General features: G+C 41.0%; 1 protein-coding gene across 1 annotated transcript; it reads left to right on the top strand.

Annotated features, from left to right (window-relative positions):
• The first annotated feature begins 10,823 nt into the window (after positions 1-10,823).
• Positions 10,824-18,119, top strand: ifrd1 (interferon-related developmental regulator 1). The gene is made up of 12 exons (XM_068716823.1): positions 10,824-11,034; positions 12,729-12,833; positions 13,188-13,269; positions 13,665-13,789; positions 14,027-14,184; positions 14,277-14,327; positions 14,497-14,675; positions 14,788-14,896; positions 16,165-16,299; positions 16,473-16,601; positions 17,133-17,228; positions 17,381-18,119. Exons 1-12 carry the CDS (start codon positions 11,004-11,006, stop codon positions 17,465-17,467), a joined length of 1,287 nt encoding a protein of 428 aa, XP_068572924.1. The 5' UTR covers positions 10,824-11,003; the 3' UTR covers positions 17,468-18,119.
• Positions 18,120-60,948: the final 42,829 nt, after the last annotated feature.

Below are 60,948 nucleotides of genomic sequence, written 5' to 3'. Positions count from 1 at the left end.
TTCACCCGATCCTCAGAGCACGGGGCTGAGTTGCCAGGATGCCAGGAAGTAGTCCAGGTTTTTTAGTGTATGTTTTGCACTCCTCATGCACACCTGTAGTATTCACTAAGGTCCTGCTGTTTTCAAGTCATCCATCAGTACCGTATTTTTCGGACTATAAGGCGCACCGGATTATAAAGCGCACTGTGAATTAACGTGTCTATGTTCACACATAAACCGCACCGGATTATAAGGCGCATTAAGCAAAACAACACAGTCCGGTAAATCAAACTTTATTCAACTCAGTTGTAACAATAAATACCGGTACAGAAAAATACACTCACTTATCGATTCATTCCTCTTCCACAAATCCATCGAATTCTTCATCTTCAGTGTCTGAGTGAAACAGCTGTGCGATTTCGGCATCAAGAATGCCCGAATCCCTCTCGTCATTTTCCGAGTCAGTCTTGTTGCCATTATCGGTACTTGGCTGTTCAGTGATGATTCCAGCTTTCGTGAAAGCTCGGACGACGATTGCGACCGATGGTTACTTGTTGTGCTTATTGATCGCTTTTGACTTTTAGTTTAGACATTACATTCCTGTTACGGGGCCGATCAGGTAGTGACACAGCGTACCGTAATGCTCCGAATATCCATTGAGCGGAGCGGCTTCGTTGCTTACCAAAGTCGTACTTACACATTTCGGCAGATTTTTGAGAGCATTGTACCACATAAAATCGATCAATAAGCACAACAAGTGACCATACATAAGGCGCACTGGATTATAAGGCGCACTGTCAATTTTTGAGAAAATTTAAGGATTTTAAGTGCGCCTTATAGTCCGAAAAATACGGTACATACGGTGCAATACTATATTGAGATATTCTGCAAAGATTCCATCCATCAGTTCCAAATCTAAAATTCACAATGCTTTTATGGCAAGCATGCTGTGCTGTAGAGATGTTTAAGGAAAATTCCTACTCTGTATTCAGGAATTATTTTTGAGGATGTCTTGTCATTTATCTTTTAATATAAACCTAGTGACTTCTGACCTGCCTCTCTGCGAATGTATTCTTTTAGTTCCTTGGGGGCAGTGAAATAAACTGTAAAGACGACATTGACACATCGTCACATTATACATTGATAGCTGCTTGTGTCTCACTCACTCACTCGCTCACTCACTCACTCACACACACTGCTTCATGAATATCTTATTTGATTTGTTGGAAAGAGTGATGTGGTTCTCCGCGGGTTTGAGGTGTGAGTGAGTGAATGAGTGATCAAGTGAACTAGCGAATGAGGGAATTGGAGCATGGCAAGAGATTCAACCTGGAAGTCGTAATCTTTTCCAGCTGCTGCCCACCATCTCTTCACCTTTCTGTGTTCTTTCGTTTTTTCCTCCAGATTCAAAACCCAACTCCAACCCTCCCCCTTCCTCCCTCTCCACCCCGGTGTTATAATCTTCCACACTGCAGGAAATATCTAGCTCAGGATACCCATGGGCTGTGTTTATCCCAAGCTCCAGGCTCCCCAGGCAGGCAGATGGGGGAGAGAAGAACCCCCCCACCAAGCCTCACCGCAGGTTCACCGGAGGTTCTCATGGCTTCACTGCATGCTGCCCTGCAGCGCACAGTTAGTGCAGACCTACAGAAAAGAAAACATCACCAAAGATGAGAGATTATATTGGATTGCGCCCCTATAAAACCATTTGTGAAGTTAATATAAAGCAAAATCTATCAGACTTTTGAGTGAATGGTTTGTGAAAACGAGTCAATCCAGCCCCACTCAACACATTCTTTCTTTCAATTTTGTTTTCCCAGATAGTACAAAGAGAACAAGTTGTGGGAATGGATTATTTCGTTATTTGTGCTGAAACTCATCCCTGCGGTTACATAAGGCATCATAACAAGCATCACACTTCCTCCTCTTTGTGACTAGAGGGTTGCCAGGCAACTCCATGAACGTCTGCCTGGCTGTGTCCCTGCAACCTTTCTGCGGCACACACACACACACACACACACACACACACACACACACACACACACACACACACACACACACACACACACACACACACACACACACACACACCAATGTACATACAACCCAATCTTTTAAATCACCTGCTCTCCTCTGGAAGTGTTGTGCCTCAGAGGTAGATGAGCTTACTTGGTCCTGTTATCTGTGTTTATTCGAGCTAATGACGCTGCCAAAAGGAGAAGTCTGAAAAGAGAACAGAAACTTCCTTGGACACCAGATGACAGCGCGGAGTTCCCCAACTAACTTCCTGGACAGAGATGGCAAAAATAAAATCATGTCTTTCTTGAAGTCTTGTGTCTTTGGAGTCGAATTTCCTTGTTTCTGCCAATTTTTTTTGTCGACGCTAACAGACTAAGATCAGTCACTATCACAGCGCGTCTGATTTGGTTGCTGCAAAGCTGGATGATGATTACAGATGGGTGACAGGAAGAACACAAATAGACTGAGCTATCCAGATGTGCGACATCATCTTGTTGAATGAGCAGAATTAGCCGGAAGCTTTGAGTCCCCATGCACTGTCTGGTCACTTTTAGTCAGATAGACGTGACTTTGACAAATCTTCTATCCTGATGAATGCAAAAGAAAATTGTGAATCAGAATCATCAGGATCAAGTAGCAGTCAGGCTGAACTTGCTGAGTTATATTTACAGTCGCAGTGGTTCTATGGGATTTAATAGTGCACGTGAACAATTTGGTTTTATCAATAGATGCAAACATCTAAATTATCTATATTCTCCCACACTAGTTTAGCTTAAAATAATTCTGTGTGATGCTTACCCATTTCAGCTGTCACTGCCATGAATGACCCAGTGTGCCGTCTATGATTTCTTTCAAATTTCTCAATACTGCTCCACTGTGATCGCACCCTGATGATTTCGCTGTACTCTGTCACTGGGCTCCATGATTGAACAATCCATTAACTGTCCCTCCTTTAAAATGGATTATTATGGGCACGAAAATGGATTCACACTAGACATCCTCTGTATGGCGAGTGCAGGTGCATTGACGCTGTGTGGTATGGTAAACAGAGGCAGCCCTCATAGCCCTGAATGGATACAAAGCCACACAACAAAGCCAGTCTCGAGTCTGAGAGATCTACACAGGCCAAGCTTATCTCACATTAAATACTAGCTTTATGTTTCTAATGTTTTATTGTAAGAAATAACATTCAACATGACAGGGCACTGAGTAAGCAGAGTGGACTTCTTCAGCACCTCAACAGGAGGGACACATGGACAAACAAAGATCAAACTTTCAGCCCTCTCAAATGTCTTTCATCTGCATCTGGATTTTAACTACAGGTAAAAACAGAGAGGTTGTATATTTTTTGGCTACGATGGTACAAATAATACCACATGGGTCGATAGGCACTGTAATATCCTGTTTTTTTTTTGCTCCCCACAGGCATACACAGACAGAAAAAAAGAGAAGCTGAGAATTGTGCGAATGAAAAGAAATGTTGCACAAGATGCAGGCTAGCGTATAAAAATGAGGTGTAGTCATCCAGCACTAGAGATTCCCCAATAGATTGTCTGCCTGTTTTAATAGCCTTCAGGCATAATGTCCTCTTTAGATGGGATTCCATTGTCTGGGAGGCTGCTGCCTGCACGCACACACACACACACACACACACACACACACACACACACACACACACACACACACACACACACACACACACACACACACAGACTCCAGCATAATCCACGTACAGTGTTTGATTTAAAAGGGTGTCATATTTTGTTAATGGCATTGTTTATTTGCCCTTTCCTACATCCCTTCTGCGAGGCTGACAACCAGAACTGAAGTGAAAACCGACATAGTATGTATCATATAATAACTCAGATGTCAACCTTAAAGGGTAACTGGGAAGATTATCTTTTGAAATTAGCAAAACAGTTTTGAGCTTAACAGTGTTATAACTTCAAACAATTCTTTCAGCGCGCCTCTCCAGGTGGCTGCACTAACCGGCTGCCTCCCGTGTGAACCTTTTAGAAAGGATGTCTGAACTTATTTCACATGCTTTTCTTCCATCCTTTTCCACAATCTCTCCCACTGATGGGGAAGCGAGGAAAGTCCTATAATAAGAAAAGGGGCTTTTCTGAGGAAATGGAATTGAACAAGCTGTCTGGTAGCTCAGCCCTCTATTGATTCAATGCCCAGGGCTCTCTTGGTCTATTTGTCTGTTGAAACCTTCAAAATGGACCTCACATCCAAGCAACTGTTTCAAGGACTTTGCCAAATCGACAATGAAAAAAAATTAAATAATTGTGGAACATGCTTTAAAACAGGTGAAAATATGGCTGGCTGCCTGAGATGGAGTTATGGATCTTGTTGCCTCTCAGTGATTGGTTTGGTTTTGCTGTTAACAATATACTACAGTATTTTGGACCACAACTGTAGGTGGGAAATGGTGGCTACCATCTGACAAGGCAGCAGGTAAGGAGGACGGAGCAGAAGGTGCCATTTACTTCCCCAAGCAAAGCCACAACGTCTGGGCCACAACAAGCCATTAAGTGTGTTTTGATCTACTTAATCAGATGGCCAGATGACAATGACTTTACCTTATCAGCTTTGTGAGTATGTGTGTGTGCTCGAGTATGTGCTTGTGGGACTTATTGGATTTTCCCCAGGACTCAGATAAGCCTATACCTGGAGTGAAAATGCTTCCATTGCAGATTGTCATTCAGATTCTGCAGTAAATTGATGCTTCCAACCACTCCCTCAAAGCAAGATACAAGGTAAAGCTCACCTTAAAAGAACATTTCAGCCACTTTTTACTGCAGTAGACCCAGTGCAAGCAGTGCCAGTCGAAGGCTGATGGCTTTGAAAAATTTAAATGTATCCTGTTGTGTAATTGGATGACTGCCTAGCAAACTAATTTGAAAATATTTAATTAAAGGGTGACCCAGTGACTTTCTGGAGAGCAGGGCCGCCTTTCAATCAGAGGGTTGGCAGTTCAAACCTCGGCTCCTGCTCTACTAGTCTCATGTCAATGTGTCCTTGAGCAAGACACTTAACCTCAAAATTGCTCCCGTAGCTGCGTCTATGGTGTGTAGATAGATACTGAATTGTAAGTCGCTTTGGATAAAAGCGTCTGCTAAATGACTGTAATGTAATGTAATGTTTGAAGTTGAGATGAAAAGTTAGAGCAGAGTTAATGGGGGCATACAGGTATTTTTGACTGACCTTCCCTACTCTCTCTTTCTCTCTCTTTTTTTTTTTTAACTGTCTTTGATGAATTACAATCTGTGTTATGGATCCTATTGGTCGTCACATATTCAGAACAAAAGCCTCTCTCTCCCTCTCTCTGGAGGTTAATGGATTGAGATTGAAGTTGAAAAATATGAGCCAGTAAGACAAACGTGTGCATGGGTGGAGAGGTAATTACAAAGACAGAAGCGTATAGCCTAGCTGTCATATTAAGCTGTCTGATAAAGGGCTAAACCCCTCTCAAAACAACAAAATGAGGGGAATGAGTATTGGATTCAGTGACTAACAGGCTGTAATTAGGAGCTGGGTGCTCTAATTTAAGCACCCTGCCTCTATCAACCAGCAGTTGTTTTTATTTCCTGAACAAAGCTGGATTTTTGATAAATAATATGAATTTTAATGATTGCCAAGTGAAGTTGATGCCAAATGATACTGTGGCATTTATGCAGGTCACATTAAATCAAGTTTGTTTGTTTGGAGCATTCACACAATCCATACCGTTATGGCAAGATAGAAAGGCCCTGATGCCTGTGGGAAAATGGAATGCAAAATTTTTTTTGAGGGAAATTCAGTTAATATATTCAGTAAATATAAAGCTATAGCCAGCAGCCAGTTAGCATAAAGAAAGGAAACAGGGGAAAACAGCTAGGATGGCTTTGACCAAAGGTACCATCTCCTCTAAAGCTCAATAATTTACACTTCATATCAAATATAAATATACTATCGATTGTCTCATCTAATTGTATGTTTTGTACAAAGCATGTGCAGAATAAATGCTATGCACATCTAAAAATTCTGTGAACAAACAAACTGTATGAATACAGACGGAGACATTTCTTGGTTAAAAATTCGCAGATAGTTCGGGATGTGTAACACGTGAGAGCCACTTCACCTCTAGGTCTATGGAGACCTGTCTACAACAAGTGACGAGGAAAGGAAGAGAAAGGCACACTGCTAAATTTCAAAGAGAACTGTTTCAGGTTTGTGAACATTCACCCCTGCTAAGCTTTTGACATATAGTGTTTCCAGCAACACAGACCTGAGATCATTCCCTATACTAGCTCACCCCCCGACAGGCTTAACACCATGCAGCCTCACCACATTGCTCCAGGCCATGTCATCTATGAATTATTTAAAAACAGTAGTATTGCACATGAAATTAATATTCAGATATTTTCCATTATCTGCTGTCAGCCCTCTCTCTCTCTCCCTCCCTGCTATCTGTTATTATGGTAACGATCTGTATTCCTGTGGCATGAGGTTGGTCAGGGCTGGTGCCCATTGATGCAACGTGTCAGGCATGCTGAGTGAGGTTACACTGGGCTGCTCTGTTTTTCCTTTCTCCCACACTGGTAAACTGGCAGGTGATTTCTCTCTCTCTCTTTTCACAACACATTGCTTAGACTTAGCATAAACCAGTTCCAACTATTCTCAATAAAACACGTTTTTCTTTTTTTCATTACTCAGTAAACATTTTGAAACGCAACTATTTACAGACGTTCTAACTGGTTTGGTTATTTGATATTTTACTTCGCATGCTTCAACCCATTAAACGTTTAAAGCAAGACACAGCTCAGCAGTGAGCACAGTTCACTGACTCAATAAATTATGGATCAAAAAAAGCCTCTCTTGGAAATTCACTTGCTCTATTGCAGTGAGAGCAGTGTGTCCTTGAATTTCAAACAGAATGGCTCCCCCTAGTGTCAAAGACAGCTGCAAGGTCCGGATTCTCCTCAAGCAAATAGGTTTAATATTACAAGCACCTCTCACTGTAGGTGTGTTTGTGGACATCATTAAAAACCTCTTGCCAGCTTTTTTTTTTTTTTTTTTTTTTAACTCACAGCTCTCTGAGTTTGCTGTATTCCTCAAACCCTACAGTTAGTTTAGATTTGGGGGCTACTTTTTGACCCCTTTAGAAAACAAGGAATGTCTCTTTAAACATTATTTAGCACGTATTCTACAATATACATATACCATTTGACCTCACACTATTTCTTATTGTGTCCACTTAACATACCCCAGCTTCACACATAATAAATTATTCAAGCTAACAGAGCAGCAGTCCAGTCCGCATGCACAGTGCCCTAAGGGCGACATACAGCCTCTTCTAGAAATGAGTACAGTCTTGCGGTGGGCCATCTTGAGGATAAAAAGAGTTTGCCACCTCAAATATTCAAGAGAGCACACCGCTCCATGCACAAAGGGAAGTACAAAGAAAGGTCACATCATTATTGTCTTTAATGTGATGGTTGTCATTAATGTGGATACAAATGTTGATACCTAAATTTACTTTTTGTGCAAACCCTTTCATCTTTGCAATTACTGAGCAGTGGTTCTAAAGTTTTCAAAACTTTTGGCTCCACTCCACATCTTTCTTTCTGTATTTTACCCCACAATGAAGGATTATGTGGAGCTGTCTGTGCTTGGATTTCAAGTCATACATCATGTTGTCATGGCCACTGCCTGCTGAAGTGATTAAGCAGATACAATTTATACTCTCGCCTTTTTCTACATGGTAATATGTTGATCGTGTGGAACTCTCTTGTTTGTCTGATGTTATCTTGGCAGTATGTGCAGGGAAATCTTCTTTTGGCAGGATATATTTGGTTAAGTAAAGATTTAAAGAAATTGCTGAATGTAATTTTGAGTCCACCCACCCACGTTTTAGGAGTGCTTGTGCATCAAGGCAGTTGCTTCTACAAAGAAAATACGATCTAAACTGACTATGCGATTAAAAAAAAATCAATCAATCGTGTGTTCAGTTTCAGCTCCCGATAGTCAAACACGAGGTGCATGGAAAATGAAAGTCAGCTTTGAATTCTGCAGGCCTCTATATTCTGATGTTTGTCATGTCTGAGCTGGCAAGTACACTGTTGACAGTTGGGCCGTGGGAATGGCAGCATGGAGGCTGCATCTGTGAGATTTTCCACTTGTGTGAAAAAGAATGAACTATTTCTGTTCTGTCAAGCAAAATGTGGAGTGACGGAAATAACAAAAGCCAGAAAAGATAATTAACTGGAATGATTCAATCTCAGCTCGTTGTTAGGCCAAGATTTGATAAATGCTCACTTGGACATTAGGCAGCAGGACAATTTAGTGGAAACTGTGCTTATCAGATGCTTTCCCGTATTTCACCTCTAAGCTCGCTGTAGAGAGATGAAACTAAAAACACAAGATTAAACAAGCTGTATCAAGTTTGCTTTATGGACAAAGCAGTGTATGTGTGTGTGAAAGAAGAGCTTTCATGTTGTAAATCTGTATACAGAAGATAAAATACATTAACATACGTACTACCTAGTGATGGAGAGAATAATGGAGACACCTTAAAAAACAGTGTCTCTTGAACAACTTAAAAACAGTGCATTCTAAAACAATGCCCAAAAGACTCATATCCAGACCAGGAAACTCCAAAATGACAGCTGGAGTACAGATATTGGACTTGTGCCTGTCTTTTTCTGTCCAGGAAGCTTATGCGTTACTGATACTCATTGTCCCACATAATGTTCCAACTTCCCATTTGTTCCCCAAATTAAAATGCACCAGTGATTATTATCAATGCCACTGAATGTCTTTATTTTCAGTGATACACTAATAACGGAAAATGAATACCAATCTTCTGTCTGCTTGCCGCAGAACAAGACACAAGTAACTCTGCCAGTATTTGGCCAAATAAATATTTCAATAACTTTTGCTTGGACTTAAATTGAAGATTAAATTTCTCTCTAAACTTTATAACTCAGTTAATGAGCTAAAGGAATTGATACAATGCATTCATCTTTGAGATGTTTACTGCAGTTGTCACTAATTGCGGTATATGTGTGTGACACTGTGGTCTACTGGAATTGATTCTGTCTTGCTATCTTACTCCTTGTACCTCTGCAAATAAAGCAACATGACTGAAGCAGTGCTGGGTTAAACCTCTTTTATATTGCTTTCTTCTGAAAGAAAGAAATATGAAACACCCTTGCACTGGTGAACAAATGTTAATAGTTGCATTTACCTTCATTTACACTCAGCAAAAAGAAGACAACTTTAAGCAGACTTTTGGACAGTTCCAATCAATTGCTCTCCTCTGAAAGGCACAGACAGAATCCATCCTCACCCCAAATCCATCTCATTTGGGGCAATGATCACAGAGCGTGAGCCATGAAACATTGGATTGTATTATATTGGACACTGTGTCCATATCCTGTGTACTGCTAATTGATGTAATTTGTATAACTGCTTATACAGATTTAGATGTTGCTAGTAACAGAAAGACTAACAACAACAAGAAATTGACTAAAAAATGGGCCATAACTTATGGCCCATTTATGGCCCATAAGTGCATCGCTGACAGTCATAATAATTCAGTTGTTGTTATTGTGTTATGTGTTTCTGTTGTGTTGTCTACTTTAGCATATACAATATATAAGATTGTACATATTCTGTAAGGCAAATTAATCCATGTTCTGCATTGTTTCTCAAAGGACTGTAATCACAGGAGGTTATAATCACAGTTTCTAATGCAATATGTAATATGAGCATATCTGCAGCAGAGGGCTATTGGTTGCATCACAGTCCTCCAATCACAGCATCCAATTAGATTAATAAAATGACAGCATCAACTGCATCCCAGAGCCCTGTCATCACAGTGTTAATTGAATTAAGTAAATGACTACAATGACAACATCACAGAGGAACATTATCACAGGAGGCTATGTGTCGCAGCAGAGAGCCCTGTGATGCAATGCTGGATATGTTCATAAGATGCAGATCGTATCACAGGAAGTTGTAGAGGATGTCCTCAAAGCCTTAAGTATAGGTAGCAATACCCAAATGTCAATAGTATGTTAAAAGTAAAAGGTGCTTTATTTTGCTATTGCACATACAAAGAATTTGACTTTGAATTTGTTTTGGAAAATCCAAGCAAAGCTGGACAAATAAAGTTAAGGAATAGACAGGACCTTTATGTACACAAGTAGTGAACAAATGTATGTAGGTGTATGTATAAATATTATAGAAATAGATATAAAACGCATCAATAAACAGCATTAAAGTTAGAAATAAAACGTCTATATACAAGTCAAGTGTTCTGTAAATTGTTCAATAGAAATAGTGCAAAGAAATAAATACTGAATGAATATACATTATTAGTAAAGTAGTAAATATGTTGAAATACTGTTTTTACAGAATGAACGATTTATATTGACATTGACAGACAGATGATATGTAGGCTACATATGAAAAAAAAAAACTTGTGCATTAAAAACTGTAAAAATATAATCTATAACAGCAGCAGTGGATAGTTTTGTTTGCGTATGACTGATTTAAGTGATCATCAGAGCGATGGCCTGCTTGTTGGTAAGCGTAGTTAAGTATTGAAAGCAGAAATACAGGTTTATAAATACTATGTCTAAACCTGTTATTATGACCATAATCAGATACACACCTCACATAACCAAATACGCATTGTGTCTACGTTTCTGTGCCCTGTATCACGCGCGAACACACGCGACGCATGCTCCTGTTCCCGGATTGGTCGGAGATGCCGGGAAACCTCCTCGTGACATGTCAGCCGGTATAAATACTCGGAGCCGCCCTCTTCTTACGAAGCCCTGGTTTATGAGGGAAAATGTATCGTCTCGGTCAACAGTTTATCTCCCAGATCGCCTTCAATTCCTTTTTATCCGCTGTGCCACGGGAATATTTTTATTTTACGAGACAATATAGTAAAAGCTGTTCGTGTATTGGGTGATTTTTGATCAAACTACACGTTTATCTGCACGAAAATGCCGAGGACCAAAAAGAAGAATAACAGGGGTAAGTAAGCGAGCGGCCGCATTGCATTGGCCCTGCTCATTTGCTAAAGGTAGTTGTAGTTCTTTTCGTGTTTTCAGCCCATTGTGTGGATTAGAACGTGTTTACAGTCAGGACTACAAACGTTGAAGGCTGGCCTACGACAAATACAAAGCTAACTAGCCACGGTCACACAAAGCATCGCTTTTACAAAAAGGTGCCAGCATACGACACCATTCTTTTATATTTATTGACACACTAGTTTAATGATCATAAACTATTATATACTTTACATGAGCCCTTCATTATCTTCGTACGCTACAAGCTAACGTCTGCTAGCGCTAGCTAATGTCAACTTCCCACTAGCAATGTAAAGGTAATTTATATTATACACATACTTATTTGACAACGTGACATCTTTTGGTGTGGTTGTTGACTCAGTGGACTATTAAATAACTTATTGTGGGTCTACAAATTGAAATATAGTTATACATGTTAGCTAAACGTTAGCTCGAACTATGTAATATAAGGTCGTCTTGTCTAAAGATTGACCTCAAATAATCTTTAGCCGAATTTGTGACGATAACTTAGCATTTTAATGCCGGATAACTGCTATCCTGTTTGTTATTATCGTTTAGCGACACAGGGCGGACATTTTGGACTCGAGAGAGCGGGCTGGTAAAGAGGTGGCGCCCGGTTCCCAGAAATCAGCTGTCGTGTGTGGAGAGTCCACGTAAACACTCAGAAATAGCCTCTGTTAGATGGCTAAAATGGCCTTTTAAAACTAGCCGACAGTGCTTCCTGTTGCGTCTGTCATGACTGGAGGTATTAAAGTACTTTCATTGATGGTCGTGACTACTTTAAGACATGTTCTTACAGTGAGCACTTCGCCAGCATGTCTACCAGAGGTGAATTCAGGTCAGGCTAGTAGACAGAGACGCTTGTTGCGTCTGGGTCTGGTTACAGTGCGCCACCATTGAGGAAGCGATGTCTCACACATTCTATATATATTTATTGATGGTCTCTATAAACTAATACAATGAAAGCTTTTTAGTTTTGAAAAATGATCAGACTGGAGATGTTCACACCCTTTCAGCTGTGAATTTTCACAACTCTGCCACACTCATCTTGCTTCAAAAAATTAAAGACTGGCAACAGTGCAAGTGTTGCCTGTTTTGGAGTGCCTGTTGTCTGCAGGTTTTTAATTCCAATTAGGCTAAAGGTATCCAAAGAGGTTTCCCTTCTGGACTGATAATCACTCGTATTATATGTTGTGGACTTGGGAAGACATGTCCCCCATGACACGTGGTTGTTTTGCTCTTGTGTGTTTTGACGGTTCTATAACTGTCTATTCTGAACAGTAGCTTTGCTCCTGAGAGTACTTCCTGTAGCAGATTGTCAGAGAATTCAGCCATGTTGACCCATGACCCTCCAACCTGAACATAGTGTTTGTGCTTACACAGTCAACAGAAGTGTGGGTTGCCCTTTACTTTGGCAACATGGTGCATTCTCATACGAGGTAATGAACGTACAGCAGGATAAGGCGTGCAAAGGACATGACTATAGATTAGATAACTGCTGTATTTGCCACAGTACCTGTGTGCAGCTGTGGTTGCATAACGGGCTTAACCGGACCAGCTGCACTGTACGAACACACTTGATTTGATTAGGCTAAAATATATTTTCTGTGCTTATGGCTGTCTTCTTTTTGTTTACAGGGGGGCAACATGGAAATGTGCATCCTTTCAGTGATGAGGATGCCTCCATTGAGACCCTCAGTCACTGCAGCAGCTTCAGTGACACCGCCAGTGTCGCGGATGAAGGTGTGTGTGTGTGTGTGTGTGTGTGTGTGTGTGTGTGTGTGTGTGTGTGTGTGTGTGTGTGTGTGTGTGTGTGTGTGTGTGTGTGTGTGTGTGTGTGTGTGTGTGTGTGTGTGTGTGTGTGTGTGTGTGTGTGTGTGTGTGTGTGTGTGTGTGTGTGTGTGTGTGTGTGCTGATGCAATTGTGTATATTAGCTGTTTTACTCAATAAGTTGCCTGTTTTTTTTCTTGAACTAAAGGACCTCCGAAAAGTTATAGTACCCGTAACATGAAAAGTGCAATTCATCCAATGTTTTGTGACTTGTATCAATCCCGTGAAGCATATCATTCAAGTGTCTACATCTTGTGGCATTTCCAGGTGGAGAGGCCAGTGAGGACACAGCCCAGGAGGACTTCCAGTACAAGCTGAAGGGGTTCATAGACAGCACAGTTGATAAGAGGTAATAAAACGTACTGTCAGCTTTTCAACGGTCTACATACATATGTTATCTATTCTTGGTACGCAGGCTGCAACATGTCTGTGCAGTGTGTGTTAGGCCCTTTTTGTTAGTTAATTTCATATAGACTTAACTGTTGTATTTACTCAGACTAACCTATTAGAAACTTTTGATTTTCAAATTGATCTCATAGGGTCCTCATCCAAGTTATTGGCTAAAGCAGAGGGTGTTTAGCACATGCACTTAACATGGGCTAATGTCTTTTTTTTTTTTTTTTTTTTTTTTTTTTTTTTGCATGCATGCATGCATGCATCCGTCTTCAGTATTTCTTCATACTGAAGGAGACTGATAATGATGTGTGTTATTGCAATAATGAATGTTTGCATCCGTTTCCTCAGCGCTAAGACCAGACAAGGCGCACTGGATGGGCTTAAGACGGCGATGGCCACACGGATCCTGTATGAGTTCATCTCGGAGAGAAGGATGACCATCACAGACAGCATTGAACGATGCCTCAAGAAAGGTACCAGAGAAGATCATTAAAGTGTTATTTCAACAGTCTGGGCCTGTTTTATAATGGCACAGCAGATGGGTGTTTTAGTTGGCGTCTTTCTAATATGAGTGGCTCTCGAAGTGGTGAAATAATGAGTTTAAATAAGGACATGAAAGTAATTTTATTATAATAGGATTTGTTCCAAATTTACCGGATGATATGGTAAAGTAGACGGGAAACATTAATGCACACCCTTCTCGCTGTCAGGCAAAGGAGAGGAGCAGCGAGCCGCAGCTTCTTTAGCCTGCCTGCTGTGTATCCAGCTGGGCTCGGGCATCGAGAGCGAGGAGGTGTTCAAGACCCTGAAACCCATCTTCAAAAACATCCTGGCAGATGGATCAGCCAACATACAAGCCAGACAGGCTGTGAGTACCTGATGTGGTTGTCTGTTTTTTTTTTCCTGAAACGTGTTTACACTGGAAAGTTAACGGAACAAATCTCTCTGTTTACCTTACAGGTTGCAACAAGTCTGGGCCTCTGCACTTTAGTTGCAGAAGATGACATTTTGGTATGTTCTTGATCTCTTTTGGTATCTCTTCTGTGGTTTGACACCTACAGCCTTTGTCTGTCGTTTGTTTTCTTCTCTGTTGTAACATTCTGCCTTAACATAGGTGATGTTATCAGCACTGGCAGCTGAACCCTTGTTTCAAAGGATCTCTGCTGCTTCGTTTCTCTAGGACGTGCATGCCACCATGGAGTGCTTTGAGAACCTGTTCACCAGGTCCTATGCGAGGATGGACGGTACCTGTCCTCTGATCAGTCCCCAGACGAGCCAGCTCCACACCAACGCCCTGCTGTCCTGGGCTCTGCTGCTCACTATCTGCACCGCCAACCAGCTCAAAGACATTCTGCGCACGTAAGACTCACTGCTGTCGACAACAAGTCTCACAATTACGTTTGTGAGCTTGCTTGCTTATTTATTTTAATTTTAATTTTAATTTTGGAATGCATGTGTTTTTGTTATGCAGACACCTGCCTAAACTGCCAAGATTGCTGGAAAGTGAGGACGTCAACATGAGAATTGCTGCAGGGGAGACTATTGCCCTGCTCTTTGAGTTGGCCAGAGACATGGACGCGGTAAGTTCACTGTCATTCATGTAGTACAGTGTTGGGACTAAATAACCGTTGTTGGATACAAAAGTCTTTGTTGTTGCATACAGTACATCTCTTCATCCGGTCGTCTTTTTAGTGCAGGGGTCGGCAACCTTTACTATCCAAAGAGCCGTTTTGCCCTATTTTTCACCAAATAAAATTTGTCTGGAGCCGCAACAGCTATTTGATATCACAGCTTATAAAGTTTTTTTATATATACACACAAAAAAACTATAGTTTGTTGTATTTATGAAATTATGGAACAAGAATAAAGACAATTCTTGACATTCTATCGCTATTTCACCTGTTATAACAATATCAAACTCTTATGAATAGGAGGAAAAAAAACATACTAATTTTGTTGCAGCAGCTGAGAAATCGCTCTTTTTCGCTCATCTCCAGCGTGATACTGTTCAGCAAATGCTGTGCGCTTGTTCTGGAAGTGTCTTTCTACATTACATTCTTTGTTGTTTGCTAATTTCGCATTCAGGTAAGCCAGCATCTTTGGCAGTGAAAATTAATTAATACGTCCATGCAGAATTAAACTCTCCATTTTCCTCTGACTTATTTTTTTGGATTTACACAATGATAGTGTAGCCGAGCCTTAATGTTGCGTCAATACTTTATGTTAATGATAAAATAATAAACATGGGGCTCCGTAATCCGCGTTAAGACGACTGCAACTTTATTCACTTTCTCCCACACTTCATCAGAACCCCTTTTTCTCCTCCGTCTCATCCTCCACAATAAAAGCATCAAACGCATACACAGGAACACTGCTTCCTGGAGAGCTCTTAACGTGCTCAACATACTGTAATAGCTTACAATAGTTTACCGAGGGCGGAGGTCTGCAAATCATAATTAGCTTGACAGCGACGTAATAGGACGTGACGCACATTTTAGTTGACAAACTACTAAAACTTTTTTTATTTGGCGGCGTGTCCAGCGGCGTTACCGGCCCTACGGAGCGGACTTCCTGTTTTACACCGGCACCCACCCGCATGCCCAGTGTACGTGAATAGTCACGTGATATTCGTTTTCAGACGTTTTAGTCTGAGCGGCGATCATTTCGAAAACGATGCTGAAACGCCGTGTGGACGGAGATAGTTTTCGTTAGTGTGGATGTAGCCTCAGGGAGCCACAACAGAGGGGCCGCGGGTTGCCGACCCCTGGTCTAGTGTGATACCTTGCTTTTTTTTTTTTTTTTCCCATTGGCCATGAATGCAGCATTTCTTTCTCTGGCCCTTTTTTAGGAGTTTGAGTTTGATGACTGGGAGCAACTTTGTGACAAACTGAACGCGTTGGCCACGGACTGTAACAAGCACCGAGCCAAGACCGACAAGAGGAAGCAGCGGTCGGTGTTCAGAGACGTACTCAAGGCTGTTGAGGTGCGTGTTTGTTGTCAGTCTGCTGGGTTTTAATGGGCTTTTAGATCTTATCCTGGGTGCCTTTTTAGAGTTAAACGTTAGTTGGGACAAAGAAAGAGGACTTGTGAGGACTGTGGCTATCAATTTAAGAATCTCTTTCTGGCATTTTCTCACCTCCGTCTACATTGTTCCAGGAGGGTGACTTCCAGTCTGAGACCATTCGCTTCGGGACAGAGCGCATGACCATTGACAGCTGGGTCAGAAAGAGGACATATGATGCCTTCAGAGAGTTTGTGGGCTCTGGGATGAACTACCACTTGCAGGTATGCGTTTTTTTTTTTTTGTTTGTTTTTTTTTTAGTAAGTGGAGTATGGCGTTTAATATAAGAGTCACTGACTAACTCAAAATTGAAATGCACGCGAGTTGACATTTTAATGGCACTGCAGAATCCTGAGTGTGGGCGGGGTTGGATGCTATGTAACAGGAGCTCTTTTCTCCTGCCTTGACACAGCACTAAAAGACAATGAAGATCTGTGGGCCTGCCTGATGCAGGAAGACAACTCTTACAACTTGATTTAGGATATCGTTGCGGATTGCAGAAGGAGAAAAAAAAGCTTTTACAAGTAGCTGGTTGGAAAGTAGTCTGCACTCTGGCCGGAAGCCAGTGATTGTAGAAAACACTTCACAAGTGAAGATGAGATAATTTAACATTACAGAGCACGTAACAAAAATATGGTATCTAAAATTGGCAAACTAGTGTCTCAGAGATTTTATATTATGCTTTTATTGTGTGATGGCTGGTAGAAGTATTCTGTTTTAAAGTTGTTATTTTTTTTTCCCCCACTTCTCTTAAGGCAAATGAATTCATCAGAGACGTGTTTGAACTGGGACCGCCTATGTTGGTTGATTCAGCCACAATGAAGGCCATGAAAATATCTCGCTTTGAAAGGGTACGTGTACATGCAGGGGTTATTTCAACTCTCATGTTGTAGTGTAAAAAAAAGAATCCCTTTTGTGTTAAACGTCTTGCATTTCACTTTTTTAAACCTTGTTTTTTTTTTTTTTCTACTTTTGAATTAATTTTTCCGCCTCTCTGTTCCAGCATCTGCACAACTCTGCTGCCTTCAAAGCTCGGACCAAGGCCAGAAGCAAGTTCAGGGACAAGAGGGTGGATGTGGGAGAATTTTAAGGTTTTTTGTTTTTTTGGTTTTTTTTTTCTTTCTTTTTTTTTTCCTTATTCTAATACCCTATTTATCAGGCTTTCCTGCTTTTTAGATGAATTGTCACTACTTTGTGTCCACGTGTTCCTCCCTTGAAGTCTATGTTTTGAATATTAAACACTCTCCCTCTGTAGACTTGAATGGTGGCTTTATCACACACGCTCTGCTCCGTAGTGGACAGAACATTGTTTTTATAGCCTCCTTTAAAACTTACAGGAGGGGAGTGTTTGATAATCAAACAATAGATTTTGCATAAAGTATAACTTTAGTGTATCCACATCAACTGTGGTGTTGTACATAATATTTGTTTGCTGCTAATGTTGATATTCATAATGCAGATTTTTTTTTTTTTTGTTTTTTGAACTTAAGTTATATGATTCTGTCAGCATTTATCTTGCACCTTGTAGGTCTAGTTAGTTCATAGCTAACTAGACCTACAAGGTGCAATTTGTGCAATATTCTGTGACTGATCTAACCCCTTAATTTCTATTCCGTTTCACTACCTTGATAACCCACAAGCAGGTTATTTCTGTAGAACCTCTGTGAATATCGTGATGTCTTTTTAGTTTTGGGTATATAAGCTAACAGGAATGGTGAAATAAACGACAAAACTGTAAGAAATGGATCCCTAGCCTTTTTTTTTAATAATATTTTTCTATTTTTCTATATATATATATATATATATATATATATATATATATATATATATATATATATATATATATATATATATATATATATATATATATAGACACGCGCGAACGATGTACTTAACTGACAGTGATGCTGATTGACCAAGATTAGTTGTTCAAAAACCATTCAGGGGGTGCTCAAAGCATCATTCCGCTTTTGTTAAAAACAGCATGGCAGTAGGTTTTGGGGAAGTGACATGAAAAATGTCACTGGAAGAGAAGTGAGTTTTGAGAACCAGAAGTCTGCTTCTCTTTAAAATCCTGATCTATCTATCTATCTACAGAGAGAGAGTGAAGGAACTTGCAACCAAGGCTATAATGAGCCTGACTGAGCAGTACTCTCCACCTTTATCTACATACATTGATATGAGGCTCTGTGATGGAATTTCTTGGCTTATTGATACACATCCACAGGTTCTACATACATTGTTGACGCTATATTTTCTCACTGGTGTCCCACTTCAAAGCTTCTTTAATAGGGCCATGAAATAGTCCATAAATATGAGTATCACATGACAAAGGTTAATGTCACAAAGCTACAAATGATCCCATCAATAAGTCTGTCCTGTTACCCTGGAGTTCGGTGTGCACACGGGCATCCTGCAATCGATGCTCCCATTCAGCAGCCTCAAACCTCAGGTGAAGTATTGTTGCCTTCAGGAGGAAGCGGCAACATGGAGTTGATACATTTATCATGGCCTGTCTTTTGGCTTTCTCTCAGAGGATGGTTGTGTTTACGGAGGACTATAATTGGTCCATTAGCCTTTTTAAAAACTCTTAAAATTCATATCTTTAACTTTTATTTATATATACTGTATATACAGTTGTGGTCAAAAGTTTACATACACTTGTAAAGAACATAATGTCATGGCTCTCTTGAGTTTCCAGTTATTTCTACAACTCTGATTTTTCTCTGATAGAGTGATTGGAACAGATACTTCTTTGTCACAAAAAACATTCATGAAGTTTGGTTCTTTCATGACTTTATTATGGGTTAACAAAAAAAGTGACAAAATCTGCTGGGTCAAAAATATACATACAGCAACATGAATTAGCAATTTTGGTGACTTAGAAAGTTGTGTCAATGAAATGAGCTTCATAGCATGGCCTCTTAACTTCTTGTGAGTGATTATGAGTGACTACAGCTGGTGACTTCTCTGAGGCCATTTAAATAGGGCTCATTGGATACAAACACCCACAAACGCTACAATGGGAAAGTCAAAGGAGCTCAGCATGGATCTGAAAAAGCGAATCATTGACTTGAACAAGTCAGGAAAGTCACTTGGAGCCATTTCAAAGCAGCTGCAGGTCCCAAGAGCAACAGTGCAAACAATTGTTTGTAAGTATAAAGTGCATGGCACTGTTTTGTCACTGCCACGATCAGGAAGAAAACGCAAGCTATCACCTGCTGCTGAGAGAAAATTGGTCAGGAGGGTGAAGAGTCAACCGAGAACCACCAAAAAGCAGATCTGCCAAGAATTAGAAGCTGCTGGAACACAGGTGTCAGTGTCCACAGTCAAGCGTGTTTTGCATCTCCATGGACTGAGAGGCTGCCGTGCAAGAAGGAAGCCCTTGCTCCAAAAGCGGCACCTTAAGGCTCGACTGAAGTTTGCTGCTGATCACATGGACAAAGATAAGACCTTCTGGAGGAAAGTTCTGTGGTCAGACGAAACAAAAATCGAGCTGTTTGGCCACAATGCCCAGCAATATGTTTGGAGGAGAAAAGGTGAGGCCTTTAACCCCAAGAACACCATGCCTACCGTCAAGCACGGTGGTGGTAGTATTATGCTGTGGGGCTGTTTTGCTGCCAATGGAACTGGTGCTTTACAGAGAGTAAATGGGATAATGAAGAAGGAGGATTACCTTCAAATTCTTCAAGATAACCTAAAATCATCAGCCCGAAGGTTGGGTCTTGGGCGCAGTTGGGTGTTCCAACAGGACAATGACTCCAAACACACATCAAAAGTGGTAATGGAATGGCTAAGTCAGGCTAGAATTAGGGTTTTAGAATGGCCTTCCCAAAGTCCTGACTTAAATCCCATTGAGAACATGTGGACAATGCTGAAGAAACAAGTCCATGTCAGAAAGCCATCAAATTTAACTGAACTACACCAATTCTGTCAAGAGGAGTGGTCAAAGATTCAACGAGAAGCTTGTGGATGGCTACCAAAAGCGCCTAATTGAAGTGAAAATGGCCAAGGGACATGTAACCAAATATTAACACTGCTGTATGTATATTTTTGACCCAGCAGATTTGATCACTTTTTCTGTTAACCCATAATAAAGTCATGAAAGAACCAAACTTCATGAATGTTTTTTGTGACAAAGAAGTATCTGTTCCAATCACTCTATCAGAGAAAAATCAGAGTTGTAGAAATAACTGGAAACTCAAGAGAGCCATGACATTATGTTCTTTACAAGTGTATGTAAACTTTTGACCACAACTGTGTGTATATATATATTTAAATGTTCTGTTGAACCACTAACTGCGTTGTCACATTCAGACAGTGTTCAGCCTCGACTTCTAGCCCTCCCTCGTCATCAAACCCCATGTCTGTGACTGACTGCCTCAGCCAAACGGCATGCGGTAAAGTTCTTCCCTGTCATTCCCCTCAGAACACCATCGTCTCCTGCGATAAATGGAAGGTTGTGTTTGCTGTGACCTGAGAGGCAAACCGAGGGGTCGACACAACCTCTGGTTATTATTCTTGCACTATTTAAACCTTTGTAAATTGATTGAGAGAATTTCACTTATTCCCTTTGAATGGCTCAAACCTCAGAGGTAATTGCACTTGTTACACACATTCATGAGAAATTTGAACTGAACAAAACTGCACTGGCAGTTACTGTAACATTAAGTCATTCGCCTCATGAAGATGTTTAGTTTAAATGTTTTGGGATGAAGAAAATTGCTTCACTTCAGTCCTCTTTGGAGAGAAAATGAAGAGAAAAGATGGACAACGCATTTTCTCTACAACCTGAGTAGTGCTAGATATTGTCCTTGTAGGCCTGCTGGTGGTGGATTAACAAAATTTAAAAAAAAATTAAAGCTGCAAGCAGCGATGGACGAGCCCTCGCACCTTCCCGCGTCTCGGGGGTACTGGCGGGACGCCGGCAGACGCGGCCGCGAATGTCTTTGATCATCGGACAATGCGTCCCGGAGTTTAACATTTTTCCCGCTGGACTCTGTGATGCTGGAAATTATGTAGTGCAAATATTCCACCAGTTTCTGCATCCACTATGTGGCGCTACAGAACACACGCAAACATGCATTACGTTGCTCTACATCAAGTGCAGACCACATGTCAATGTCATGTAAATCGGATTCCGTCTGTCACATAACGCTGACTTCCTGTTGCCAGTAGGTGGCGCTACGACTTTGAGTGAAAATTGGCTTGTAGACATCCTCAGGCAGTGACTGTTATCAAGTATGGCAAGTTGGGACAGATTTAAGCAAGTCCAGTGGAGTTACATCAGCTTGTTGTTTAATGGCGAATCACGTAAAATGGCCGCCACACCACGGCTATGTCATTCCATCAAACATAAAGCTTTGAGTAACTTTTAATTGCAAAGATCTTTAGATTGTACAGACCAAATTTGAAGTGGATTTGACAAAGTCCCTAGGAGGAGTTTGTTAAAGTATAGCGAATAGAAATCAAGGGAAAATTCACACAAAAATCAAAATGGCCGACTTCCGGTAGATTTTAGAGTATGGTCCCAAGAGACTTTTTTTTAAGTCTATATGTGATACATGTGCCTATTAAATTTCATACATCTAGGTCAAATGTATTTTGAGGGCTGCATCGGCAAAATTTTGTAGGGGGCGCTGTTGAGCCAACTTGCCAATCTGAAACATTAAAATCACATTAGAAAACTACATTCATGATTTTAAATGTGTCTGCCATGTTTGGTTCTGGTTGGAGCATGTTTAGTCGCTCAAAAACACCTTCGTTTTTCATGGCGAATAATGCATCGCTACGGCAACGGCCTTTCACAAAATAACAATCTTTGAGTAACTTTTCATCACGGTCAGTGATGAATCAAATCAGATCGACTTCAAATTTGAAGTCGATCTGATTAATTCCCTAGGAGGAGTTTGTTAAAGTATAACGACTAGAAATCAAGGGAAAATTCACACAAAAATCAAAATGGCCGACTTCCTGTTAATTTTAGAGCATGGTCCCAAAAGACTTTTTTTTAAGTATCCATGTGATACATGGGCCTACCAAATTTCATACATGTAGGTCAAACGTAGCACTGGGGCTGCGTATTTGAATATTTGTAGGGGGCGCTATCGAGGCAATTTGAAACAGTCAAGCCAAAAAGCCAAATTAAATATTTATTTACATCACCTATGACACCTGTGTAAAGTTCCAAGGCTTGTTGAGCATCCTAAGCCACATAAAAATAAGCTTAATTTTTCATGGAGAATGACGCGTTGCCACGGCAACAGCGTTTTGCATCAACTCACAATATTCATGATGAAGCATCATCAATGTCTTAGGGCTTACCTTACCAAATTAAAGACTGATCTGGGTAACTTCCTAGTCAGAGTACATCAAAGTATAAAACTTGTCATTTCCTTTTGCCAGTAGGTGGCGCTATGACTTTTTGAAAATGTTGGCATGGGAATGTGCTCAAGACTGGACCAGCATCATGCATAACAAGTTTGGGGCAGATTGAATAAAGTACCTTGGAGTTACAACAACTTCCTCTTTCGTGGCGAACGGCACGAAATGTGCGTGACATGGGCGCCACATAAAACGAAGGTCGTTCAATGTCAGTAGACCATTTTTGCAAATTTTCATCATTAAAGTCTTTAGATCACCCTGACCAAATTTGAAGTTGATCGCATACATTTTGTGGGAGAAGTTTGTTAAAGTACAACGCCTGAAAACGATGAAAAATGCCTAAAAATGCAAAAAATGGGAGTATTACTGTATCGCCCCTGAGTGGTTGTATGGAATAAAAATTTGAGTGTTTGTTACAGAACACAATGTGGACATACACACCAGATTTCGTGACGATAGGCCACATGGTTTTGAAGTTATATGTATTGCTGCAAAAGGCAACGCCCCTATGAAATTCATTGGTCCATATATTCCTATTGCAATGGGTTATCAACAAGCTTTTAGTAACTTTGATGATATAGATCCAATAATGATCCACAGCAAATTTGGTACCAATCAGACCCAGCTTGTAGGAGGAGTTTGTGAAAATGTGTTTTTCACAAAATTCAAAATGGCGGAAAATATTGGGAGGCGGAGCTTAGGGGTCTGATTGGCTTTTTTGTAGAGTAGGTTGAGGTGGACATGTGTGTCGAATTTCAAGTAAATCGGACACAATGGGTAAGAGTTGCCGCAAGGCGTTGCCGGTCAGACTTCTAGGGGGCACTAGCGAGCAATTTTTTCATACTTAAGCATGGGACCCATAAATTATCAAATTTTCTCGCAGTCCTGGTATGCTTGCCAAATATGGGGAGTTTTGGGATATGATAAAGCCCACAAAAAGGCAATTCATTTGAGAGAAAAAGAATAATAATAATAATTAAAGCTGCAAGCAGCATTGATCGGGCCCTCGCAACGTCACACACGTCGAGGGTACTGGCAGGACTCTGGTTGATGCGGCAATGCATTTCTGTGACCATCATACACTGCATGCACAAGTTAGATGATATTTCCTGCGTCGACCAGCAGCATAGCAAGACCATGTTGCCAGGTCTTAAGCCTCAAATGTTTTGAGTGTACCTCCGATACAATCATAAATGTAAGCCTGTTAAGATCATTAAGAAAATGAACGTGTGAATGTGCTTCAGTATTTGTAACATAACAGACTGTCAGGTTACTGGGATGGAGTTCAACTCCCTGCAGTGTCCTGCTGATTGTATTTGGACTTACATGAAAGTTAACACAACAGCAGTGTCATTTGTTTTTACTTGAACACTTTAAATTTGACACTGTTTTCATTTTAAGCTCTTCTGTAACTTTAGATTGTAGTGTGAAGCATTCATTGTAACATTTAACCTGATTCTCATGTAGAAGCTCTGGACAGATCATTTATACTAATGCCCACTGACATGGTTTGAAAAACACTGTTGATTAACTTTTGTTCTCCAAGCATCTTAGTTTGCACATATTTAGATCAGAGAAGTCTTTTTCTCATGGTGTGCCCACAAACCCTGTTTGGGCCGCTGTTATTATAGAATTCTGTTTACGTCCGTGGTTGCCAGTAGGTGGTGCTATGACTATGAGTTAATATTGGCATGCAGAAGTCCTAAAATCACGACAGCAATCAAGCATGTAAAGTTTGGGGCAGTTTTGACAAAGTAAGGTTGAGTTACAAAAGCTTGATGGATGATGGCGAATCATGTAAAATTGACGCTACACCAAGTCCATGTTATCCGATGAAACATCAAGCTTTTAGTAACTTTTAATCGTTAAGGTCTTTAGGTTGTTCTGACCAAATTGTAAGATGATCGGATTATTTCCCTAGGAGAAGTTCGTAGTGCAGCACCTGGAAAAGGAAATAAAACCACAAGAAATTCATACAAAATTCAAATTGGCTGACTTCCGGTTGGGTTTAGAGCATGGACCCCTAAGACTTTTTTTTAAGTCTACATGTGATACACCTGCTTACTTAATTTCATACATCTCGATGAAACGTACCGCGAGGGCTGCATCGTCGAAATATTGTAGGGGGCGCTATCGAGCCGAGTTGCCACTCTGAAGCATTAAAATCACATCAGATAACTACATTCAGGATTTTAAATGTGTGTGACAAGTTTGATTTTGTTTTGAGTATTTTTAGCCCCTCAAAAACACCTTTGTTTTTCATGGCGAGGAATGCATCGCCACGGCAACGGCATTTCACGAAACAACAAGCTTTGAGTAACTTTTAATCACAAAGGTCTTTAGATTGTTCTGACCAAATTCTAAGTTGATCTGATTAATTCCCTGGGAGGAGTTTGTTAAAGTAGAGCGCCTGGAAATTGCAAAAATGACACTAGAAATTCAGACTAAATTCAAAATGGCTGACTTCCGGTTGGGTTTAGGGCATGGCCCCAAGAGACTTTTATTTGAGTCCACATGTGATACATGTGCCTACCAAATTTTGTTATTCTATGTGAAACGTACTGCGAGGGCTGCTTCGTCGAAATTTTGTAGGGGGCGCTATTGAGCCGATTTAACACTGATTGAATAAAATCATATTATAGAACTACATTTTGGCCTTGTGATCTGTGTGTCAAGTTTGCTTGTGTTTCGAGCTTTTTTAACCTCTCCAAATGACCATCGTTTTTCACGGCGAAGACTGCGTTACCACGGCAACGGTGTTCGACAAAACATCAAAAGCTTTGAGAACTGGCATTATGAACTTCTTACATTTGTGTGGAACAAATTTGATGTTGATCTGATTTTCCAACTAAGAGAAACAAGCCAAAGTATAAAGACTTTAACTTACTGTTGCCAGTAGGTGGCGCTATGACTGATTCAAAATTGTCATATACATGTGTTCAGGGTCAGGATGTTATGACATCTGAGAAATTTGGAGCAGATTAGGCAATGTACAGCCGAGTTACAACAACTTCCTGTTTCATGGCGAATGGTGTTTTTTTGCCGCCACGCCACGGACACATAGTTCGATAACTTTTTGATCTTTGAGTATCGTTTCACTGCCAAGGTCTCAAGAGCATACTGACCAAATCTGAAGGCAATCGGGTTTAATCTCTAGGAGGAGTTCGTTAAAGTACGGCGCCTTGAAACGGTCCAAAAACGTCATCAAATTCAAAATGGCCGACTTCCTGTTTGGTTTAGGATATACCTCCTTTTGACTTTTTTGTACGTCCCATCACGTTCCACAAACCTACCAAATTTCATACAGCTAGGTCAAACCCAAAGTTGGGGCTACTCTGTAGGGGGCGCTATCGAGCCAAAATGTCATGCCGCAGCTGGACACCCCAATAATACTGGAATTTTCACCACGATTGAATTTTGTGCCAAATTTCAAAAGATTCCCAGTATCCCAAGCACCTCCTTTTTGCGATGAAACTGGTACGATAATAATAATAATTAAAGCTGCAAGCAGCATTGATCGGGCCCTCGCAACGTCACACACGTCGAGGGTACTGGCAGGACTCTGGTTGATGCGGCAATGCATTTCTGTGACCATCATACACTGCATGCACAAGTTAGATGATATTTCCTGCGTCGACCAGCAGCATAGCAAGACCATGTTGCCAGGTCTTAAGCCTCAAATGTTTTGAGTGTACCTCCGATACAATCATAAATGTAAGCCTGTTAAGATCATTAAGAAAATGAACGTGTGAATGTGCTTCAGTATTTGTAACATAACAGACTGTCAGGTTACTGGGATGGAGTTCAACTCCCTGCAGTGTCCTACTGATTGTATTTGGACTTACATGAAAGTTAACAGAACAGCAGTGTCATTTGTTTTTACTTGAACACTTTAATTTGACACTGTTTTCATTTTAAGCTCTTCTGTAACTTTAGATTGTAGTGTGAAGCATTCATTGTAACATTTAACCTGATTCTCATGTAGAAGCTCTAGACAGATCATTTATACTAATGCCCACTGACATGGTTTGAAAAACACTGTTGATTAACTTTTGTTCTCCAAGCATCTTAGTTTGCACATATTTAGATCAGAGAAGTCTTTTTCTCATGGTGTGCCCACAAACCCTGTTTGGGCCGCTGTTATTATAGAATTCTGTTTACGTTTGTGGTTGCCAGGAGGTGGCGCTATGACTATGAGTTAATATTGGCATGCAGAAGTCCTAAAATCACGACAGCAATCAAGCATGTCAAGTTTGGGGCAGTTTTGACAAAGTAAGGTTGAGTTACAAAAACTGGATGGATGATGGCGAATCATGTAAAATTGCAGCGACACCAAGTCCATGTTATCCGATGAAACATCAAGCTTTTAGTAACTTTTAATCGTTAAGGTCTTTAGGTTGTTCTGACCAAATTCTAAGCTGATCGGATTATTTCCCTAGGAGGAGTTCGTAGTGCAGCACCTGGAAAAGGAAATAAAACCACAAGAAATTCATACAAAATTCAAATTGGCTGACTTCCGGTTGGGTTTAGAGCATAGACCCCTAAGACTTTTTTTTAAGTCTACATGTGATACACCTGCTTACTTAATTTCATACATCTAGGTGAAACGTACTGCGAGGGCTGCATCGTCGAAATATTGTAGGGGGCGCTATCGAGCCGAGTTGCCACTCTGAAGCATTAAAATCACATCAGATAACTACATTCAGGATTTTAAATGTGTGTGACAAGTTTGATTTTGTTTTGAGTAGTTTTAGCCCCTCAAAAACACCTTTGTTTTTCATGGCGAGGAATGCATCGCCACGGCAACGGCATTTCACGAAACCACAAGCTTTGAGTAACTTTTAATCACAAAGGTCTTTAGATTGTTCTGACCAAATTCTAAGTTGATCTGATTAGTTCCCTGGGAGGAGTTTGTTAAAGTAGAGCGCCTGGAAATTGAAAAAACGACACTAGAAATTCAGACTAAATTCAAAATGGCTGACTTCCGGTTGGGTTTAGGACATGGCCCCAAGAGACTTTTATTTAAGTCCACATGTGATACATGTGCGTACCAAATTTTGTTAATCTATGTGAAACGTACTGCGAGGGCTGCTTTGTCGAAATTTTGTAGGGGGCGCTATTGAGCCGATTTAACACTGATTGAATAAAATCATATTATAGAACTACATTTTGGCCTTGTGATCTGTGTGTCAAGTTTGCTTGTTTTTCGAGCTTCTTTAACCTCTCCAAATGACCATCGTTTTTCACGGCGAAGACTGCATTACCACGGCAACGGCGTTCGACGAAACATCAAAAGCTTAGAGAACTGGCATTATGAACTTCTTACATTTGTGTGGAACAAATTTGATGTTGATCTGATTTTCCAACTAAGAGAAACAAGCCAAAGTATAAAGACTTTAACTTACTGTTGCCAGTAGGTGGCGCTATGACTATGATTCAAAATTGGCTTGCAGATGTCTTCAGGCCTGGAGTTTAATCAAACATGTGAAATCTGGTAAAGATCTGATGATGCGGAGTCGAGTTACATCAGTTTATTCGTTCATGGCGAAGGATCGAAATTCGCAGAGCCGCCACGTCGCCACGCTTCGACAACTTCCTACAATTTTCACAATGAAGCATTATCAAGGTCTTAAGGCTTTTGTGACAAAATTTGAGAGGGATCCGATTAATCTGTGAGCAGTAGGGTGTCAAAGTACACAACCTATGACTTCCTGATGCCACTAGGTGGCGCTATTACTATGATTCTAAATTGTCATATACATGTGTTCAGGGTCAGGATGTTATGACATGAGAAATTTGGAGCAGATTAGGCAATGTACAGCCGAGTTACAACAACTTCCTGTTTCATGGCGAATTGTGTTTTTTTGCCGCCACGCCACGGACACATAGTTCGATAACTTTTTGATCTTTGAGTATCGTTTCACTGCCAAGGTCTCAAGAGCATACTGACCAAATCTGAAGGCAATCGGGTTTAATCTCTAGGAGGAGTTCGTTAAAGTACGGCGCCTTGAAACGGTCCAAAAACGTCATCAAATTCAAAATGGCCGACTTCCTGTTTGGTTTAGGATATACCTCCTTTTGACTTTTTTGTACGTCCCATCACGTTCCACATACCTACCAAATTTCATACAGCTAGGTGAAACCCAAAGTTGGGGCTACTCTGTAGGGGGCGCTATCGAGCCAAAATGTCATGCCGCAGCTGGACACCCCAATAATACTGGAATTTTCACCACGATTGAATTTTGTGCCAAATTTCAAAAGATTCCCAGTATCCCAAGCACCTCCTTTTTGCGATGAAACTGGTACGATAATAATAATAATAAAAAACATTAGAATAACAATAGGTCCTCCGCTCCGACTACGTCGGTGCTCGGGCCCTAATAATAATTAAAGCTGCAAGCAGCATTGATCGGGCCCTCGCAACTTCACGCACATCGAGGGTACTGGCAGGACTCTGGTTGACACGGCCATGCATTTCTGTGACCATCATACATTGCGTGCACGAGTTAAACAGTATTTCCTGCCTCAACCAGCAGCGTAGCAAGATCATGTTGCCAGGTCTTAAGCCTCAAATGTTTTGAGTGTACCTCCGATACAATCATAAATGTAAGCCTGTTAAGATCATTAAGAAAATGAATATGTGTGAATGTGTTTCAGTGTTTATAAAATAACAGACCGTCAGTTTACTGGGATGGGGTTCAACTCCCTGCAGTGTCCTGCTGATTGTATTTGAACTTACATGAAAGTTAACAGAACAGTATTGTCATTTGCTTTTACTTTAACACTTTAATTTAACACTGTTTTCATTTTAAGCTCTTCTATAACTTTAGATTGTAGTGTGAAGCATTCATTGTAACATTTAACGTGATTTTCGTGTAGAAGCTCTGGACAGATCATTTATACATATGCCCACTGACATGGTTTGAGAACCACTGTTGTCTAACTTTTGCTCTCCAAGCATCTTAGTTTGCACATATTTAGATCAGAGAAGTCTTTTTCTCATGGTGTACCCACGAACCCTTTAAATAAATTCAGTGTTTGGGCTGCTGTAATTAAAGAATCCTGCTTACTTCTGTGGTTGCCAGTAGGTGGTGCTATGACTAAGAGTTAATATTGGCACGCAAAAGTCCTAAAATCATGACGGTAATCAAGCATGTCAAGTTTGGGACAGTTTTGTCAAAGCACAGTTGAGTTACAACAGCTTGGTGGATGATGGCGAACCATGTCAAATGGCCGCTACACCAAGTCCATGTTGTTTGATGAAACCTCAAGCTTTAAGTAACTTTTAATCGCTACGGTCTTTAGATTGTTCTGACCAAATTCTAAGCTGATCTGATTAATTACCTAGGACTAGTTCGTAGTACAGCACCTGGAAATGGGAAAAATACATGAGAAATTCATACAAAATTAAAAATGGCTGACTTCCGGTTGGGTTTAGAGCATGGACCCCTAAGACTTTTTTTTAAATCCACATGTGATACATCTGCTTACCAAATGTTATACATCTAGGTGAAACGTACCGCGAGGGCTGCATCATCAAAATATTGTAGGGGGCGCTATCGAGCCGAGTTGCCACTCTGAAGCATTAAAATCACATCAGATAACTACATTCAGGATTTTAAATGTGTTTGACAAGTTTGATTTTGTTTTGAGTATTTTTAGCCCCTCAAAAACACCTTTGTTTTTCATGGCGAGGAATGCATCGCCACGGCAACGGCATTTCACGAAACAACAAGCTTTGAGTAACTTTTAATCACAAAGGTCTTTAGATTGTTCTGACCAAATTCTAAGTTGATCTGATTAGTTCCCTGGGAAGAGTTCGTTAAAGTAGAGCGCCTGGAAATTGAAAAAACGACACTAGAAATTCAGACTAAATTCAAAATGGCTGACTTCCGGTTGGGTTTAGGGCATGGCCCCAAGAGACTTTTATTTGAGTCCACATGTGATACATGTGCCTACCAAATTTTGTTAATCTATGTGAAACGTACTGCGAGGGCTGCTTTGTCGAAATTTTGTAGGGGGCGCTATTGAGCCGATTTAACACTCTGATTGAATAAAATCATATTATAGAACTACATTTTGGCCTTGTGATCTGTGTGTCAAGTTTGCTTGTGTTTCGAGCTTTTTTAACCTCTCCAAATGACCATCGTTTTTCACGGCGAAGACTGCATTACCACGGCAACGGCGTTCGACGAAACATCAAAAGCTTTGAGAACTGGCATTATGAACTTCTTACATTTGTGTGGAACAAATTTGATGTTGATCTGATTTTCCAACTAAGAGAAACAAGCCAAAGTATAAAGACTTTAACTTACTGTTGCCAGTAGGTGGCGCTATGACTATGATTCAAAATTGGCTTGCAGATGTCTTCAGGCCTGGAGTTTAATCAAACATGTGAAATCTGGTAAAGATCTGATGATGCGGAGTCGAGTTACATCAGTTTATTCGTTCATGGCGAAGGATCGAAATTCGCAGAGCCGCCACGTCGCCACGCTTCGACAATTTCCTACAATTTTCACAATGAAGCATTATCAAGGTCTTAAGGCTTTTGTGACAAAATTTGAGAGGGATCCGATTAATCTGTGAGCAGTAGGGTGTCAAAGTACACAACCTATGACTTCCTGATGCCACTAGGTGGCGCTATTACTATGATTCTAAATTGTCATATACATGTGTTCAGGGTCAGGATGTTATGACATATGAGAAATTTGGAGCAGATTAGGCAATGTACAGCCGAGTTACAACAACTTCCTGTTTCATGGCGAATTGTGTTTTTTTGCCGCCACGCCACGGACACATAGTTTGATAACTTTTTGATCTTTGAGTATCGTTTCACTGCCAAGGTCTCAAGAGCATACTGACCAAATCTGAAGGCAATCGGGTTTAATCTCTAGGAGGAGTTCGTTAAAGTACGGCGCCTTGAAACGGTCCAAAAACGTCATCAAATTCAAAATGGCCGACTTCCTGTTTGGTTTAGGATATACCTCCTTTTGACTTTTTTGTGCGTCCCATCACGTTCCACATACCTACCAAATTTCATACAGCTAGGTGAAACCCAAAGTTGGGGCTACTCTGTAGGGGGCGCTATCGAGCCAAAATGTCATGCCGCAGCTGGACACCCCAATAATACTGGAATTTTCACCACGATTGAATTTTGTGCCAAATTTCAAAAGATTCCCAGTATCCCAAGCACCTCCTTTTTGCGATGAAACTGGTACGATAATAATAATAATAATAATAATAATAATAATAAAAAACATTAGAATAACAATAGGTCCTCCGCTCCGACTACGTCGGTGCTCGGGCCCTAATTAAAGCTGCAAGCAGCATTGATCGGGCCCTCGCAACTTCACGCACATCGAGGGTACTGGCAGGACTCTGGTTGACACGGCCATGCATTTCTGTGACAATCATAAACTGCGTGCACGAGTTAAACAGTATTTCCTGCCTCAACCAGCAGCGTAGCAAGATCATGTTGCCAGGTCTTAAGCCTCAAATGTTTTGAGTGTACCTCCGATACAATCATAAATGTAAGCCTGTTAAGATCATTAAAAAAATGAATATGTGTGAATGTGTTTCAGTGTTTATAAAATAACAGACCGTCAGTTTACTGGGATGGGGTTCAACTCCCTGCAGTGTCCTGCTGACTTTCTTACATGAAAGTTAACAGAACAGTATTGTCATTTGCTTTTACTTTAACACTTTAATTTAACACTGTTTTCATTTTAAGCTCTTCTATAACTTTAGATTGTAGTGTGAAGCATTCATTGTAACATTTAACGTGATTTTCGTGTAGAAGCTCTGGACAGATCATTTATACATATGCCCACTGACATGGTTTGAGAACCACTGTTGTCTAACTTTTGCTCTCCAAGCATCTTAGTTTGCACATATTTAGATCAGAGAAGTCTTTTTCTCATGGTGTACCCACGAACCCTTTAAATAAATTCAGTGTTTGGGCTGCTGTAATTAAAGAATCCTGCTTACTTCTGTGGTTGCCAGTAGGTGGTGCTATGACTATGAGTTAATATTGGCATGCAAAAGTCCTAAAATCATGACGGTAATCAAGCATGTCAAGTTTGGGACAGTTTTGTCAAAGTACAGTTGAGTTACAACAGCTTGGTGGATGATGGCGAACCATGTAAAATGGCCGCTACACCAAGTCCATGTTGTTTGATGAAACCTCAGGCTTTTAGTAACTTTTACTCGCTACGGTCTTTAGATTGTTCTGACCAAATTCTAAGTTGATCGGATTAATTCCCTAGGAGGAGTTCGTAGTACAGCACATGGAAATGGAAAAAAACAGGAGAAATTCATACAAAATTCTAAATAGCTGACTTCCGGTTGGGTTTAGAGCATGAACCCCTAAGACTTTTTGTTAAGTCTACATGTGATACATCTGCTTACCAAATTTTATACAGCTAGGTGAAACGTACTGCGAGGGCTGCATCGTCAAAAAATTGTAGGGGGCGCTATCGAGCCAACTTGCCACTCTGAAGCATTAAAATCACATCAGATAACTACATTCAGGATTTTAAATGTGTTTGACAAGTTTGGTTACGTTTTGAGCATTTTTAGCCCCTCAAAAAAACTTTTGTTTTTCGTGGCGAAGAATGCGTCGCCACGGCAACGGCCTTTCACGAAACAACAACCTTTGAGTAACTTTTCATCACAAAGATATTTAGATTGTACTGACCAAATTTGAAGTTGATTTGATTAATTCCCTAGGAGGAGTTCATTAAAGTAGAGCGCCTGGAAATTGAAAAAACAACACTAGAAATTCATACAAAATTCAAAATGGCTGACTTCCGGTTGGGTTTAGGGCATGGCCCCAAGATACTTTTATTTAAGTCCACATGTGATACATGTGCCTACCAAATTTCATACATCTAGGTCTAACGTACTGCGAGGGCTGCTTTGTCAAAATATTGTAGGGGGCGCTATTGAGCCGACTCTCCACTCTAGAGCAATAGAACCATAACATGTAACTAAACTTTTGGCTTTAAATCTGTGTGCCAAGTTTGCTTATGTTTCAAGCATTTTTAGCCCCTCAAAAGCATCTTCGTTTTTCACGGCGAAGACTGGGTCGCCACGGCAACGGCGTTTGACGAAACATCAAAAGCTTCATGAACTGGCATTATGAACTTCTTATATTTGTGTGGAACTAATTTGATGTTCATCAGATTTATCTACTAAGAGAAACATGCCAAAGTATAGAGACTTTTACTTCCTGTTACCAGTAGGTGGCGCTATGACTATTATACAAAATTGTTCTGTAGATGTCTTCAGGACCACAGACTCATCAAACATGGGAAATCTGGTAAAGGTCTGATGATGCGGAGTCGAGTTACATCAGTTTATTTGTTCACGGCGAAGGATCGAAATTCGCAGAGCCGCCACGTCGCCACGCTTCGACAACTTCCTACAATTTTCACAATGAAGCATTATCAAGGTCTTAAGGCTTTTGTGACAAAATTTGAGAAGGATCCGATTAATCTGTGAGCAGTAGGGTGTCAAAGTACACAACCTATGACTTCCTGTTGCCACTAGGTGGCGCTATTACTATGATTCAAAATTGTCATATACATGTGTTCAGGGTCAGGATGTTATGACATCTGAGAAATTTGGAGCAGATTAGGCAATGTACAGCCGAGTTACAACAACTTCCTGTTTCATGGCGAATGGTTTTTTTTTGCCGCCACGCCACGGACACATAGTTTGATAACTTTTTGATCTTTGAGTATCGTTTCACTGCCAAGGTCTCAAGAGCATACTGACCAAATCTGAAGGCAATCGGGTTTAATCTCTAGGAGGAGTTCGTTAAAGTACGGCGCCTTGAAACGGTCCAAAAACGTCATCAAATTCAAAATGGCCGACTTCCTGTTTGGTTTAGGATATACCTCCTTTTGACTTTTTTGTACGTCCCATCACGTTCCACATACCTACCAAATTTCATACAGCTAGGTGAAACCCAAAGTTGGGGCTACTCTGTAGGGGGCGCTATCGAGCCAAAATGTCATGCCGCAGCTGGACACCCCAATAATACTGGAATTTTCACCACGATTGAATTTTGTGCCAAATTTCAAAAGATTCCCAGTATCCCAAGCACCTCCTTTTTGCGATGAAACTGGTACGATAATAATAATAATAATAATAATAATAATAAAAAACATTAGAATAACAATAGGTCCTCTGCTCCGACTACGTCGGTGCTCGGGCCCTAATAATACCCCATAGAATTTCAATAGGGCCTTCGCTGGCCCGACGTTGTCGGTGGCTCGGGCCCTAATAATAATAATAATAATATTAATAATACTCCATAGAATTTCAATAGGGCCTTCGCTGGCCCGACGTTGACGGTGGCTCGGGCCCTAATAATAATAATACCCCATAGAATTTCAATAGGGCCTTCGCTGGCCGACGTTGTCGGTGGCTCGGGCCCTAATAATAATAATACCCCATACAATCTCAACAGGGCCTTCGCTGGCCCGACGTTGTCGGTGGCTCGGGCCCTAATAATACCCCATAGAATTACAATAGGGCCTTCGCCCGACTTCGTCGGTGCTCGGGCCCTAATAATAATTCTTTGAATTACAATAGTGCCTTCGCCCGACTTCGTCGGTGCTCGGGCCCTAATAATTCTTTGAATTACAATAGGGCCTTCGCCCGACTTCGTCGGTGCTCGGGCCCTAATAATACCCCGTAGAATTTCAATAGGGCCTTCGCTGGCCCGACGTTGTCGGTGGCTCGGGCCCTAATAATAATTCTTTGAATTACAATAGGTCCTTCGCCCGACTTCGTCGGTGCTCGGGCCCTAATAATAATAATTCTTTGAATTACAATAGGGCCTTCGCCCGACTTCGTCGGTGCTCGGGCCCTAATTCCTACAGTTTCAATAGGGACCTCGCGGCCCGACGTTGTCGGTGCTCGGGCCCTAAATATAAAAAAAAGCACTAACAAACTAGCATAGATTTTTGGCAGTGGTTACCTTGGAAATCTAGGCTGTATTGCTAGGCTCAGGTTTCAATTGAATAAGACAATATGCAAAAAGGAGTACTCTGTAGATTTAGCATGGCTCTCCTATGACATCGATGGACTCATGATGGTAAAAAAATTATCATAATCAATGCAGCACAACAACTTTTATTCCACATTCTTCTTCCCTGTCAAAAACTCCTGCCTACATTACCCACAGTGCAACTGGATGATTGCTAAAAGGACCTGTAGAGGAGGACTGATAATTCTCTGGGGGTTCATCACTACTATGATCCCCTCTCACATACACGGAATTATTTAATCCATTCTTAATCTGAAAATATTGATTGCAGCAGCTTGAAATTCATCAGTGTTTGCTGGAGAATTTAATACTTGCTATTAAAAACCATATAGGTTTCAGTGTTGATTTTGTGGTTTGAAAACCAAATTCCCCCAGCATTCATGGCCTGGCCTCGCTGTAGATAACCATTATCATTTGATTAGATCCTCTCTAACTTTGTGGGTGAAAAGGAATGTGCAGAATGCTAATGGCCTATTGTTATTATTCATATTTCATCACAGGCTGTTTGCAACAAAAAAAAACATCACTCGGTAGTTAAGAGGGGTGAATGAAGAGTGAGAGATGTGGCAAGGGTTCTTCCATTTAAATCAATAATTAGTTTCAGTTGTGTGTCGTTATGTGCTCGTTGCAATTTGCGAGACTGAATGCTTTCAGTGTTTCATTGACTTATTGGCTTAGTGGCTCCTTTTGTGGGGTTTTGTTGTGAGCAAGATGAGGGGAAAGCGGTGGAAAGTGCACTGTGCTTCAGGAGACTTGGAACTAAACACAATATGTCATTGCAGTGGGTTAGGATTTCACCTGTGGGTGTGTGAAGAAGCAAAGCAAAGTTCAGAGGGAGAAGCAATATGCACTTGCAACCTCTCCTCCTGGTCGACACCTCAGCTGTTCGCTGCCACTGGCTGTTTGATTGTATGACTGTCATTGAAATGAGTGTTTGGTTTCAGCCAACTAACCTCTAAGGGTGATGGATTTCTAACCGTTCATGTTGATTGTTGTGATGTGGCATTGTGTTTTTCACTCAGTGTCAGCAAAGAGGGCCTGAAGACAAGATACTGGACGGGCACATTTAATACACACACACCTACACACCAGATGGATGCTTTTCAATAGGTTAACATATTTGTTCCACTTGAGTGCGTCTGACGCCTCAGCAGCTGTTTACTGTGGCACCTACTATAGATCAGCCTATTTCTCTTGCACATTGTCTGATGTTGACAGTAGTGTGCCACCCGCATATACATGTACTCCCCCCCCCCTGTCACCCTGTCTTCTCCAACATCTCCCTTTTTCCCTGGAGCGAGGCACGTACAGTAGCAATCACGATGAAAAATGGATGGAGAGATTAGTGGCGCTTTGTCACCGAAGTGAGTGTCGTGTGCTCTCCATCCCAACACGCCAAGGGGCTTGTTGTTGTGACTGATAAAATGCCTGCTGCCTCTGATGACTTAAATTATGCTGCATACATATATCAAGAAAATTATCCGTCCCGCTCTCTGCCGCCTCCTGGAGCGTTGATGTGCCACACAACGACCGCAATGCACTGTTGAAAACCCTCAAGTGCTTTGATTTTAGACGATGTTTGTTTTCTGTGTTTGTGCGACTGAATTTTACTGCACAGGAGATGACGTAACTCTTGAAGCATCTCTTGCCCCCTCTGGTTGCTCTCTGGGGAGAAGTTCATCCTATATCAGATCTGCTGTGGAATGATTATGTAGCTATGAAGAGGGAGAGGTAACACGCACACACACAGAGTTGTTGTCTCCAGGGTTATCATGTTCCTGCTGCTGGTGATGACTTCTCTATGTGTTTGTATTGACCTCTATAGATGCGTTTTACCTTAGGATGGATGTTTTTTTCTGTTATTTAAGATATTACACACATCTCAAAGTCACCACAAGAATAAATTACATATTTGTTCAGCGCTTATTAATACATTCTTACCAAAGAGGAGAGTAATTAGAAAGTGAGACATGTTAATGTGTTTACTTATGAAGTGAGATGTGGAGAAAATTGGCAGACTCCCAGGAGTAAGATATTAACTGTTTTTCCAAGTGCAGCATATTGAGCCATAAATCCCTGTTTATGCACCAAGTTCCTGTTTCTCACTACCAATGTCTGTGGTGCAAACCATGTTTAATGCATGATGACTCATGTTCTATAGAGTCACACTCATAGCACCGAGGCCTGACTTCTTCCACTTGAAAATCTGGTGAGGTCCCATATCTTGGCACTTGCAGGAGAAGGGGGCACAAGGTTTTACTCTGCATGTGTATCATGGTGGGTTTGACTGATGCGCACACCTAGGGTGCCAATTAAGAGGCTACTTTTCCCCACATCAAACTTTGGGGACAGTTTCTAATTATGGACGTTTGGTTAAAATGTTTTTATAACCGACAACCTGGTGGAATTTTTTTTATCTGTACCTCTCCTAGCTATAAGTACCACACCTGTTAGGTGGGGGTTTACGTGATGCAGGGCCACAACATCACCAGGGATAATTCAATCACACCACACAGCCTGGGAAAGGAACTCCTCAGATGGAAGCTGACAATGGCAGGAACAAAATGTACGCTATACAGAGAGATGGAAGAATCACTGACCAGGAGCTAAGAAAAGAAAAGTAATGCGATAATGTAGATCCTGCTGTTATCCTGCTACAGCTGCTAAAGAAAAGCCTTAGGGTTGCCACATTTGGTCTTTTAGAACATGCTTTTGGGATGTAAATGGCACCAAACTTGTCTTTTGTCTGTTTAACACGATCACCACACAAGGGTTAAATATACTGTCTTATTGCCAAAGGCTTTAACCTCTGTAATACTCTATAGTGTAGTGAAATTGTGTCAATCTACTGCAAAGACATTTATGCAAGCACATAGTTACCCACACTGCCATCTGTGTTTACCACTTCTTCTATGTAAAGGATAATGTTGTGGCAGAAGGACGCTTCGATGCATGTAGGGACATAAGCTTCAATATTAGTTTACTCCTTGACAAATGTCTCAGAGAGGAATACAAACTGCGTTCACTCTGTTGTGAGTGATTTACTCAACCTCTTATGGATCTCTCTTATGTGCAATTTACAGTCTCCTTGAAAGCCAAACCCACGCTGAGAAATAATGAACGGTGCATTTCTGGCTTTATGAATTGTTGACATGAGACATGAATTTGAAAGGCATACTTATATGCTTAGAAACATAATTTGTTACATGATGTTTAGTGCAGAGAGTTTTTACTTTGCCAAAAAGAGGTTGATCATACTCTTCCTGCTGCTGCAGTGAAATAGTTTTTAGCTAAAGTAACAAGGTTTATTGATATTGCAGCTTTTCTAGAACATGACAGAAATAAAAAACACAAGCTATGAATCATCTCAACGGTAAAGCCCCTGATGTAATTATGCTCACATATATATGATGTTGACATAACTGAACACAATGTCAGACTAATAATGATGTCAAGGTGAGTGTAATTTTAAACTTCACCAGGTGGTGGCAGTTGTTCACCATTAACCTGCCTTATCGACGCCTGAACTGACGGTGATCACCTCTGCACTTGCAACTGAGCATTAACGGATGATACCGAGGATGGATGTCTAGTATAAAATATGAAAGATTTTGTTGAATTGAATATAAATTCACATTCTCAAATGTTTCCTCCACTTGCTCATTCCTACTTATAATGTAGGCACCCTGCTCATTTACCAACCCCAAATTAAAAATTATACCCACCCTTTGTGTAGTCCGTCCAAACAACAGATCTGTTTTGAAATGGAGTGAATGGATGACCCTGTACAGCTTTAGTAAAACATACACACTCTGATTTCCACACCTCTCATTCATCTCTCAGCAAAACAGAGCAGGCCCTCTATCATAGTGTGCAAAGCTGACACCATATGGAATGTGGTTGTGGACTTGAAATAGAGTCAAGCGGTACACATTTGTCGTGCTGGGCGCAGATGCATTGTAGCCCCCACACTGTGTGACTCACAGCTACTGTACACTCACTCGCACAAATACACACGAGTGCATGTGCACAGGCAATCTCTCTCTCTCTCTCTCTCTCTCTCTCTCTCTCTCTCTCTCTCTCTCTCTCTCTCTCTCTCTCTCTCTCTCTCTCTCTCTCTCTCTCTCTCTCTCTCTCTCTCTCTCTCTCTCTCTCTCTCTCTCTCTCTCTCTCTCTCTGTGTGTGATGTAGGCCAGTGACAAACGCAGACCCCCATCAGGGCTGACAACTGCTCGCTGGATGATGCCACAGAGAGGAGGCAAGAGGCCATAGTTGAGAGGTGACACCTAGTCTCTGTGTCCACCAGCATCGGTCCTATACGCATTCAGATTCAGCACATACATTTTTTCACAGATGCATGTCTAGACTCCAACCTCCAAATCTCCATTCCCCCCAAAATGTCCAAAACAAATAGAGTCAATACTCACTTGAATTTGGCATCTGAAGCTACGTCTGCACACGTGGTAGGCCGAGGCTTTATCTCCTCTATTCAAAACGTTGACTCACGGCCTGAATCGCAGGCAGTGCTCCGTTGACAGGAGGGAAGAGATTGCAGGGTTCCCCTCCCTGTCAGCACCCACTATCAGCTGCTTAGAGCCAAACTGCAGCCTGCAAGGCTCTAAAATAAATCAGGGTCTTGAATACTGGAGTTTCATGCCTGTGCAATAAATACAAGATTACAACCGGGGGACGGTTAGCTTGGCTTTAAAGGTCCTGGCAGGCATATAATATGCTATGCTAAGCTAAGCGAAGCTATTCCAGCACGATACCCCATAAAACCTTTGTTTTAACACTTTGGTTTTTGTATGGATGTATAAAGAGATATATAAAACTTGAATTTCTGAGTTTGGAGAATATTTTACTTTTGGACAGAGCCAGGCTCGCTGTTCCCCCCTGTTTTCGGTCTTTATATACTAAGGTTACCTTGTTGTTTAATCCCGTCAAAAAGTCAAACTTTGTGGTTTAGAGCGGAATTTACTGTTGCATCCATAGACTGTAAATAGGAAGATGTAGACACTGTGATGTCAGCCACTGGTTTGTGAACCGCCACTTTGCAACCTTGAGTTTAACATTTTGGCGTCGCCATCTTGCTCTTTTGCAACCAGAGGTGACACAACGTTATAATTGACTTTCATGTGACCAAATACACACTGTGAAAGAGTTTAAGTTGTGAGACAAAAACACGGACAACTCATGGCTGGACAACGCTGGGGTAGCTACCCGTCAATCACAAGGCAGCCCCTAATTTCGCCCCTAATTTCTTGTCAACGTTCTACTTTTTTAGATTTTGGTTTGTATTATCTAAAGGTGCATTTATGCCTGGATTATAATTTATCATAAAATAGGATCTGTAACTCAGGATGAAGGCTAATTTCAGGTGTACAAGTGTTCAAACAAATGACCTGTGAAGTAATGGAGATGACATGAACCACACGTGCTGCCTCAGTGCTGTCCCTCAACAGCCGCTCCCTCACGTTTGAAATAGATCGGAGTATCTATGCTGTTCTTTTTATGACCACGGTGCTGTGGCCTGCAGTAGGCTACTACATTACATTACATTACAGTCATTTAGCAGACGCTTTTATCCAAAGCGACTTACAATTCAGTATTTATCTACACACCTTAGATGCAGCTACGGGAGCAATTTTGGGGTTAAGTGTCTTACTAGTCTCACAGCTTATGTATCTACTTTGAACATGGCCGCTGTGCTTACACTGTATCTTTCAACTTATTGACTCAACAAAGCTGTTTAAAAAAAAAAATGTCTCCCCTGGCAGGACGTGTCTCATATTGATCTTGGTCTACTCAGATAACCAAAAGTCCCCATCAGCTTTATACTGGATTTATGTTGGTTTCTCTTTTTGCCAGAAGGGACATTTATCTGTACATCAGCTGTTCAACAATACATTTCTGCCGGACCCAATTTGTGCGAATTTTGCACTCAATCTTATATATGCAGGCACACACCTGTGTGTGCATTAGGTCAGCCTGTGTCTCGTGTTTATGGGCGATCGTAATAATGAATTCATGAGGCCGTCAATTAATCTGTCACTCGTGGGATGAAAACGGCTCAGCCTTAGTCTTCAATGTACACAGTAGATCAGAACAGACGTGGCAGTGTGTGCGTGTGTGACATGGCAGCTCATACACACACGACCTGAATACAGAGGAGACGAGACAGATGTTATAGGAGATGTTACGAGCTGCACACTCACTCTGGGGCAAGACTGCAGAGATAGACACTTTTCACACACACACACACAGATGTAAAGACAACCCCCCCCCCCCCCCCAGCCACACACACTCACACATCACACTACTGTTTCGCTTTGCCGGTGAGGTTGTTGCCAAGGCTCAGAATGAGTGAATTGATTGGTCGCCTCTGCTCATCACCGTAGAAACTCACCAGTTGGATTGGCCAGTTCTGTAAAGGCAGCTTTTCAAGATGCTTTCCCCATCTCCTCCTTTACCAACTGCTGGATCTCTCATTACTCTTATTATCTCCACACACTGCTCATCCAATTTAATTAGATCAGCTTTACGTGGTGTTTTTTTTCCTTCCCCCTTTTATTGCTTTTATCGTGGCAGGCAACATAAGGTGAATCAAGAGGGGGAAATACTTTTTTGAGTACAGATCTATCCACATTATCATATGAATGATGATTCTAGTCAGATATGATTACAGCAATATATTGATTCCCAGTAGTCTTTTCCTTGATGAGGTGAAGAGCACATGCCTGAGGGTTTATATATGCCGTATGCAGTGGTAATATATATGCAGCACAAGGACGTAGTCCTGGAACAGAATAGATATTCTGTGTAGACTAACCAGCATAAGCAGCACACACAGACACTCTCCTTGTCTGTGGTTTATATCCGTTGATAAGCACCAATGACAAAATATGTCCTCGGCCTCAGGGCAAGCACGCTTGAGTGTGTTTGCACGTCCGTGTTGTGTGCCTGCGTGCACGACTGTAAGCATGTGTGTGCGCATGACTATGCGTCATGCCTCTGGCTGTGTGAGGATGTGCGTGTGTGAGAGCGTTGCGATGTATGTGCTGAATTAAACAAGGTCACTCAGTGCAAGGCTGACTGCCTGCCCCCCCCCCCCCCCTCCACACACACACACACACACACACACACACACACACACACACACACACACACACAATCAAGGCAGACCGTTTCCATATCCGGATATGGTGTTGTGGTTAACAGTCCCTGTCTCTGAAAGAACATAAAGACATATCTATTATTATTACATATATATTGCAAATGACATCCTCAAATTGTTGGTAATTCTCAAAATCTTTGCCACTATCATGTTTCCACGCTAGATATGAAGCTGGAGCCAGCAGGGGATTAGCTTCACTTAGCATAGCAAATTAAAGGCCGGAAGCAGGTAAAAAACTTTGATGGCAGCCAGGCGAGCTGTTTCCCTCTGACCAGTTTCATCAACTTTTTCCTTGTTTTGTTTAAATAATTATTGAAAGGTTAAATTATGCAGTAATTCACAAGAAAAAAGCTCAAATTTAAGGAATGTCTGAAAAAAATTATTGTGAACATAAGATGAATGGATGAATGGATTTTTCTGCCTTCGTAGTCGCTTTATAATCTGGCAACCTCTCACGTTATACTGACATTTAAATTAACTTGATTCGGCCCTTTTAAGTACAGTTTTACTTTCATTTGCAAGTGAAAAGATGTCAAGGTATACAGATTAATACAAGTTAAGTTTGAGAGAAAGATAACAGTTGATTTATTTCTAAGATATGAACATACCGGTTTAATCTCTGAATGCTACAGTTTAAACCTAAATAACAAGATGTCTTCATTAAGAAATTACCAAAACTGTGGCTACTGGTTTACTGCCTACCATTTCAATAATTCTCCCCCTCTCCAAGGCAACCTTATCTGAATCACTTTCTCCAGTAAAAGATGAACAGTGGAGCACAAGCGAGAAGCCAATTATCGACAGTTAGCTGTACACTGTATATCTGTCACTCCTTTTACCAGGCAGTCAGGGTTCAAATGTATTCCATCATCATTTTTTACAGGGGACGGTGAATGCGTTGATGTTATTTATAGGTAGCTTTTTTCCATTCCATCAATGCTGTCAACCCTCGCATGTTTACTGCACCTTCTTGTTCACCTCTCTGGTGACAGGAAGCTGGGTTTAATAATAGGAAATATTCCACTCCTGTGCTTCTATTGTCAGTGTCTGTGGATATTATTGTACAGGAAGATACCTCAATCAAGCTCTTTCATACATTCTTATGTTGTACCAGAAAGTAAAACAATTTTTACGAATACAATGTGGCTACAAAAGTCACACATATGGTTATAAAATAGAGCATAAAAAAACTGTAATCAGTAACACCTGTCAGACAATGAATGAATTAACATCTGAGGGGTAAGACGTGTTAATCACAACCTGATTGTATTTCATACCTGATTCATTAGGCCTTCCTTCCTCAGCTTTTGTGTGCAAGTGTGTGTGGGGATATTTGTCAGCATGTGTGACCTGAATTGATTGCTTTGTTTGCACGCTTGTGACACTTATATTGCAAGTTTGGCTCATAGCAATGTATTTGCTGTCTCATACAAGACACGTCAGATGCTGCAGAGAGGAGTTACAGTATCTGTAAGTGCTGTATGCAAGGGTCAGAGAACATATTAATTAATCAGCCTCTTGCTTTGAGCGATGCGATCCGACATGAGCACAAAGATATATGCCAAAGATACAGCGATGTTGGTTATTTTACCTGAGAGATTTCTGTATTTGTGCTTTTCTTCTTGCTTTTCTAATTGGTTTAAAGTGGGTGGGGTTCAGTGGAGAAAAGGTGATGTCACATACATTTGTGCATCAATCAGAATTTGACAATATTCAAAGCAGAGTTTTGGTGTGTTAAACTCTTAATAATAATAATAATATTAATAATAATAATATAGTATAGTATTTTAGCCAAACGATCATCCACTCCTTGTAGGATTCAAAGTCAGTTTAAAGGTACAATATGTCTGGGCTAAAGAATGGTGTTGGCTGTCAGAGGGCCCGGTGGATTTACACAGCACAGCCTGATACGCCCAGCAGGACCTAATGAAACATCATCCCCCATGAACACTGGGTTTCAATAGAATGCTCACTTAACTTTTGACACATTTAACTAACTTCAAATACTGGCTAGTTCCACTGCTGCACAATGAATTTGATTAGAAGAACCCGAAAGGAAAGGAAGGAGACGAAAATAGTAACTAAAATATGGATCATCGGGTCCAGTTACGTTCGTCGAGAGGAAGAAGCAGCATATCAGAACTTTGTGCAGGATTTTGGACTCAATGCCAAAGTGGAGTGATTTGGTAAAAGACGCCTACGCCGGAGTGGCGTCCTACCCCGATTTCATGCAGAGTTGTCAAAAACTCAGAATCCCCCCTGAAATTTTGGTCATCCACGAAGGAAACCAAGAAACTGTCACACCTGTATGTCAAGCTGGGTTTTTGTCCTGTCTCCACGTTTGTTTTGTGACTTCCTGTTTTATTTTGGAAATTAACTCTCCTCTCGTTTCAGGTTCCTTGCCCTTCCTCATGTGTCACCAGTCTGATTGTCTTCCCTGATTCCTGATTGTGTCCACCTGTTCCCCCACTTCCCTCATGTGTACTTATAGTCTGCGTCTCCCCTTGTCCTGTGCCAGTGTGTCATGTCCTTTCGTCTTGCACACCCACCCTATGCTAGTATCAAGTCCAAGTCATAGTTTTGTCTGTCCCGAACCTCGTTATAGAGTCCTTGGTTGGCCTTGTGCCGTTTATTGCTTCCCAGCCCTTAGAATTATTTCAGAGCCTTTTTGTTAGTGACTGATTATTTTCTTGTTTCCTCGGTAAGAGAGATTTTGGTTTTGCATTTTGCCTTTTCGACTATTCAGCTCTTCGAGTTAAATCGGAGCATTTTTACTTGTAGTTTAATACCTTCCTCGAGAAGAGATTTTTGGTTTGGCTTTTGCCGTTTTGACTTTGCAGCTCTTTGAGTTAAATCAGAGCATTTTTAGTTCTACTTTGTTATTTTCTTCATTTTTGTTGGTTTCCCGTTACTTAATGTTGCCCAGCTCTATTAGTTTAGCCAGAGCATTTCCCCGTTCATCCCTCTTCGGAGGAGTTTTTTGTTTCCAGGGATTTCCCTGTGTATTTTTGTTGGAAATAAAAGATTGTCAGCTGAACCTCTACTCTGTGTCCGAGTCCTCCTCAAGAGCTCCCTCCGTGACAGAAACTTCAATAAGCATCCATAATGACGAGGGAATTGATGCAGCTCCACGTAGAGTTTTCTTCAATGAAGATTGCATGTTCCTGCATCAAGGAGCGACAAGCGTGGCGATATGGACAGCCAGGGAAGGTTCATTTTTAAAAGGAAGAGTGCATGAGAAAGGCTGTTGGCAACTGTGACTGTGAACTTATTGAACATCCCCTCCCGAGATATTTTGACAACACAATATTTCACAGATGGAGTGCACTTCACCAGAGAGGGAAATGGAATCTTTGTGACCAGCATCCACAGTGTCCTGATGAAGATCCTTCAGAAATCTCACACTTAAAACTGCACAACAAATAGGCTTTGCTGATTGCTGACTCTCCCTTTGTCTATAGGGTGTTGATGTGAATGCTTGTCTGTAAATACATGTCATCTCTAGCTAAATAAATCTGAATTAGAATTAGCATTATTTTATGGTATAACAGGTGTCAAAAATATGTTTTTAGTCACAGTGGGACACAGTGATTAACATGAAATAAGTCGATATTCTGTCACCCAAGGGCTTAGAATTTGTCCCTACCAATATCCAGCAACTACTGAATTGTTTCTAGTAATAACTTTTATCAAAAAAAGCTGCTCTAATATAGCAGCCACTGTTAAAAAAAAACAAACAAATAATTTGATATTTCGGGAATTAAGTCATAATATTATAATATAACAAGACTTGTAGTGCTATGTCCCTGTCTCTGCATCCCCCCTTGCTGATAGACACCTTTGCTCTGTTTGGGACTATCTCCAGACTCCAAGATGCTTCTACTAAAAAGCTTGGGGAAGCAGCTGTGAGCTGCACTTTATCAGAGGTTATGAAATTAACATTCGTTTGCCCAATGGTGAGATTTATGTCTGATCAAAAGTGTTTCCTGTTAGTTTTGGCGTTCCACCACCGATGAGGAGCAGCTTACAGACAATTTTGTAAACTTTGTCTCATGTAGTCTCAGACGGTCTGAGGGGAATACTACCTTACAGCAGAGGGTATAGCCTCCGGCACAGCAGACTACTGCTCGACTTTATTCTCATTACAACTTCATTCTCGTAATACCACAACTTTTTCCTCAAAATATTTCAACTTTATTTTCTCAGAAAACGTTTTCCACCATAAAGTGGTGCATAAATAAAATCACCAGAAAGCAGGAAATGAGGTGTTTATGCTCAGGATTTACTGGGGGAGGACTCCCAGACACCCACCCCCTAATGTTGAAAAACCACGAGGTCACTGTCTTTGTTCACAAAAATAATTCCCTCATTAGAACCTCAGAAGCACTTAAAGTGCCCAGACACAAGCCTGTGAAATCTTTTCCTATTTAAAAAGTGGTTAGCAAGTGATTGAAAATGACTCATTCAGTATTTTTGTCCTCGACATTTATGTTTTCTTGCACTCCCACCAGGCATTGCGAACAGAAATAAATGTGGTTGCTTTTCCTGACAACATCTTTGCTTATTGCCAAAAAGCAGAAACTGCCCTAAAAACTAACGTTAGTGCTTTTTATTATCCAGCAAGACCTGAAGATAAGATGTGGTGGGTTCATTTCAGGATCTGAGCTGCTCCTCCAGCATGTGTGTGTGGAAGCCTGAAACCCAGCACAGTCTCAAGAATGAGGTCAAACAAGACAAGACTCCAGGAAGCAGAACGTAACCCCCCATGAAATGCCATTTTTACACAGAAGTTTTTGAACGGATCAAACAAACGTAAACTTGTTACTTAGCGAGCCTGAAATGTACTTGTGGGCGTTATTTTTTTCTTTCCGACACAGCCAGGGTAGCTTCCCCTCTGTGCAGAGCTAAGCGAAGCTTTCACAAAGATACTCCATTATAAGGAATGGCCATTCTCGTAAGGACAAAGTTTGTTCAAATCCAAGTTGGATCTTTTGTCCATGGAGTGAATGATGGTCATCAGATCAGATAGGCCTACTTCAATGCTGAACCTATCAGACCTTGGATTGTGCTGCACGTTGAACTTTCACCTACTGAATATTGCAGTTGGCATCGTAAGCTGAGGCAATAACACTAGACGCATCTCTCTGTGTGTCTCAGCTGATGAGAAAGCAATCAACAATATCTAACAGAATGACAACAACATCTCACGCACAACATTGCTACACCTGATGTAGGAAAGTCAAGTGGATTTGCGGATCGCTGCATGGAGGGTGATTAACTTATATTACTTTGAACTGTACACCGTAATGTGTTCTAGTTCCAGTCATCATAGAATACAGATTACATTATGTAAGTATAGAAGCTCCCTCCTACGTCGAACCGTGGCCAACCTGATGGTCCCGTCTTTGTTGCTTAGCAAACTTACATCAGTCCTGCATTGAGGTATTTCTGTAAATAACAAGTTACTGCATACTAAGGGTGCATGAAAATATACAGTAAGCGATATCAAACAAGTGGAAATGAGCACTCTTGTTGTTCTAGCAGTTAAGAATAGATCCTTTTTATAATATGTGGTCTGGTTCATGTGTCCCTCAGTGATATCAAAGCTTTTAAATGATGTCAAGATGTCATTATTGTCATGATCATTATGATTGAGATTTACCCAGGTTGGTTGAAATTATATACCAGTGATTGGTTTGGTCGTCCCCCAGTCTCCTGAAGTGTTCCCAAAGCAGAACCATCTGAGAAAGCCACACACGCCCACAGAGAGGTTTTGTCTCTTTACCACCCTCGTTGTCTTGCTTTACACGTACATGTAGATTTACAGCTCGAGGCGCAACACTCTGCCAGCAGATGGACCAGATAACCTCGCATCAGACTTTACAGCTCCACAGTTATCGGTTCAGACCCTGTGGAAACAAAGCTGCTGCTTGTGCACAGTGGAAACATCACCCAGAGAAACAGTGAATGTAATGGCACAGAGAATGATTCAATAAATTAATAGATACTAATCTTATTTTTTATGATCAAAAATCATTTTTGTCTCCTCTTACAAATAACAAATCCTCAGTTCTGTTCATATTCTTCTTTTAATGATGTTGCTTGGTTGCATAAATATGTTTCCCTTGACTCATCCCTGTTTGCTGTTGTACATTTAAAGCAACAGTGCAGATAGAACCTGCATACTTTGGCTCACGTACTTGTCTCCAAGATGCATACTGACAAAACGACCAGAGTGGTGTCAGGAAGTGTGTTTTTCTCCCACACTGGCTTCTTGAGAGGTGCTTTGTTGTTTTTAGTCAGATAACTGCTCTTCAAACAGCCTCTATGACTACCTTAACTCTGTGTTGGACTTGATTCCACTCATTTCTGACTTGATTTTGTATGTAAAGAATTTCCCCCACTTCCATATTGATATGCGTCTTTGTTCAAACTGTTTCAACTTGACCCTGTTCCTGGCTCTAAGAAGGGCATGTCTATCTAGAAGAGAAAACAACATCTGACATCATTGAAGTCCTGTTAAAGTGGTAAAAACTTTCAATAGTTGTGCCAAAAAAAGGAATAACACACTGATGAAATACACAGTTTTTCTGGTTTGACATTAAACACAGCTTTATCTGAGACAATTTCCAATTTATTCTTGGTGGATTTCTGTTTTTGCTTTCCTCGTCTTGCCTCACAGGCTCATCAGTTCTGAGATCTACATTGGTAAAGTAGCATGTATACATCAATGACCTCGCTTGCTGGGTTTTGCTACCCTCATGCAATACATCAAGAAGGATGATGCTGTCCATTTATTTCTTTCACAGTCAAATTCCTCCTCATTATTCTGCCATTCTTCCACATACATTCAATAGTAGAAAAAAAGAGATGGCAAGATACAAAAGCTTGAAGAGAACTTGAAACTGCCAGAATTATTTCAGATCCATTTCACTGGATGACTTGCAGTTGTGCATTGAGGCAAAAAGCTACCCTCAATATCATTGTATTGATTCACCAGGGCCAGAGACCAGACTGTGACAAAAGGAATTTTTTCACCAAAAGCTACTTGAGTAGAAATGATGATGGAGCAGAATAGCAAAGGTAAGGGCTGCTGTTCAAAATACCTCAAAGAGTATTAAAAAAAAATATACCAGTGCCAATTTTTCAGGCAGTGTAGTAAGAAACATGAAATTGAAGTGCTGAAGAAAATCCAGGAAACACAAGATGAATTAGTGTCTGAAGTCGAGCATAGAATTAAAAAGTTTGATGACATTCACGCTTAGAAAAGGAAATCAACTTGGAAAGGGTAAATAATCAGATTAGCGCTGTTTACTTCTGAAATGAAAAATAAAAGTAAGACTATGAAAGCTGCAACACAAGGCACACTCAGTAGACACACCAACTTAGGGAAGACAACAAATGAAACTCTCCAGTACACACAAAAACACATATGAAGGGGGGGTAATCATAAAGCCATGGTTGAAACAGTGCTAGAAATTAAATTAGGGTATGACACAACACATCGGTGGAAATTATCGTGCGGGAAAGAGAACATTATTTGTTTAAGTCTATCACAAAGGGAGACACATAAGGTCTACAGTGATGTGACAGCTGCTATAATCAATATTTCATCTTAACAACGTATCATATGACTACATGTATGCAAAACCCACATTAGCTAGCAGCCTAGCATCACATGGTATGGAATGACCAGTATAGCTGATAGTGTCTATGTTAAGTTAACATTAGTAAGCTTTAGATAAAAAATGTTGGGTATCTTACATTACTGAGTCATTCTACTTTTCTGCATTTACCATTATCCCGCAATCGTCAACTGGGGTCACAGGGGCTGACTTTAAATTTAGAGTAGATAAATGAAAAGATGCACCAATTAAAAACTGGTGATGTCATGCAGAATTGGAAAACACCTAGTGTCCAGTCACCTAATAATTACGTTGGATGTAGACATAAACTTTGACACGATGCAAAGCAATGCTGCATGTCAATTTCGCCACTTGCTTTTAAATATGGGGGTAGTTTGAAGACATATCTGATGTTTTCATGGCAGTTAATTTTTCTGGGCTCTACATTTTAATAAGAAGAAGCTTGTAAACACAGCAGCATGTTATGACTCTCAGCACATAATATGTACCAGGGTCAGCACCATGTCAGTCCTAAAGATGCAAAGTAGAAGAATTTCTTGAATATACCGTTTGCAGGTGAAAAAAAATAGCTGAAATAATAGATTCCAGGAGCTTGCACAAACCATCTGAAACACACACCAACAAATATATATATATAGACATAAAAAAACAGCATTGTTACAAATAATAACCATGGTGCTTTCTGCTTTAATTTGGTACAGTTTGTTTACAGGCATAATTCCCCATGAAAAATACTCTCTGGTTGACAATATCTTGAGCTTCAAAAGTGTCTAGAAGGGAAAATAGAATTGCTAATAGACAGCAGCAGGGCCAATAGTCATTATCACAACTCATTAGACAATGGTACGGAGGAAATTCAAAGGGCACTTTAAGCCACATGTATTACACTAATAATAAGCTTTGGTATCAATGTCAGTGGAGCACCAATCTATTGTACACTAACTGCAACTATAAAACATATCATGATGGTTGAATGCAAATCAAAGTGGCTAACTGAAATGTTGTGCTGTACATTTAAAAAGGAGCTGCTTTGAAGATGTACAAAAATGGAAACCTTTGCCCTCGGAGCAGAGTTACCATGGTGACAAGGCCTTTCTGTGCAGCGGGAACTTGGTTTGCATAAAAGCTCCCAATGAGCCGCTGTATGAAGACTAATAATAAGTTAAAAGCTTTTTTAGTCTTCATTCTCTAACTGTAAATAAAGCCCGGTAGGTGTCAAGGATCAGTCAAAGAAATACTTAGTTTTAATACTGCCAATTTATTACAGAGAGATTTTATTTCAAAGCAGGGCTCATAGTCGAAAAAGATGAAACATAAAATACAGCCAATATAAAAATCAAACACAACAAATGGCATAAAATACACACACACACACACACACACACACACACACACACACACACACACACACACACACACACACACACACACACACACACACACGAGAATCACGTATAATAAAACTAATCAGAACCACGCTTCAACAGACAATGATCATCTTCATTAAACATGATATGATAGCACTCTGATCTAGCTTCATCCCTCATTATGTAATATATTACTTGTAAACTGTTCTAATCCATAGAGTAAGAATTTGTTCATACAGAAAGAAAGAAAAGAGGTTGAAACAAAGTTTATTCGATTGCACATGCATTGGATTTGCGTTTCCCAGACTAATACTCAAACCAAGGAGCACGTCTTGTGTCTTATGCGTAAATCAACAAGGATAATCACATTATGAAAATCAGGTTGATGAGGTGCTTCTCCCTCACTGCCAAAGAACGCAGGAGAATGTGCTTCAGTCAGGAGAATGTGCTCCCCGACAAAATAAAAACTCAGCTGATGTGCTATTTCAGGTGCCAGGAAATGCCGGTCGCGGAACATAATGAACCAAATCATAAGTCTTCGCTGTCACGTTGCCTCATTCACTCAACATAAGATGTTAACCGCATCCAATGAGAGCGAGCGCTCCTCTCAGCCAGTCAATGAGTCGCTATGACAACAGCTCTTGACAAGGGAAATCGGGTTTGATGTCTTGAAAACCCCCCCAGAATAAAACCCCAACCTCTCAGCATCACTCTGCAGCATGATGGAGCTTGTAAATGTAATTCAGATCATCTGTTTCCACTTTGTCAAAGAGAGAGAGTTTATGAATAAGGATTCTTGTTGCTTATGCAGACACGATGAGCATCAGTGTCAATGGGATGTCAGTGGGACAAGTTTCCCTTCATCTATTAACCTCTGGACGGGTGGCAGCGAACCAGAGACCCCCGCAACTCATTATTGATGCTTTCTAATTAGTCTTTTGGTTCCCTTTAATCCCATATCTTGTTATTCACCGCTGTGGCTCCCGTGCCCTTTTGGAAATGATTTTCTTCTCATGCGATGTGATTTACAGTTGTTGTGTGCTGAGGCCAGGCTAGGTAATTTGGAGATGAAAATGAGCCGGGACAGGAGGAGAGGTCCAAGTCTGTAACTCATTTCCACCTTCACTTCCTCCTCTTCTTCCTCCTCTTCTTCTTCCTCCTCCCATATATGAAAGTAATAACTCAGTCTTTGTGTCCTCAGCAAGCCTTCGTTAGAGCATCACATCGGCAGCCATGTTGGTCTCAAGGTTATCCTCAGCGCAGCATATGAACCTCGAAAAAAAAAATGTGATCCATTTGGTCATTCCTGCAGAATGACCAAAAGCATATTTTGTCCAGAGCAGAATCACTGTGATGAAAAAAGAAAAGCTAAAGCCATGTAGGAGGTGTGCTTTTGTGTGCATTTCCTTGCATGTTTTGCTCCATAGATATTCAGTGTGTATAGTAACAAAACCACTTCTTCAGAGGCTCCAACAGCTTCTCTTCGCCCTCTAATGATCCTGCAAAATCCCGACAGCTACCTCCCTGAAGTGGACATCAGTCTCAGGACCTGTAAGTAAAGCCTTACACCTGGCGCGGTGGGGCCAGTAAACAGAGATGATTTGCTCCCAAACACCTTGAAATCACCTGATCTCATCCCTGAGGCTGCCGAGGACAGTGTGTGTGTGTGTGTGTGTGTGTGTGTGTGTGTGTGTGTGTGTGTGTGTGTGTGTGTGTGTGTGTGTGTGTGTGTGTGTGTGTGTGTGTGAGAGAGAGAGACAGAGAGCAAAGGGTTGAGAGAAGACAAAGAAGAGGTGAGCGAAGGATAGTTTTGGGCTGCACCAGGAAAATGTTAACAATTGTATGTTTTTGGAGGATGTCAAGAAGAGAAGAAGAGCGATGCATTCATCAGTGTTGTGAGCAAGAGGGATAGAGTGGATGGAAAGAGGCCTCTACTAAATTAGTCTTGGCTGCTCACCCGGTTTATGTTTAGTGTGTGTGTGTTTACGTATGGTTTGATTACTCAGCCGGTGAAGTGGTTCTAATCAAATAGTAAGAGGGAAGAACACCTGATCCTCTGTAACTGCATCAGCTTCTAACTGGGCTCGGTGCACGCACACACACACACACACACACACACACACACACACACACACACACACACACACACACACACACACACACACACACACACACACACACACACACACACACACACACACACACACACACACACACACACACACACACACACGGGTCTGACTCCCCAAACACAAAACCTGGCCTCAGACAACCTACATCAGAGGTTCCCAACCCTTTTCTCTGAAGTACTCCCAGAGCCGTGTCAGATGAACCGCAGTACACCTTCATAGACATCACCCATTGTGTTCTAAATGTGTTGAATTGATTTTGAACTGTATGTTATAGTTTTTTTTCATGCAGATGAACTTTAAATGTTGGTCGGTTTGGTCATTCACACTACTACCACTTCAAAGAGATCAACCATTTATTATCATGGATAAACCATTTAATAAAATTAAAATGGTTTTTCAATTTTCTCACCCGTCAGCGGCCACATTTTTCACCTATGAAGCTGAAATTTGGCATGAAGGTTCAGTGTGTGTTTGTGTTGGCAGCTGGCAAAAAGGGGGTGTGGCAATGAGAGCCTATGACAAAAAGGCGCATCGTTTCGAAATGGATCCACGTAGCGTGGCCAAGCTCATGAATCCTGAGTCGGGGACACTTATGGGAGGTATCATTGCACTCAGCAGAGCAGTTCCTCGTTCATTGAAATGGGTTAGCCTTGTCCCTTATACTGAAGCCACGCCCTCTTTCAGAACTCCTGAACTGTTTGTCCTAGAAACTTGTGGGAGGCATAATTGATCTCTGCAGAGAGTTCCTTTTTCATTTTGCCAAAGAGGTCAAATGTCTGTGAGGTTGTGCAAAATGTGTGTGTGTGTGTGTGTGTGTGTGTGTGTGTGTGTGTGTGTGTGTGTGTGTGTGTGTGTGTGTGTGTGTGTGTGTGTGTGTGTGTGTGTACGGATGGATGCATGCGTGTACGTGGTTGCAGCTTTTGCGAAGTTATGCAAATTTTCTGACTCTTTTAAATGATCATTTTAAGTATTTATTCATTGCTGTAAGCTATCTATGCTATTTAACAATTTATACATTGGCCTACTTTTTTTTCTAATTATCAACCATTTAATCACTGTTATTAAAAGTAGTGAATAAATGGTTAAAATACAAATACATTTATAACTTATAACTAACCTTTTCAATCATTTTCCTGTTACATGTTAACTATGGATTACTTTGCTTGCTTATTACTTTTCACACACTTTTGGTCACTCTCAATCAAGTTAGTCAAAATCAGTAAGTGGATGCACAGAAATTAGTTGAGCTTCTCTTCAACCTTTACAAATACTCCTTGGAAACACTGACCTACAAGGATGGTAACCTAAAAGGATAGAGAGGAAATGTCAGATGAGGGAAAGAAGCCTCTTGTGAGCCAGCAATAATCTGAGAATAATCAAACTAAGAGACAGCTTTCTCCTCACCTGGCAGGATTCAGAACAGTGGTCATGTCCTTATAAAAAACACTGATCCATCTACAGTTGAATTACAGCGTTTGCTGTGAAACCAAACCTGGCCCGTGTGTGTGTATTGGAGAGGAGCAGCCTGCCAATACTGCCATCAATATCCGTTCATCTAATAAATGCACAATCTTGCAAAATAAAATTGAGTTTCATTCACCGTCGCCAGCGGGGCCATATTGAAACCTATTGATTGCCTCCGCTTACGCTTGCCTGCAGCCGCGGTCGGCCAAAGTCTCATTGGTTTTGGGATGAGATGTGATCAGTGCAGCTGCCAAATTAGAGCGGCGACAGCGGCGACACCGGCAGCAACTCAGCAGAGATTTCGGTAGCACTCTCGCTGGCACTTAACCTTGAAGCTGTGTTCAACTCACGATGAATAATGCCCTTGGGGAGGGTGAGGGGGAGGTGTGGGAGTGCGGTGGGTCGGACGAGAGGAGGTGTGGTGGAAGGGGAGGCAAGGTGAGAGAGAAATACAACGAGAGAGACACTGGCAGGGTGTGCATTTAAAGAGCCGCATCGACTGTGGGAAGGTTCTAGGAGAAGTGTGTGTGTGTGGAGAAGGAGGAGGAGGAGGGAGGAGTGGAGTAGGAAAGGATGCCAGAAAGGTCACTAGGCAAAAATGATGAAGTCATCTGTATTAGATTTTCTGTGGCTGCAGCTTGGATGAAAGCTGGCTGCTGGCCAGAGAGGTGAGTAGCCTGTACCTGCCGCCAGAGCTCCTCAGGCATTAGCAGCTCATCAGTTTTGTGGATACACAGAGAATTTTAATCAATATCTAAGATTCTGAGAATTCATACTGCTTCTAAAAAAGGCTCTTTCTACAGGGCAATTTAAGATTTTCTTGAAATAAAAACTAATTTTTGATACTATATATGGTCATTTTTTCCTGCAAAAGCTATTTACTGCATTTACATTAAGTAATGATGTCTCTATATAGAGTTCTGCAGGGATGACATATTTTGTGTTGGCTAACCGCAGAAGTTAGGATCGCACTGCATGGTTCCCTCAACAAAAAGCCAATGGGATTTTTTCATTGGATTATTACAGAAAATAGGATCTGTGGCAAACACAAGTTTATGATACTTATGTTTTGTTCAGCAAGATAATCTTCACAAATGAACAACACTTTTATGATTTTGGAAGCGTGAATACAATCACTAGACGTAAAAAGCTAACAATAGGCTATAAACGAACCACACCACGGTGGCATGACTTCATGACACCACCGCTAAGCTAAAGGTGGACTAGTGTTTGGCATGATGATGTTTTGTAGTCTTAATTAGCCACTTGTTAGCAACCACCTTTAACTTTTAAGTGGGGTATTTACTGATTTTTTTTTATGTTGTAGAACAAAACGTTAAAATTTCAGGCACCTAACCAAAAAACCCATTCAAAAAACCCATCAACTTCGAGACAAGGGAGCTGGAAGTGTAACAATACTAACTAATTGCCTTGTTTTACGACCCATTCCTGCAGCACTTTAAAGTAGTCTTTATTAGTAGGAGCGGAGTCCACCATTCTGGTGCTGGAGTCAGGTTGAAATCAATGCATACATGTTATCCAAAACAATGTTCTCATTGATATTAGCCTCAGTGTTTACTGTTGGCCAGCTTTGCAGCTTTGTGTCAAAGCTGTTTTAAGTTACATAATGCAAAAGGAACTTCCTAATTCCACATCACATTGAATTAATTTAATTATGGCTTTTAAGCAGCAATGTTTACGGTTATTAGTAAAAATGCATTGCAAGTGTTTGCCATAGTATTAAACCACACTCGCTGTTATCAAACACAGGTCTCATCAAATCAACCAGGGCTGAAATATTAAGGGTTGCAACTTGAATAATTGATTTGAATTCATGCCTTTTCTGCCCCCCCCCCCCACAAATGCAGACAATTTCCGTCTGGCTTTTCTCCATGTCTGTCTCGTATGTCCACTGAGCCACTTTATAAAAATTCAATAATGGCTCCCAAAAAGTTTGGAGACTGTGTCTTCCTCCAGGGCCCTGCATCCACTCACCCTACCCTCCTCTGCGACTGCTAAACCACTGATGCAACAAATAGGCAATCCACTCCCTGTGGCCCAGGACAGCTCTAACTCTGTAGCCTCTGCAGCAAAGTCCTTTTCCACTGCTCACAGATGCTTCCTCTGTCATAGACAATAAAGACAGGACTCAAACACTCAACAGCATCTGGTTTTCAAAATAGATCAGATATTTCTTTGCTATTCCGAGGATGGATTTTTGGAGGATGCAAGCAGAAACCCATATTCAGTCATCAAACACAATTTTCCCAGAGAATCAACAGTCTCTTTCAGTTGAAACCCCAAGTGATTTATTGGTTTGTGTTTTATAAAAAAAAAAAAAAAAAAAAAAAAAAAAAAAAGCTTTTTAACTGAAGAAAAACACTATTGTCAATGCATTAAAGTCATGACCTCAGTTTGTTTTGTGGTGTAGTTTTCTTATTGACTGGACAAATGTGGGCGACATGACCTCTAGTCAAAGTAATTACAGTGCAGATGCAACAAAGGTTTATTAGTAGACTTTTCCTACACCTAAAATGTCAACATCAGGTATGGCCTTGGTGCCAAACAATTGAACTGCAATTTTGTAGATACACTATGTTGCGCTGACCCCTTAACAACAACACAGGGGTAATTCATTGTGAAAAAGAAAGAAACACAAATGTCCAATCTGACAGGAACCACAATGTGAGCAGATGATCAAGAAACAAGACGTGTGGTTTGAGCAACTGGGTCTTGGGGAGTATATGTACTGGGGCTGATGATTAATGGGGAGCAGGTGTGCAGACAGGTGATAGATCAGGAGATGAGTTGGAGCTGCAAACACACTGAAAACAGTTGTTGGGCAAGTGAGGAATAGAAAGACCTGGAGCCACAGGAAGTGTTAGTAATGCACAGAAAAAAAAGAACAGTAGTGTTAGAAGAGGATGAATCACATGAAACCATCAGCAAGCTTTTTGGTGGAGTTTTCTTTTGAAGGCCCTACACAGTCATAATGCACCCACACAGGTGTTTTGCACTTATTTTCTCAGATATCCAGCAGTTTGGTCAAATTTAGCATATTCTAGCCCTGCTGTTAGTTCATAGTTGGTTTTATTTTTTTTATAACTGATGGTTGTATGGAGCCAGCAGTCGAGGTGACATTTGGAGCACGTGGCCAGATCTTACACTCTGCTTCTTTAAGTGCAAGCTCAGCAGACTCATCAACCTTTGGTCAATTTTGACCTGCAAATTTGCAGTCAGCCAACAAAAACAGTCTTGCATGCATTTTGTGTGTGAAAATGGAGGAGTCACTCTGTTTCTTTACAGACGGTGCTCTGCTCAACATTTCTTTATAACTCACATAAGAGCCATGACATTCTGAGCAGTAGAGTGCATGGAGTTCAGTGATGTCACGTACTTTCCTCGGCTGCACCAGACTCAACCTGAGTGGAGGTCTAATCAGACAACTCAGAACATCTGTGTGGGTGTGCTTTGATGAGTTGATCCCCATCTATCCTTGTAGAAAATCCAGCCTGTCGGCTACCCAAACCTCAATTATCAACTTTCCCCCTGTCCTATTATGTCAATGGGTCCAAAAAGATGTTTTAAAATCAACTGTCGAGTTGTGTTTGCGTCCTTTTTTTTTACAGGAATAGATTGATTTTTGGAAATACGCTTAAGAGTTAGATGAGAAGATTGGAAGATTGATGTCACTCTCACGTCGATAAAATAAATATGAAGCTACAGCCAACAGACTGTTAACTTAGCTTTAAATAAAGACTGGCACATCTAGAGCTCACTAATTGATGAATAGATAATAAATAGCTCAAAGAAAAACACGCCGCACAGTGTGGCGACATAAAACATTTTCACTTTGTTTTTTGTCATTAACAAACACATTTTTAAAATGCTACATAATGAGCTTTAGATTTATTTATTTTTTACTTAGAAGAGAGACAGGCTATCTGTTTTCCCTGCTTCCACTCTTTGTGTTAAGCTAAGATAACCAGTCTTTTGTGATAATATCTAACTTTTGTCAAGAGAGAGAAAAAACACATTTCCCAAAATGTCAAACTATTGCTTTGAACAAAAAAACAAAAACATTTGGTCTGTGAACTTCGGCCTATGCTCACATTTGCCAATTTCAATGCGAAGAAGATGAGTAAAGTGCAGAGTAAGGACAGTTTTGTCCCAATGATAAAATAGATGTTGATGCCAATGCTGTTATAGAAGCTGACAGAGCATATAGCTTCTCTATACATATTTCAAAAGGGAGAGGACAATCAGCTTCTGCTTAATCACCCGTTTTAACACTCGCCCTTAGCTGTGATCAAGAAGCACTATTATGGTGTGAGCACGGACTGTTAGTGTTCTTCTGCCATCAGTCAGCTTACTTGGAAAATCAATGCAGTCATGCCTTAAGTGTAGCCTCAGAGGAAGAATATTTCAAAGTTTTAATAATTGCGATTCAACTGATCGCGACCTGCCTCCCCTACAGTTTCAGCTCTTCACATTTCTAAGAGCTCTTTGCATAACTCGGTGTGATTGGTTGTGATTTCTCAAGCAGAACCCTGAGCGTCTGACAAGCCGGTGCGACATCATTGGAAATGTCACAGCGGGTCAATCAGCACGCTGTCAAATAGAAGCTACCAATTACGTCGCAACCAATCACACGGCGTGCAGGTTTGCATGCAGATTAGCCACAGTGGAAATATTTTTTTTTCCCCAACACCAAATGTTTTTTTTGTATTCATTGCTGCCTTGGAAACTGAATGGGTTCTCATGAGGCATTGCAGGGAGCACGGCGTTGTCTCCTTTCCATAGCTTAACACAACGGTTCAGCTACTCTGAGAGACAGAGAGGTATATATTTGGCTATGTCACGCTGTTGCTCAGAGTGAAAAGTACCCTTGAGAAAAAAAAATTGTGAGAGCGAATTATTACAGTGCCCATAAATGCAATGCTATGTGCGTGGCAAGAGGGGAGCATCAGAGTGAAATAAATAAAAGAGGAAGAATATGGAAACGCCAGTCCACCAGTGGACCACTCCATCATGCTGTTGGAAACCTCTATTACAAGGACTGCTTGGGATTTCTGCACAGATAAATCACCTCTCTAATATGACTGTAGTGTGGTGGCTGACCACAGGCTACTAACCACCACAAAAAAAAAAAACACTTACATAGAAACCACACCCTCCCCCATCCCACAGTCCAGTTGTACTGACCCGAAAGGCAGAAAGCAATTTCAGCCACGAGTACAAGCGTTATTACAGGTCTGATTGAAATGAATGGTGGGGTTGAGAGCTCGACAGGGTAATGCCTCACATTCGTTGTACTGCTTTCTGGGTCAGGCGTTTCCTTAGATTA

The sequence above is a fragment of the Cebidichthys violaceus genome, unplaced genomic scaffold (assembly GCF_023349555.1).
Source record: "Cebidichthys violaceus isolate CVI_PGR_0920_01 unplaced genomic scaffold, fCebVio1.0.p SCAF_21, whole genome shotgun sequence".
Taxonomy (NCBI): Eukaryota; Metazoa; Chordata; class Actinopteri; order Perciformes; family Stichaeidae; genus Cebidichthys; species Cebidichthys violaceus.
Note: the sequence above shows the minus strand (reverse complement) of the source record. Positions and strands in the feature narration are given on the sequence as shown.

Coding starts and splice junctions, on each gene's coding strand:
- ifrd1 (XM_068716823.1), top strand. CDS start 11,004: ATGCCGAGGACCAAAAAGAAGAATAACAGGG. Junction 13,790..14,026: donor TGAACGATGCCTCAAGAAAG/GTACCAGAGAAG, acceptor TCTCGCTGTCAG/GCAAAGGAGAGGAGCAGCGA. Junction 14,185..14,276: donor ACATACAAGCCAGACAGGCT/GTGAGTACCTGA, acceptor TTTACCTTACAG/GTTGCAACAAGTCTGGGCCT.